Source organism: Leptodactylus fuscus, chromosome 2 (assembly GCF_031893055.1).
Source record: "Leptodactylus fuscus isolate aLepFus1 chromosome 2, aLepFus1.hap2, whole genome shotgun sequence".
NCBI lineage: Eukaryota > Metazoa > Chordata > Amphibia > Anura > Leptodactylidae > Leptodactylus > Leptodactylus fuscus.
The window spans coordinates 162,169,599-162,241,687 of NC_134266.1; the positions used below are offsets into that span (position 1 = coordinate 162,169,599).

General features: G+C 39.6%; 1 protein-coding gene and 2 long non-coding RNA genes across 5 annotated transcripts in view; all 3 read right to left on the bottom strand.

The window, feature by feature from the left end:
• Nucleotides 1-7,580: 7,580 nt before the first annotated feature.
• On the bottom strand, nucleotides 7,581-58,903 carry LOC142194099 (zona pellucida-like domain-containing protein 1). Its single transcript, XM_075263124.1, has 10 exons — nucleotides 58,798-58,903; nucleotides 45,902-46,122; nucleotides 37,083-37,264; nucleotides 35,009-35,081; nucleotides 27,218-27,315; nucleotides 22,827-22,907; nucleotides 22,336-22,507; nucleotides 20,517-20,625; nucleotides 8,304-8,333; nucleotides 7,581-7,759 (listed from the first exon to the last, which is right to left on the bottom strand). Exons 1-10 carry the CDS (start codon nucleotides 58,901-58,903, stop codon nucleotides 7,581-7,583), a joined length of 1,251 nt encoding a protein of 416 aa, XP_075119225.1.
• Nucleotides 58,904-69,005: 10,102 nt separating this feature from the next.
• LOC142195308 (uncharacterized) lies at nucleotides 69,006-70,395 on the bottom strand. Its single transcript, XR_012715084.1, has 3 exons — nucleotides 70,313-70,395; nucleotides 70,019-70,092; nucleotides 69,006-69,297 (listed from the first exon to the last, which is right to left on the bottom strand). It is a non-coding gene; the product is annotated as an uncharacterized LOC142195308 (long non-coding RNA).
• A 133-nt stretch (nucleotides 70,396-70,528) lies between these two features.
• Nucleotides 70,529-72,089, bottom strand: part of LOC142195307 (uncharacterized) — a 2,898-nt gene continuing 1,337 nt past the window's right edge. For all 3 annotated transcript variants that reach the window (XR_012715083.1, XR_012715082.1, XR_012715081.1), the window contains exon 6: nucleotides 70,529-70,746. This is a non-coding gene — a long non-coding RNA (uncharacterized LOC142195307). The remainder of the gene's footprint in view (nucleotides 70,747-72,089) is intronic.

Here is a 72,089-nt window from a genome sequence, read left to right on the forward strand (position 1 = left end):
CTCCAAAGCTGAATAGTAGAGGAGTATCTGGGGATCACATCTACAATGTACTGTGATTAGGTTATAACCAATTTACTGCTTACAGACTCCTTTTAAGTTACATGGCAAGACAAAGGAACATGTCATTATTCTGATTACTATGCTGTTTTACATTCTTTTTTCCAATGCAGAGAAAACAGGAGACTTGATGTTTGAATGGGGCTACGGGGAGACCTTTTCTCCATTGTAACTGGTGACAAGTCAGGAAAAACCTTAGATATTTTCATTCTTTCTGGCAAATCCCGTTTTCTTCTGAGATCTGACAAAAATTGTTCTTTGCAAAAAATAAAATTGATTATTGTAATAAAATCATGAAATTGTGATGAAATCCCTGATCTATAGTCATATCAATGTCTGATAGATCAGGAACTATGACTAACAAAGTCCACTGTGAAGCTGATTTCTTCATCTTTTATTCTATTTTGACTACGATCCTCAAGATCTGTCATTTTTTTTTGTAGATACATTTCATTCTTCCTGTAATTGTTGGTTCGTATCAATTATTTATTGAAATTTTTAGTCGAATTATCTTCATGCAGCTGAAAGAACTCCAGACTCTGGTGGAGGTAATGTACTGCTAGTAATGTTAGCATCATCTCCAGTGTAACGCCTGATCTTCTTATATGATGAGTTTCAGTGCAACTTTCTAGTGACTGTTCCTGAGGTTCAGCCATTGGTTAAGGAAACCAGTTTATTTGTACAAGTGCAGGTACACCATGCCATCAAACCCTCAAATGTGTAATGTGGTAGTACTTGCCACCACTTAAGGCACCACAGCCATTTCTGTTTAAGTGAATTTCAGTCGGTAAACATATATATATATATATATACAGTTAGGGCCAGAAATATTTGGACAGTGACACAAGTTTTGTTATTTTAGCTGTTTACTAAAACATGTTCAGAAATACAATTATATATATATATATATATATATATATATATATATATATATATATAATATGGGCTGAAAGTGCACACTCCCAGCTGCAATATGAGAGTTTCCACATCCAAATCGGAGAAAGGGTTTAGGAATCATAGCTCTGTAATGCATAGCCTCCTCTTTTTCAAGGGACCAAAAGTAATTGGACAATGAACTCTAAGGGCTGCAATTAACTCTGAAGGTGTCTCCCTCGTAAACCTGTAATCAATGAAGTAGTTAAAAGGTCTGGGGTTGATTCCAGGTGTGTGGTTTTGCATTTGGAAGCTGTTGCTGTGACCAAACAACATGCGGTCAAAGGAACTCTCAATTGAGGTGAAGCAGAACAATCTGAGGCTGAAAAAAAAGAAAAAATCCATCAGAGAGATAGCAGACATGCTTGGAGTAGCAAAATCAACAGTCGGGTACATTCTAAGAAAAAAGGAATTGACTGGTGAGCTTGGGAACTCAAAAAGGCCTGGGCGTCCACGGATGACAACAGTGGTGGATGATCACCGCATACTTTCTTTGGTCAAGAAGAACCCGTTCACAACATCAACTGAAGTCCAGAACACTCTCAGTGAAGTAGGTGTATCTGTCTCTAAGTCAACAGTAAAGAGAAGACTCCATGAAAGTAAATACAAAGGGTTCACATCTAGATGCAAACCACTCATCAATTCCAAAAATAGACAGGCCAGAGTTAAATTTGCTGAAAAACACCTCAAGAAGCCAGCTCAGTTCTGGAAAAGTATTCTATGGACAGATGAGACAAAGATCAACCTGTACCAGAATGATGGGAAGAAAAAAGTTTGGAGAAGAAAGGGAACGGCACATGATCCAAGGCACACCACATCCTCTGTAAAACATGGTGGAGGCAACGTGATGGCATGGGCATGCATGGCTTTCAATGGCACTGGGTCACTTGTGTTTATTGATGACATAACAGCAGACAAGAGTAGCCGGATGAATTCTGAAGTGTACCGAGATATACTTTCAGCCCAGATTCAGCCAAATGCTGCCAAGTTGATCGGACAGCGCTTCATAGTACAGATGGACAATGACCCCAAGCATACAGCCAAAGCTACCCAGGAGTTCATGAGTGCAAAAAAGTGGAACATTCTGCAATGGCCAAGTCAATCACCAGATCTTAACCCAATTGAGCATGCATTTCACTTGCTCAAATTCAGACTTAAGACGGAAAGACCCACAAACAAGCAAGACCTGAAGGCTGTGGCTGTAAAGGCCTGGCAAAGCATTAAGAAGGAGGAAACCCAGCGTTTGGTGATGTCCATGGGTTCCAGACTTAAGGCAGTGATTGCCTCCAAAGGATTCGCAACAAAATATTGAAAATAAAAATATTTTGTTTGGGTTATGTTTATTTGTCCAATTACTTTTGAACTACTAAAATGTGGAGTGTTTGTAAAGAAATGTGTACAATTCCTACATTTTCTATCAGATATTTTTGTTCAACCCTTCAAATTAAATGTTACAATCTGCACTTGAATTATGTTGTAGAGGTTTCATTTCAAAACCAATGTGGTGGCATGCAGAGCCCAACTCGCGAAAATTGTGTCACTGTCCAAATATTTCTGGCCCTAACTGTGTATATATATATATATATATATATATATATATATATATATATATATATATATTGGGGAGAGACCACCATATAGGTGTGTGGAGACTTAATAAGCCTTATTAAGCCTTTAGCACTCCACTTTGCAAGGGACCATGGGAAGAATATGCAAATCTGTCTTCCATGATGTAATTAGGAAGTCAGCTGCTGCCTCAGTGTTGCAAACCAATAGAGGACGCTCACTGGAATGTGCAAGCCTGTCTTCCCTGATGTAATTAGGAAGACAGAATCTTAGTGAAATAGCCCAATAAAGGCTGCTCCCTTTAACATCATGCTCGACCTTCCAAGAGGCCTTTGTTTTGCAATGATGCTGGAATTATTACCAGGTATAGTCTCTCAATCGAGGACAGCTGTTTCGATGTTATTGCATCTCGTCAGCCCGGTGTAGAGAAGACTAACCTGGTAGAGGTATAGTCATTACGCTATTTGAACATTAGTCAAATAATACAGTATGGACTGTTTTTTTTCTCAACAACTCCTTCAGGTTGCAATGATTAAGGCTATATTCAGATGACTGAGGTGCAAAACTGCCGAGAAAAAGTCCTTTTTTCATAGCCACTTTGGTAAAATAGGACATGACCTATATTTTAATGGCCTGTGTTAACGAGCCATCAAAATAACAGTTATGTGAATAACCCCTGTTCACGAACATTGAACTTAATGTTGCCATGTGGCATCCATCAATAATTATATGGGTTTGTCTGTCCATCTTTGACTGTGAAAGGCAGATGGTGAGTTGGGGAGTCCCCCAAAAGAAGGTATAAGAACTGTTTAAGCCGACTGATAATATTGAATGTGTGCTTATCTACCTGCTGCAATACTTATGCAGGTTTTTGTGTTTATTGTACAGATTAACTAAGTGCAACAGTCATTATATTGAATGCGGGAATTCACTCAGGACTGTAATCTATGTCTCTGAATATGTGATGAAGTAGAACATTTTCTTTAATTAGTGATAGTTATCACTCAGTGATTCATTGTCTCCTACATAAAGGTGTTAACAACCAAAAAATTCCCCAAAAACCTCTTACTGTACCTGGGACCTTTTATTTTTTTAGTCCAATCTCCCGAGTGAGAGTTATGGTGTTATTCTTCCAGGTATTTTGTCCATGGCCACATACAGCTGTATATAGCTGTGCAGTGGCAGTGTATGGGTGCATTCACACGGAGGAAAATGGCGCTGAATTTAGTGTGGAATTTGCGTCAGATTCAGCACTGAAAAAAAGCCTCCCATTGACTTCAATGGGTTCCTTTTTCTGCTAGTTTACTTTTTTTTTCAGCGCAGAATCTGATGTGGATACCACACCAAATTCAGCACCGTTTTCCTGCATGTGAATGCACCCTATGAGCTTTCCGATGTGGGAATTCTTTAGTCAGATGGGTGAACTATGACTACCTCTGTTTTTTTGCCTATGCTAAGACTCTCACATATCAGGTCCCAGCACATGCCAGGGTGGGTGCATTCACATGGAGTAACGTGCCGCGTGACCTGGCATGTATACGCCGTGTGAGATTTTGAGCGCCGTATACGCTCCCATTGATTTCAATAGGAGTTAGTATTGTATACGCCGCGTTATTTTGCGGCCGTAATTTGCAGCCGCAAAATCACGGCCTCAAAATAATGCGGCATATATGATCCAGGCTCCCATTGAAATCAATGGGAGCGTATACGTGCCAGGTCACACGGCAGGTTACTCCGTGTGAATTCACCCTTATATAGTTCTGTGTACTGTGTACTTCTATTCCTGCTTCATGCCTCCATCTCCCTGCTGCATCTTCCTCCCTCCTGCTACACACCTCCTCAGCTTTAATTTGTGCTGTCAGATACATTTTACAAGAAGCAAATGTCTAATAAATAGATTGCAAATTCATGATTAAATTATATCCGTACTGAAAAGTTTATAAACTTTAGGTCATTGGAAAGGTGAAAAGGTGCAGAAAAATAGAACATTCACTGCAAGCTGCATATAATCCCATAAAGAGATTAGTTCTAAGATCATATCCTTCTAAACTTCAATCACGTCTTATATTGTAGAGGTATTGCTGACACAGGTAAAATCTTTATCAGAGTCTCTTAAATTGGAATACTTTCTGGAATACTGTTTAGCTTTTTGTAAATAAGAATCTCTAGCCTTCGAAAATCACTTTCATCAAAATACACTGTAGCATGATGGATGATACATCAAAAAAGCAACAAAGTCTAATGTGATATGCAGGCCTACCAGGTACATAAGTATATCTAGATAGATGAAAGGCAGACAAAGTAGAAAGCACAACAAAAATTAATGAAATGCAGCTTTACTTCTTATTTAGAAAGCTACTAGTAAATAAAATTAGGAGTAAAAAATGTATTTAGGCACAAACTAAACCAAATAAATAAAAGTATGTGATAACTTCACTCCTTATTTAATAAAACAAACTCAATAAAGATATTCATTTAGTACAAGTCTAAATGTGAATTCTGAAGTTTAAAGATTAAGCTGTATGCCTGGAGAAATAGTTATTAGTTATTGTTACAAAAATCTCTTTCTTTCCGTGGTTATCTATATTAGTTTAGCTCATATTCCAGCACGCCGATCTCTAGAACTTTTACAAAAATATTACTACTGTCTTACTTATACAGCAATACATTCATCATGTAGCAAATATTTATGTACATAGGTCGAGATGAAAAAGTTTACTAACTATACTACTGCACAATGGTTTAAATTATAGGGTACATACTGTACTATTAGGGGGCGTTCACACTACCATTGGTGTCTGACAGCAGTGTTCGTAGCTACTGTCTGTTCAAGATTTTTAGCAGCGAAAACTAGCTGTGTTCGTTACAATTTTCATTCGTTTCAGTGGGATTTTATCTGTTGTTCTTTAGTGTCGGTTTGTGTCCCTATGTGTACTTTTACAACCATGTCCGTTTTTTCAAGCAGACAAAAAAATCCAGCAAGTGTCCATTTTTTTAACATTGAGGTCTATGGGCAACGAGCAGTAACTGATAGCCATTAGTTACTGTGCATTTGTGTCCGTTATGATAGCTATCCGTTTTTTTTTGTTTTTTTTTTTAAATAGACATCTTCCGTGCGGACACCAATGGTAGTGTGAACCCTGCCTTACTCCAGGCATTGTGAAGATGCCCAATATAGTAAACAGTAAGGCTCCGTTCTCACGGAGTAACATGCCGCTCATTTAGACACGTATACACGTGTCAGAGCGCGGTGCTTCAAAACAGAGCCCATTGATTTCAATGGGTGCCGGCTTACACACACTACACATTTAAATCAATGGCAGGCTTTGTAACCCATTGATTTCAATGTGTTATGCACGTAAGCCGGCACCCATTGAAATCAAAGGTATCTGTTTTGAAGTGCCGCACTCTGACAGGTGTATACGTGTCTAAATGAGCGGCGCGTTACTCCGTGAGAGCGGAGCCTAACCACCCCATTATCTTAGAAACTCAGCAACTCTGATAAGGGTGTGTCTGACAACAAGCTGGTCAACTGTTCCCAGTGACAACCAGAAGAGGACAACTCTAGGGACTTTCTGTGAAAAACACTGCGGAGAAAAACACAATGCATTTCCGTTGCAGCACTTATTGGTTGTGACTTGGTATGTGGGGTCTTAGCCTAAATGGGCTGGGAAAAGGATACTGATGACCACAACAATGTGTTAAGCACTGCATCCTCTCCATTGTGTTCCTTGGTTTGTCTACCTGCACACTATTTAACTGCTAGCAGCAGTGCAGGGTATTGCAATTTTGTCACATTTACTTGTTTGGGATGAAGCAGCAATACACTGTACAGCCATTACTATATGTACAGACCACAAATAAATAGGCCATAGCACTTACTGGGGTCCTGCAGCCCCATCAAACAGCTGATATGTGGGGTTGCTGAGAGCTGCACCCCCGAGATAAGATGTTTCTGGGATCAATATCCTGATCCCATACGATCCCTTATAATGAAGCCATATATACTTTTTATTTAGCTTGTATATAACATGAAAAATAGTTGACAGGGAAATGTATATTGTATAAGTTAACAGCTGGAAATAGTAACATACTGTTATAGTTGGAAGAGAATATGGTTGTACAATAGTGTTATCCATACTGAACAATCATATTACTAGTTGTCATAATTCTTAGGCTGAAAAAAGAAGCAGCTTTTTAAACTGTTATTTCGGCAAAATATCTACTTACTTTTCAATAGATATTCTATACATCTCTACTATCTAAGGGCTCGTGCACATGGAGTTAACACGAGCGTATTTTAGCATAATACATGTGTATAGAATACACGTGTAAAAATAACACTCTCATTGACTTCAATTAAATCTTTTATACGTGTAAAAAATGTGTCAAAAAACGTGTCGTGTTTTTTGGCGCGTTTTTTTTTTTACACATGAAAAAAATTTCATTGAAGTCAATGGGAGTCTTATTTTTACACGTGTATTATGCTAAAATACGCTCGCGTTAAGTCTGTATGCACGAGCCCTAACACTTATTCTGACTATTGATCTTTGTATTAGGATATACAAAACCTTACAAGTTACAGTTACAGAACTTTCATGAATTAAAATGAATGCTCATTTATATTAAATGTTAGAAAAATGAAAAACAGTCTGGACAAAGTCTCTTGATAATTCTAAAGTCAATTATTTGAGTACAAATGTGATACAATAAGGTACAAAACTGATACAATTATTATCATATATGATCCTTGTGAGTTAAGAATTGCATAGAACAATCTAACAGATATAAAACATATAACATTCCTTTTAATTGGAGTTATCACACCATATATTGTACATAAAGTGAATGTTGAATCTGCATTTCATCCATTGTATTATCAATATATTATAGTGCACATGCTACATTAAAACACCTTAAGCTTCCATGAAAACATGTTAATGAGATATCCACATATTGTACATTTACAGTACACAATGAGGTTAAAAATAACAATTTCTTTTTTTAAAAAACAGTGCAATTATTCATGACCCGAAAGCTGGGTTTCGGACTCCACATAAAACCAAGCTGTTTTTCTTATTTCTGTTCAGGAGTGCAAGGGAGATTATGAAAAAACAGATGCTGGTGACACCAAGGATTACTACTCCTGAGATAAGGGCACTGGTGATCGAGTTCATCTGAAACTGCGAATTATGGGGTTGAGCTGCATGAAAAAAGGAGATGAATGGAATCAATTTATGCATCTTGTGGCAGGCACCAGGTTCATCCAAAATATTATATATTATAACTTATCCTATTCAAAGGGCATGGAAACCCAGTCAACATATCCTCAAAGTGTGGAAGGAAACCCACACAAGCACATACAAACACCTTGAAGATGTTGGATCCAGGACTGTTAGGGCGCATTAACACGGAGCGTGGTTACCATGGGGATTTTGTTGCGAATCCACGCGACACTAGTGCGGAATCTGCGTTAGATTCCACGTGGAAAACGAGCCGCCTCATAGAGTTCTATGGTGAGGCTTTTTTTCCACACGGATTCGCGCCAAAATCCGTGTGGTATCCACGCCATTTTGCTCCATGTGAATGCACCCTTAGGCTACAGGAGTAACCACTAAGCCACTAGCAGAAAACATAATATGTGTATATCTATTTACTTATCTACATAGCATATCAATTATTTTATAGTCAGATACCAGAATCTAAGCTTTTGCACAGAAAATATAGTGAAAATAACATGAACTTACCAAGCTGTGAGTTATTTGTAGGTGTGTCTTCTGAAATAAAATGTAAGACATGGATTCAGTTGTTTGGTTTCACAGTCTGACTTTAAGACAATTTTGCATAAACTATAAAGCGCTATACAGCACATATATATTATTCTTGAAATATTGTGATTTGGAACACTTCACTAATGTGTATATACATATATATATATATATATATATATATATATATATATATATATATCCACACACATTACTGAGGTGTATTCAGTATTCACCCAAATTTCAGGTTGTTCCATCAGAGGAGAGAGGAAGTTGTCCCATACATCCAAACTATAGTTGATATGGAGTATAGCCTGTGCTACTATGCATTGTATGGTTATATATCCAGTCCACATCTGCGATATATTCAGGACAAAACTGGGCTGGGTGTTGTCCCTATTAACTACAGTTGTTGACATAACAATCACATTTCAGGTTTTGTTTGGGCGCTGTTTCAGTCTTTACCTTAGTTGACTAAACTGAAACAACCATTGATATGGTCACTGAACCATTTCATTGATATGGCAACTTGTGATCACATGGATTTCTGCTAATAATGTTTTTTGGAGGAATAACAGTTCCACCATTACTTGGGTTCATTAGTCTGACGGAGACTCTTTCTTTATCTGCTCTGAATTATTGAATTACTATGACTCGTTGGTTTTACCAAAGCTAATTCTTTTTAAGTTTGCTGTGGGTCCGTATAGTCAGGGCTCGTTCACATCTGCGGCCCGGCACTCCGTACTTAGGTTTCCGTTTCCTGCCTAAAACACAGGCAGGATACGGAAACCTGCAGGAGTCTCTCTCACCCATTCATTTGAATGGGTGAGAGAGATGTCCGGCCGTGCGCGGCGGTGAGCGTTTTAGGCTCTCCGCCGCGAAACCGGGTTTTATAATCCGGACACAGAGTCGGACATGCAGTACTCTGTGTCCGGATAAAAAAATCTGGTTTCGCGGCGGAGAGCCTAAAACGCTCACCGCTGCGCACGGCCAGACCCGGTCTATGGTTTCCGTCTTCTGGCATGCAGAAGACGGAAACCATAGAACGGAGACCCCAAACGCAGGTGTGAACCCAGCGTCAGTGGTAACTTTATCTCTTGGTTTGCTGCTTATCTAATTTGTCTCTTATATGGAGTTACAGTGATTTTTACCATGAATGGCACCTTTAATTTGCCCCAGTGGTAAGAAATGAATGCAGCTCAGCTTACCGTTTACTCCTCAAACATCACTAACCATGGGGGCCAATATATGTGGAGACACTGTGGGGTTATTGTTTTACATGTGAAGGCCATTATATTACACATGGAAACGATGTGAGGGCCATTATATTACATGTGTGGCACTATAGTATGAGGGCCATTATACATGTGTGGGCACTGACTGGCCATTATACCACATGTGGGGCCCTTAAGAGGCCAATTACATAATTATTAATGAAGACTCCAAACAAAACCTTATATTATTAACATTTATAAGTGATCTGGTCTAATATACTAACAAATATGAAGAAAAATACTTATTACATTGGTCTTGACAGTCTGACTTTAAAACAATTTTGCATAAACTATAAAGCGTTATACAGTACATATATAGCTTGGTAAGTATCAAAGAGATATTTGGAAGAAAATGCCTTTTTATGCATATACAACAATTCTGTAAAATCACAAAAAAGGTCAGTGCTTTGTGGCTTTAGGGAGCAATCCTTTGTACCAAACACCTGCCCTTTTCACAAATGAAATGTAATAATGATTAATCTGCTTTCAGCAGCAGCTCAGAAAAACTAAGGAGAGATCCAATAGTATTCTGCAAGAAAAAAAATGGATGAACTAATAAACCTTGCAATTTAAGCTTTTACACTTTATTGAATTTTGGTGAATAGTTTTCTATGTTGTTTTTAAATTGACATGTTGTTGGAAGAATGTGCTAATTTACAGTTACAAAAGTTTGCTTTTAAACTGTTAGTAGCTGTTCACACTGAGCAAATATTTAGACAAATACCATATGTCTTAAGGAAAGTTACAACTGTAGCAATGTTAACCTTAATTGTCTATGGCAAGATGACTTCATAAAATCATTAAAAAGTCTTTGACAGACCAAGATAACCCTATGTGTCACAGTATTATTATGTATTTATTTATTATTAGAGCACCATTAATTCCATGGGGCTGTACATTATTATATTAATTCCATGGGGCTGTACATTATTATATTAATTCCATGGGGCTGTACATTATTATATTAATTCCATGGGGCTGTACATTATTAAATTAATTCCATGGTGCTGTACACTGAGGGTTTACATATAATACACAAAATACACAAGGCAAGTACAATACTAAAAGTGACCAACTGGAACGGTGGGATAGAAGGCCCTGCCTGTGGGGACCTACAATCTATGAGGGAAAGAGGATAGAGACAGTAGGTAGGTATAGAAGATATTCAGATGGTGGTGTTGTATCAGTAGTGTTATTGGAGGTTGTAGGCCTTTCTAAATAGGGGCGTTTTCAATGTCTTTTTGAAGCCTGTGATTGTGGAGGACAATCTTATGAATCTGAATTCCAGAGTATAGAAATGCTTTGGAGAAGTCTTGGAGACGGTTTGTGTGAAGAGTGGATAAGAGCAAAGCGGAGTATGAGGCCTTAAGAGGATCAGATGTTACTTGTGGGCAGGTAGAGGGAGATCAGAGATGTTTGAAGGGGAAAAGGTGTGGATGGCTTTGTATGTCAGTGTTAACATTTTAAATTCTTTTCGCTGGTCTCTGGGTAGGTAGTGAAGGGATTGGCAGAGGGGAGCAGCTGACCAAGAATGGAGGAAGAGATGGATTAACAGAGCGGCAGAGTTTAGGGTGGACTGGATGGGGATGAGAATATTTGCTGGGAAGCCATGAAGAAGGTTGTTACTGTAGTCTAAGCAGGAGATCATGAGGCGGGGACTAGCATTTCATTTTTGTAGTTACAGGGGTGAGGAAGGAGCGGATTCGATGGATGTTATTGTTGGAAAATACTTACAAAAGGGGTGCCCCATACTAGGAAAGATATAAAACATAACTTTTAATAAATATTTGTTAAAACATATTGATTTGTGCAACAAGATTGAAAGATTAAAGGGTGTCAGCCTCTATGAAGTAACGGGACCTACCATCTGGGTCCCGTGAACTGCGGTTCTGACCGCACACCGTGACATCTATTAGGGTGTAGTTACCTTAGCCTGGTCATCATAGGCAGGATCATCTCTTGGTCTCTTAGTAATGAAACGTGTAGTTACATTATTTTTATTGAATGCAACAGACATTGAGGCATTCGAGAGACTTGATCAGTTTGAATGCAGTATATATAGGCATCTCCATCAATTGCCTGTCACAGCTCCAGCTGCCCTTGTTTAGTTTTGGGGGATTCGGACGTGTGGATACTGGCATAACATACAGACCTGACAACATCAGGTTAGGTCTGTGGTATCATTTTATAACGCCGGTTCCACCTGTCTTAACCCCTTAATTTTTGGGATACACCTCCTTTGTCGATAATATAGGGACCAGTGTTTTGTTATATACTTACCTCTTGCGATGTAGCATGATATATGGAACATCCCAATACGAAATCTAGGTCCTGGGGCATTTGTAACCCTTTTATTATTGAGGGTTACTATTTTTAACCCAGTTTAGCAGCGTGATTGCAGGTCACAGCAACACCCGTTAATCTTTCAATCTTGTTAGAGGTTGCACACTGTAGCACGAATCAATATGTTTCAACAAATATTTATTAAACATTATATTTTATATCTTTCCTAGTAGGGGGCACCCCTTTTGTAAGTAATTTTTAATATTGGTAGCCCTAGATCCTTGTCTGTGTACATGTTATTGACAGCAGGAGGTGTTGAGGGTTTGGTTGTGTGGCTTGAAAGATAGTCAAAGGTTATCTCAATTCAACAGACCTGTGGGACTGAGGTAAGTGTACCATTTCATTGATGAGTCAGGTAAGGGGCTGTGCGAAGTGGGGAAAAACTGGAATAAGAACCACCTGAAAACTACTTCTGGCTGCAGTAGATTTCAGATACGTATAGATAGCGGTACAAAATAGATACATCAATTAAAATATTAAATATGTAAAATAAATATTTTACAGATAGAATATTTAAAACAGAAGAGCGCGCACCCTGCAGAATAAGTACAAAAGGAGGAGCCATCTCGCAGGAAGAAACATGGAGGGTAAGTATAATGGACAGGATGAGGGGGAGTAATAGTGACGATTAGAGATGAGCGAGTAGTATTCGATTGAATAGTAGTATTCAATCGAATACCTCCCTTTGCATAGCTATTGGTGTACTCGGTCGAATACCACGCGGTAAACATTCGATTCCCCTCCCAACTTCCCTGGCACTTTTTTTTTTACACCAAAAACTATGCAGGGGAGGTATTCGATCGAATATACTCGCTCATCTCTAGTGACGATCCTTTCCCGGAAATGGGGAAATGGATTGTCACTGGATAATCAGAAAATGCCCCTGGGGTGGTCATGGGTGTCTATACATTTTTGGTTAATTATGTTATTTAGAAAGTAGGAGTGGGAAGGGTATTTAGATTAGTGTAGAGATTTCTAGTTATGCAGGACAACCGCTTTAAGACTGGCAGTTTAATCTAAGGGATTGTCAAAAATTAGAAAGCTGCTTTCTTCTAAAACTGCACCACAGCCGTCCACAACTTGCGTATGGTATTACAGTTTAGCACCATGGAAGTGAATGGGATGAGCTACAATACCACACATAGCTCTGGACAGGTGTGATGCTGTTTTTAGAAATAGGTAGCCATGTTTATATAATCCTGGGCCTCCACTTTAATATTTCATATAGTACATAAAAAAGCATACTCATTTAAGGTACTGTTTGTGGTTAAAGAATATATGAGGATTTCTTTTTTTCTCCCAGAAACAGCATCAGGCTTGTCCATAAACTACCGTATGTCTAGTATTGGAGCTCGACTGCTTTCATATGAATGGTTTTAAGCTGTAATATAATACCAAACAAGACTGCCACTGTTTCTGAAAATAGAGGTTTTTTTTCCTAATCTCATACAACGCTGTGTTGAGTGCTGAGTTCAACTAGAAATAGAAGTGGCCATTTAAATAGCTAGATAAGCTGATGCATGATAGATTGTTACTAAAGTTACAGTCCCAATCCTTAATGCATAAAATGTCGATGAGTAAAATGTTTTTGCTTATGACAAACTGTGCCCCTCTCTCTGTTCATGCTCAGATTCAATATCTATATCAATCAGGCTCTTGGCACTAAATCTCAAGCTATTATAAGGTTCCTATTACTTGAGTCCAAATAGGCTTGTGGTATTTGTGGAATCATTTAGACTCGGAGAAGCATCATTAATTACAAAGGCTTCTGCCTTCTTGTGCCAGGGCCGCACATACACCAATAGCTGGCAGCAGCGTGTTACCACTTAAAGACTCGAATGGAAAACAAATCCCACATTTAGAAAGCTGGGCAGGCAGCGGGCACACCTAGCACAGCATTACAATGCAAGGGCAGTATACTTTAATTAAAAGTGCCTTATGTGTTATCATTGTAGGTTTGATATAGAACGAATTCCACTTCAGAGGAAATATGTCAGGAATTCATCTTCGAGAAAAATGATAAGAGCACTTCATTTCATAAGTGCTTGTTTGCTGCAATATTGATTAGCGGCTTATAGTGGTATTGATTGAATGATACTGATGGGTCTGAGGGATGTTATCCAAGCCATTTCTATCTAAGAGCGAGAGGTGTAAAGTTTAGTACGTTAATGTCAAGTCCTGTCATTTCTCTTGCAATCCCTCTGTTGTTCTATACAGATCTGGACTTGCACATAAAAAGATGCCCAGTCATATTTCCTGTACATTGAAGTCTCAAAGCCTTAGACAATTTGTATGCTAAACAAGCACTTTAATGTGCTTATCATCTGAGCTGGCTGGATTAATAACCAATTCCATACTCTAATTTATCATTTCTTTATGAGACTTCTGTCTACTTGGAAAATGAATAGGTACAAGGTGCGCGGCTCAAGGAGACTGTCAGTCGGGAATGTGCTTAAGGGGTTCCACGTTGCAAAAACACTGTGTAACATAACCTGCAGATAATGGCTAATCCCATCCACACATTGCAGAAAAATATCTGCACCGTAAATGCTGTAAATTCAAAAACTGTTGCATTTTTGTAAATTGCAGCAGGTCAATTATACCTATAGAGACGCTGGTGTTTTACATATAGGTATAATAGGGACAGAAGATCCGCAGAGCGGGGCCACACAGTGGCTCAGTGGTTAGCACTGCAGCCTTGCAACGCTGGAGTCCTGGTGTTCAAATCCCGCCGAGGGCAAAAAAACATCTCCAAGGAGTTTGTATGTTCTCCCTGTGTCTGCATGGATTTCCATCCCATATTCCAAAAAGACATACCGATAGGGAAAAATGTACATTGTGAGCTCTATGTGGGGCTCACAATCTACATTAAAAAAAAAAAAAAAAAGAAAATCCACAGAGGAAAGCTCTTTGAAGTTTCTGTGAAAAGTCCTGCGGAAAAAAACACAATGTGTTTCTGCCGCGGTCTTTTCTACAGAGCTTTTTGGCTGCATCTCGCTATGTGGGACCCTAGCCTTAGGTGGTGCACAGGGATTTATGTTATAGGGGACACATTGTACTATTTACACCAGACATTCTGGAGTTGCCCAATCTAGTAAACAGTAACCACCCCATTGTGTTCTAGAAACTCAGCTTTTCTGATAAGGATTAGAGATGAGCGAGTAGTACTCGATCGAGTAGGTATTCGATCGAATACTACGGTATTCGAAATACTCATACTCGATCGAGTACCACTCGCTGTTCGAATGTAAAAGTTCCGAATGCTATCCAGTCGGCCAATCAATGCTGGTTTTTCTCCTACCTTTAGAAGTCTTCTCCGTGCAGCTTCCCCGTGGCGTCTTCCGACTCTTTATTCATTCTGCCAGGCATGGGGCCTGGGCAGAGCCGATTGCGCATGTCCGCTTGTAGTGCGGGCATGCGCAGTCGGCTCTGCCCATGCCCGATGCCTGGCAGCGTGAATGAAGAGCCGGAAGACGCCGCGGGGACGCTGCAAGGAGAAGACTGCACGGAGGATCCAGCCCGACCCTCACTCGTGGACTTGGTAAGTATAATTTGATCGAATGTTGCCTACCCCTGAAACGAGCATTTTCCCCCCATAGACTATAATAGGGTTTGATATTCGATTCGAGTAGTCGAATATTGAGGGGCTACTCGAAACTAATATCGAATCTCAAACATTTTACTGTTCGCTCATCTCTAATAAGGATGTGTTTGACAACAAGCTTGTCAACTGTTCCCAGGGACAACCAGCAGAACTTTTAGGCAAAAAAAAAAAAAAAAAAAAAACCTGTGTTTTACAGGGTAGCAAATTCCATCCAAACATCCAAACAATACTGTCATTTCCAAATCTGTTGCGGTTTTGGAAATTGCGGCATGTCAATTATACCTGCAGATATTCTATAGGTATAAATGAAGCTGAAAGTCTTCAGAGGTTTCCTCTGTAGACTTTCTGTGAAAAATACAGCATCTGGGTGATGGCTGTCATACTCACCAGTGCTTCCTCTGTATATTGGCACCAGAGGTCATGTCCTATTATTGTCCATTTTCACAGATCCCTCTATACACTGTAATGTTTAGGGAATCCATGAAAACAAATGCCCCACAGGTGCAAATAGACGTTTTCATGGCTATTTTGCACCTTGGTCGATTTAAAAAAAAACGTTGGGCTTTTGGCAATCACAACATGCGATTATATCTATGGAAACTTTGGCTCTTTCCGTATAGGTATAATAGGGGCAGAAAATCCACAGAGGAAAACTCTGCAGACTTTCTGTGAAAAATGCTGAATCAAAAAAAAATGTGATGCATTTTCACTGCAGTCTTTTCGGCTGCGGATCGCTACGTGGGGTCCTAGTTTAACAAGGTTTCTAAATCTCCTAGTAAGCTATGCGTCCCAGTCCCCTCACTTGTAGATGTTGTGTTTGTGCTTTTAATTATGCATTGAAGCTATCTGGTAAATGAGCATTGTATACTGTGGAACTATTTCAGCCAGCATTGGAAGTTAACCTCACTTACCAAGCCAAATGAGTCTGGAAGCCGTATGACAACTAGTGAGTATGTCATCAAACTGGACATTAAAAGCCCAGCTCTCATCCTGAATGGCACAACTGTCAAATGTTTTGCTAATGTATTTTCCTGTGTTAGCGGAATACAGATTTGTTATTTAAACTGATAGAACCCACAATGTAGTGAAAGCATTAAAAAGTAGCATATAAGTGTTTAAAGGTTTATATAGTATTACTGGTGGAAAATATACACGACACAGGCCTGAGAGTCAGCACACAATAAGCAATGTTGGGTCCTGTAATTTTAGTGCTATTCTGGACCCTCTCCTTACACTTTTTGTTGCATTTAATGAGATCTAATAAAGTATTTTGAGGGGTATGTTAGAAAGGGGCTGGGATTCTACCAGAGCTTATATGACATCGGTGTCTCTGTTAATATATTAAAAATACACTAACTAATAGGAAGAAAATAATATACTAAGAAGCTGTTTTTGCAATTGAATGGAACTTCATTTGTGTGAATGTAATGATTATATATTTAATTACAATATTAGAACAAAAGTTTATGTTTATTGGAGAAAAATGTACAAATGAAATGAGGTTCTAGTATCCTGCTGGACTACCTCTAGCCTGGATACAAGATGAAATACAGTTGGACATGGAGGCATAAAGGTTCTATATGGTATCCTGCAGCACCTTTTCCCACATAAGTTACAGCTGAGCCTGTAGATCTTACAATCCTACAATCCTGTAAGTTCCTGAAGTTGACATTCCAACTGGTCCCATGAATGCTGAAATGCATATAAGTCTAGCAAAAGGGAAGACCAAGGAAGTATTACAACATAGTATTAATGAGAAACCCTTGCTGTGTGTGTGGTTGAGTATTGTCCTGCTGAAAAATGCCAGTTAGAAGCCCTGAGAGGAATAATAGGCAACACAAGTGGCCTCAGTAGTCCAGTGTTCCCGTTCATGACATCAGTACAAAAGAAAGTGGTGGTGGCTGATTGTCAATGACAGGACATGTAATGGGCATTATGACACCAAATTTCCATCTGCTAAGCCCTTGGAAATGGCCCGGGCAGAGAACAGGCTTTGTAATGAAGGTGCCCATGTTTAGATTGGGGACAAGGAAACAGTTGTCAGCTGATCAAATGATCCTCTCTATTGATGTGCTGTCTGGACCACCAAAAGCCCATTTGCTGTGTCTCCTCATGAAACCATTGTTCCCAACACCTTCTAACAGCTATGTCAGAACTGACTAGACAGCAAGCAATTTGTCAAAATAACAATTCTGCTTCTCTCAGTCCAATGATGTGCACCCACTCAAAGTCTGTCACCTGAGCAAAATGTGTTTCAGTGCATCACAGTGTCGTGGTTAAAAGTCAACAACACCTTCCAAAAGTAGCTTCTGGGACCCTTTTTATAGGACATTGAGAAGAATGCACTGTAATCTTCAATATATCTGCCTGAGCCATAACTGGTCAGAACTGAGTGTGAGGTTTTGGTTCTTTTTTTTATCAAATTGTGAAGTTGTCTAATAGACATGTAAAAATACACAAGATTGCTCACACATCCATATTCCAACACTGCTTCTCTCCAAGGGCTCCATGGGTCTGCACTGGGATCAATTTCCTTATGTCTCCTGTTAAGAAATGTTCCAAGGCCTGTCCCCCCCCCCCTCCCAGCCCTCGAGGAGCTGTACTCCAGATTTAGGGATGCACGATTGCCTGGAGTACCTGACAGCTTTACTCAATAATGAGGAGGGGAAGTTCCATATAATCTGGAACCCATGGGACGAGTTTTGGGCTACTCAACCTCTCTGATCTGGTAGTACTTTTCTCCCCTATTCTCCTGGATGTCCTCCCCTATTTTCCCCTTTTGTTGTTCTTTCTCGTCTTACCTTGTATCATTGCTGGTTCTATTGGTTTACCCTGGGCCTTTGTTGACCCTTTGTTGATTTTGTTGTGTTTTTATTATTATATTTTACTTTATTTGCTCCTTTTATAGATGTATCATTTCTTTCACTATTTTGACTTTTACCTTGCCCTGTTGCCTTCCTTATATGATAAAACTGTTTAAATCAGCAGTTAAAAAAAGAAGAAGAAGGAAATACTCCAAGAAGTCCATTTAGTCATTCACTGGCTAGCTGTAATATCTGGAGACACTAGGGAATATATAACTCAACATGGACCCAGGCAGTCTGTGAGCCAGAGCAGTGGGGGTATGAGTATGGGGGGGGGGGGGTGCTGGAGAACCCCTTAAAATGGTGAACTAAAAGCAGCATTTAGATGTTAGAGAGTTTACATCTACTGTAAAATTTACAGTTCATTGTGGCCAAAACAGAATCCTAACGTGGTTTGAGTGACATTTCATTAACAAATGCATTCTTTTAGTTCTGCAGGCTCTGCTTATATTGTCTTCAGATCAGATAAAGTAAACTTTGTGTTGCTGGAATAGTTGGGAAATAAGATCTTTACCACAAAATCTAACAAGAAAATGAATTATAGCATATAGTAACTGTTAGATATGTGTTTGTCATGGTAGCACAGTAACCATTCATTACTTTCATTGTTCTCTTTCTTGTATTTTAAAATCAGATTTTAACAAATATCACATATCTAGGCAGAGAAGAAAACAGTAGCTGCCATATATGATCTAGCCTTTGTTCTGTATCACAATGAAAAAGTACAAATCTAAATATGGAACCGATAATATATTTATTGCAAACCTGTTACTAAAAAAAGTTTCTTTAAATAAATTGCATTGCATGTGCCAAGTGCATAAGACGATAAGGCACATTCGATGACGACTACCTGAGCTGACAAAGTCCCAATATATGGGCTGCATCCTATGCTTCCTATTCAGCCATTACCAGATAGTATATACCTGTATGAGTAAAGCGGTAAATCAGTTGTGAGCTCTCCAACATGTCAGTCCTTTTGGCTGTAATATTTTGGCAAGTACTTTACATTATACAGCTACTTCTTCCAACATTATCAATATGTGGAAGTGAGAGTTGCAGGCCCCAAATAATTGATATGGAGCAAGGTTTATTGTATATTGAAATTCTGATCCTTGTTACTATCAAACCCCTACAACAAGCTCCTGTCTATGAGTTGTGCCTGGTATTGTTGCTCATGGCCATTTGTGTAGATGTGGTTAGGCTGAAATACCACATATGACAAATGAATAGGAATAGTGCTGTTTCCAGAAGAAAAGACTATTTTTTGCAATTCTCAGCAGCAAGAGAATATTTAGAAAAATAATGAACATGTATCATATATTTGTGTCTCACGAAATGCATGTATATTACAATTTTCTCCAGTCTGGCACATTAAGGGTAAGTTGGCATGGCGGAATTTGCCACTGGATGGTGAAAAAATAAATGTCCTGCTCAATCTTTCCTGAATCACCCTGAATATGTATCATTCAGGTCAGTGATCACAAATTGACCTTGAGGCTACCCATATATATATATATATATATATATATATATATATATATATATATATATATAAATATATATATACACATATATCTAATATATATCTAATAGTATATTTTATATGTTTTTGTTAACCAGTGGCATCTTTTATGCATGTTTGTAGTGAGTCATTGCAATGCCCTATGTATGTTCATGTTGAGTGACACACTCTAGTGACCAACACAGTATTCAGTACTTATTCACCCAGTGTTGTGTTTGTGTAACATTGGCTGGCCCCTAATGAAAAATAGGAATTTGTTTAATCCGCATCCTATATGTGATGAGCCATGGCAGACTGACCAAGCTTATTTCTCTTAGCCATTTCATCTTGTGTTTAGATAGTGGTGTATGAAATCGTGCTCATTGCTTGAAGGGTTCTTAAAAATCATTCAATGATTAAATGAAGGTGCTTGAGACTCACATTATAACAGCCAAGTAATACCAAAGATGCAAACAATATCAAAAAAAGTTTAGCATCTATACTGTAATAACTTTGAGAATTATGTATGGATGCTAAAATATAAAAATCAAGTATAGATACTTTCACTAAATATAATGAAATTTATGGAAAGGAGAATAACATTACCACTTCTTGTAATAATAGGTCCGGCAGATACAACAGCATTCCCAGAAAGGCTTTGTGGAGCGAGGGTAGTCTTGGCATGTGCATCTCTTCTCTCTCTGTTGTGGCATGTCTGTAGGATTATAGAAGAGTTAATGTTTCCAGACCACTTAACTTATATAAGAGTTTAAGACTAATTACCTAAGTGATAGTTTACTAAGTCTGGAGTGATAAACTATGTATGATGCATTATTCATGTTTGCTTTCTTGTAAGAGATAATTGTGTATTTCCTACTGTACAATTTACGGAGGTAAGTCAATGTTTATTTATCATAATATTTATGATTTATCTACTTCACTATCTGTAACAGAGAACCCATACAGATGTATGTCTGACAGATCTGTCTAATTCTTGCACTTCACAAGTGAATTCATGTAAGCAATATGCAATAATACATGCCACATGCAGTTTTATTTATTTTATCATAGCGGTAATAGTTAAAATGAGAACTTACAAGTTTAAAGGAATTCTATTATTGGGAAAACAAATTTTTAACTAAGCGTATATTTGCATAGCCTTTAGAAAGGATATTCCAGATATACCTTTTATTTGTTAATCCTCTCAGACGTTTTTGAACTAGCCCGCTTTTATTGATATGCTAATTAGCCAGCAACAAGCACCGGAAGTTCAGTGAGCACTGTGTTTTGTTTTGGTTTTTTGCTTCTTTTTTTTTTAAATGTTCTGTAGATTGTGAGCCCCATATAGGGATCACAATGTACATTTTTTTTCCTATCAGTATGTCTTTGTAGAATAGGAAGAAATCCATGCAAACATGGGGAGAACATACAAACCCCTTGCAGATGTTGTTCCTGGCGACATTCAAACTCAGGACTCCAGTGCTGTTAGGCTGCAGTGCTAACCACTGAGCCACCGTATTGCCCCCTAGTGAGCACTGTATGTTGTGTGTAAACAGGGGGACGTGAGAGCAGGGAAGGTTGCTGCTACTGATAATGATGATGATGACTCATCAGCCTCCCTGCTCTCACCTCCCCCTCTGTGTACACACAGCAGACAGTGCTCAATGAACTTCCAATGCTCTGAGATGGCTAATTAGCATATCAATTAAAGTGGGCTAACTCAAAAACGGCTGAGAGGATTAACAAATAAAAGGTATGTCTGGAATAGCCTTTCTAAAGGCTAGACAAATATATGCTTAGTTAAAAATGAGTTTTCCCAATGATAGAATCCCTTTAAGGCATATCATCATTTGGAAACAACTTTTCATAAATGAATAGTACATTTGAATTCTTTTACCACTTTTTAAGCTGTTCTCCTGCTCCTTATCTTTAATCTGACTGTTTACATTATATTGTTTCCATATTCAGCCTCACACACTAAGCATATGAAGAAGGGAGGGGTGGAGTAAATTTTTTTCTTCTGGCTAGGTAATTGATTTATTGCATCATCCTGTGCACTCCTAGCCTCTGATCTACAATCTAGCAGTGTTAAAAATTTCAGACTAGAGTGGAAAATTTTGCTAGTGGAAAAAAAGCTAGTGGCTCCCATTGAAGGAGGCTTTTTTTTTTTCAGCGCTGAAAATTCAGCGCCAAATAAAGCACCATTTTCCTCCGTGTGAATGGACCCTCATTGCCACCTCTGTTTTAGGCTGGTAGAAGCTATTGAACCAAAGACTAGTTGGCAGTTGTTCTGTCCCTTCAACAGTAGATATTTTGTATGCGCTGAACTTCTTATGAGAGCAGCGGTCCTGTTGTACATTAGTTAAAACCAATATATTATCGTTTTTTTCCTTTGTAACGACTGGATGACATTTTCTGTACTTACAGGTGTTAGATAATGGCAGTCATCTGACCTGCACAGTTTAGTTATGCAGTGCAAAAATACAGTGGACATTTTCTGGTTTTTATGCTTGACAAACCGGAACACTTCAAAGGCAAATCTTCCCATTTGACTTTTGCCATTTTCAAAAATAGTTGTCTGTGGGTCTTTATCACAGCTGTAAAGGAAAGATTGGCAGCACATTAGTGAATATTGATATTTGTCTGTGAAGGAGTAAAGCTTTTACTGTGTGAAGGTTCAAGCATTTACATTATAAGAAATTCATCAAGAAAGTGGTACTGTAAATTTTGTAGAAATATGGCACCTGATCTAAGAGTCATGGCTGAGACGTAATAGAAATGCTATACATTTTCTAAAACAAAGACCCTTCTCCCAGGTGTAAAGAAATACAGAATATAATGCAAATATTTAACATAATTCCCATTATTTTGGAGCATATCTATAAAGCACTTTGTACTGTTTAGCTTAATTTTTACCTGAGGAAGAGATCATATCTGATGTCATCACTTGGATTACCAGAAGGTGTTGTGTAACAATAGTCCATTAAAACGTTCCACCTATTGTAAACCAAGAATGGTAGCCAGGGTGAGAAATAGCAAAACACAGTTCCTAATTTTTGTTACAGTTTAGAGGATGTTTTTTTTTTTTTTCATCCATTTTTTACAGCTGTTTAACACATTCAAAAAATGGATGCAAAAAACAGATGCAAATGGATGGAAACACATGACCATCTGTTTACATAGATATAGAGATGAGCGAGTAGTATTCAATCGAGTAGGTATTCGATCGAATACTACGGTATTCGAAATACTCGTACTCAATCGAGTACCACTCACTATTCGAATGGAAAAGTTTGATGCAGAACCAGCACTGATTGGCCGAATGCTATACAGTCTTATACTGGTTCTTCTCCTACCTTTAGAAGTCTTCTCCGTGCAGCTTCCCCACGGCGTCTTCCGGCTCTGAATTCACTCTGCCAGGCATCGGGCCTGGGCAGAGCCAACTGTGCATGCCCGTTTGTAGTGCGGACATGCGCAGTCGGCTTTGCCCAGGCCCGATGCCTGGCAGAGCGAATGAAGAGCCGGAAGATGCTGCGGGGACGCTGCACGGAGAAGACTTCTCGGAGGATCCAGCCCGACCCTCACTCGTGGACTTGGTAAGTGTAATTTGATCGAACGTTGCCTACCCCTGAAACGAGCATTTTCCCCCCATAGACTATAATGGGGTTCGATATTCAATTTGCGTAGTCGAATATTGAGGGGCTACTCGAAACGAATATCGAATTTCGAACATTTTACTGTTCGCTCATCTCTACATAGATATCAATGTTAAAAAGGATCTTTCACGTCCTCAGGCACATGCAGTGTAATAGACCGTTAGAAAGCTGACAGTGCGCTGAATTCAGCGTACTATCAGCTTTCCCGTTCTGTGCCCCCGTTGAAGAGCTATCAGTGCCAGTACCATAGTTCTTCAGTGTCAGAAGGGCGTTCCTTACAGTCTGTCTGGAACGCCCTTCCTCACAGTAGCTTTTTCTATTGCACTGTACTGTAAGAGGGGGTGTTCCTTACCGCCTAGCGATGACACTGAGCAGTGAGGAACGCCCCTCCTGATAGTATTCGATCATAGACTAGTACTGGGGGGATGTTCCTCAGCACTCAGCGTCATCGCTAGGTGGTAAGGAACACCCCCTCTTACAGTACAGTGCAATAGAAGAAGCTACTGTGAGGAAGGGCATTCCTGACAGACTGTCAGGAATGCCCTTCTGACACTGAAAAACTATGGTACCGACACCAGAACGCCCCCTCTCACAGTACAGCATATTAGACACTACTGTGAGGAAGGGCGTTCCTCACAGACTGTCAGAAATGCCCTTCTGTCACTGAAAAACTATGGTACCGGCACCAGAACGCCCCCTCTCACAGTACAGCATATTAGACACTACTGTGAGGAAGGGCGTTCCTCACAGACTGTCAGAAATGCCCTTCTGTCACTGAAGAGCTACGGTACTGGCACCAATAGCTCTTCAGTGAGGGCACAGAACAGAAAAGCCGATAGTGCGCTGAATTCACTGCATGTGCCCAAGGACGTGAAAGGTCCTCTTTTTTTTAAAAAAAAAAGGAGCTTTTTTTTTTTTTTAACATTGATGTCTATGTAAACGGATGACCATCCTTTTGCATCTAATTTTCGCATCTGTTAAACTGATGTGCTAAATAGAGATGATCAAATACCTCCGCTGCATAGCTCCCAGCGCCAGGGAAGGTGGGAAGGGCAGTATACATTTGATGCCCCAGAAGTGTTTTTGCACCGGGAGCTATGTTGTGGATGTATTCAATCAAATATACTAGCTCATCTCTAGTGCTAAATAGTTGTAAAAGATGTGATCTGAATAGAACCTTATATTAAAATTTTGAAAGCAAAAACCACATGACTGTTACATTTTCATTAGCTACACTTGGGCATATGCTGCATGACGGTGTTATGAGTTTGTATTATAGCTTGAGAATTATTAAGAGGGAAAAAAAACTTGCCGCCATGTTAAGAAGACACAATTTCAAAAGCATAAAATGCAAGTCCAAATTCTGCTAAAGGAGCACTTGTACTCCCTAGCTTCTTTTCTAGGGCATTCCGTAGCAAAATGGACAGGGGAAAAACGTAAGATAGGCATAATCTCATTTTAGAACATTATGGGATGTTTGTAGCGCCACACTCTCTGGTCTGATGGATGTAGTCTTTTATGCAAAATGCAAAACTTTATATTTTTAAAAGCTATTTACAAATGTTTTGGGTGGGGATAACTTCTACTGTACAAAAAAACAGAAAAGTGGCGGATATTATCTAATAAAAAGACTGCGCAGTAGAGTGGAAGGAAACTCTTGCGTCACAAATGTTTCTAAAAAAAAAAGTATGAGTATAGTCTTGTTGTCCAAAACACAAACTATGTATTGAAAACATAGTGGGTTTTTTTAAAACAAAGTGCTGCATTTTTCTCAGTTTTTTCACATGCTGCATTTTTCAAAAATACAATTTTTCTGCGGCTCTTTCTTTTCCACGATATGTGGATGAGATTGATGGAATCTCATTCATTTTGCTAATACTTTAAAACGCAGTGTGTATTCTGCTATATTTTCACAGCAGCCAAAACCTTTTATCTTTCTGCAACATAGGTCTTTAGCCAACATTGCAAAAGACAACTAGAAACTGATAGGAAAAAAATGCAGCGGAAACGCATTACGTTTTTTCTGCAGCATTTTTTATTGCATTTTTGCTTTTTTTTTTTACCTTATTAAATCTATAAGGAAATGTCAGTGTTTTTACTGGTAAAATTGTCATGCTGTGCTTTTCAGAAGCAAGTGCATTTTTGAAAACATGATTCTTCTGCAGTTTTTTTTCTCATTGTGTGGATGGGATTAGCCAGAATCTCATTCACTTTGTTGGTACTGTAAAAAGCAGTTTTATTTTTTTTGCAGTCCACTGCAGGCAAAATGCCAAGTTTCCGCAACATAGTGCCTTGGCCATGTGTATTTTGCGTGTATTTTGACGTGTATTTTGTCGTGTATTTTGACATGTTTTTTTACACGTGTAAAAAAATGTCATTGAAGTCAATGGGAGTCTTATTTTACACGTTGTATTTTTTACACGTGTATTTTGCCAAAATATACGCGCGTTTAGGGAGGCTTCACACGGTGTAACGTGCCACGTGATGTGGCACGTCTACGGCGCGGGAGCCTTTGCAGGCTGTACACGCTCCCATTGATTTCAATGGGAGCGGGGATTGTATGCGGCCGCAAAATCATGGCTGCAAACTAGCGCGGCGCATACGATCCCCGCTCCCATTGAAATCAACGGGAGCGTGTACGGCCCGCAAAGGCTCCCGCGGCGTAGACATGCCAAATCACGCGGCACGTTACACCGTGTGAACCCTCCCTTACTCCGTGTGAAGGGGCCCTCAGCTGGGGACAGCTTGGTACATGAGGCTCATTGTATTTAACTTTCTATAGCTTTATATTCAGAATATCTGGAAGTAAATAAACAATAATTTCATTTTGATATTTGTATTCTATATGCCTGATTTTTTTTCATTTAGAATAGTAAGAGATTTTTTTTAGATGTCCAATCCATAGACAAATGATCTGTTGCTGTACATGATTTCAGTTATCCTATTTAGGGTTTCATATTTGGTCAGCTTAATAGATGTTTCAAACATACTAGTTTTTCTAGTGCGATTTTTCCCATATTTCATGTTTTCACATATATAGGCTTATTTTAGAAGCACGGTTCAAAGTGTATCTCTCTTGAAGCTGTTGCATCTCTTTTGGTGAAATCTCGACACATTTTCAAGTCTGATAGTGTAGGAATAACTATAATAATATCTATAATAATGAAAGGAATGTGCATTTATGCTATCCTAGAGAATAGTCACATCTATGACAATTTCATCATCAAGTTGGCATTTGCAAATCTGACTGGCGCTGGCAACTTCCCAATAATGATCCTCAGCTGTACAGTCAGGTTGCCCTTGTGCCTTGCCAGCCCTGACAAATCTCCTTGATATTTGGATGTAATTATTTTTAAGAGAAAAGAGATTCAATATACAATATGCATTACATGCAAGTGATATTTGCTGGCTATTTCTATGCTATGTGTTTACATATAAAATTGTGATATTGTGACAAGACTACACTTTGATAAATGCTAATGTTCAGGTATTTCTGTATCCTCGGTGACTCTAGGGCTTATCCTTGCATATTTACAAGTAGCGGCATCTAGGCACATTCCACATCTACACAGGATGGTTTCTGAATCATTCATATACAAGGACAGAAGACAAAAAACAAGTAGGAACAATATAAAAGCTGCATCAAAATACCGTCCGTCAAGGTTGGTTGCTCTCACTGCCGCATATATTTTTGTTTTCAATGGCAATCCTGTGCTTGGAATTAGCAATTGCTGGCTGTAGGTTGAATCCTGTAGTAGTACACATTATTGATTAGAATTCATTTTAAGAACAATGGCAAAGTTGTCTCTATCCAGCAATGCATGGCAACCAATTACAAGTATTGTTCCTTAGTAGAATGAAGAACAGAATGGTATAAGAGATAAGGATGACTGTGTATGTGTGTTTGTTTCTACCGTGTTTCTCCAAAAACAAGACAGGATCTTATATTATTTTTTGCTCTGAAAAAAGGGCTAGGGCTTGTTTTCGGGGTAGGTCTTAATTTTTTTCATGAACACTAGTTACACATTTGATCACTTTTTATTCCAATGTTTATCAGAGGCAAAAGAGCAAATAAATGGCAGTTTGTCATTGACCAGCCTCAATAGTAATATTCTTATGACAGCCCTGGAAACCTAAGGCTTCAGGCTGTCAAAGGAACAGGTCAGCTCCGGTGATCTTGCCACGTGGGAGCCTGTCTGTAATGTAACAGGTATAGTGGCGGTGGGGACCAGCCCCAGGGGTGAAGTTGTAATACTTTACGGTGGGGGGGTCACAGCAGCAATACCAGCAACCAGAGTCATCGTCTCTCCGGTGCACATTACTAGCTATATTATTAGTTATGGTGGCTACTCTACAGCAGAGCGACCTCCATCTTTAAGGACCTAGCATCCAAAATAATTGTACAGCAAATGTCAGGAAGAGTTAAACCCAACTGTAACTAGAGCTTAATTTTTGCAGTAGGGCTTATATTTCAAGCCTACTCCAAAATACTTGAGGGATCTAGCTAGGGTTTATTTTTGGGCTAGGGTTACTTTTGGAGAAACATGGTAGTGTTGTTATTCATGTTTTCAATACATGGCAATGTTATATAAGGTTATATAACATAATACTTGAATTTTAAGTTGCATTTCCATGACAGTTTTACTGATTATACTATGGTGTACTATCCTTTAATAGCATAGCTAGTTTATGTTACGTAATATCTTCCAAGATATAGGCGCTGAGACTCAGTAAGGGATCGTTTTAATATATTGTATTTTTCAACAGAGTGATGAGATGATCATACTTAAAAGGGTTTCCAATATAATCAAAATTGTGCCAAGGATCAGGAAATGTCATAAAATTCTAAGCGTTCTATTACTCACTTATTAAATCTCTCCTATTCCATGCTTTCTACTAGTCTCTGCTATAGAGATGACATCCCCGAATACCCACATGATCACTGCAACCAATCACTGGTCTTAGTGAGTCCAGTAATTGGCTGCAGAAGTCACATGGTTAATGAGGCAGATCATCATTGCAACACGGTAAACAAAGACCAGAACTTTAAAAATCATGTCCCTGACTAACCATATGAAAGAGAGCTCAGGGAAGCAGCAATGGCAGGTATGACATGTTCCCAGGCAGGGACAGCAATGTCCATCCCTCTAACCCCCTCCATGACAAGGCTGCAGTCTGATAATTGTATGAGATACAAAATGCATATTCTTCCAAGGTATACATAGTCTGACGTTATGATCAGTTGTGGATGTGTCTATACTCCCAAGCTCCAATTTACTGTAGCTAAGGATTCCAATGTGTCAGAAAACCAATTCAACCCTATATCATGGGGTGCTAGTAAAACCATAAAAGGCTGCAGCTCACTCGGCCTACAAATATCATAATTAGCTTATATACTTTATGATAACTTGTCATGAAATCATAGTATATTTCAAAAAGCAGCCTAACTTGTGATATACATATCTGGATATGTCTAGCCGAAAGGAAAGGTAGGGGAGAACTTATCTATATTGCTATCAGAGTTATTTTGTCTTGCAAATGGGTAATATTTATAAAAAAATATAAGATCATTTGGTTCACACTATTAGTATAAACATATGGCTGCTGTGGGATGGTGCGAAATCTATGAATAACATGCTTAGTAAGTTGAGCTATTAGTACAGTTTGTACAGTTTTCTCCAGTCTAATAAATTGATGCATTCTACAGCACTATTAATAAATCTCTATCAACCATTTTTATAGCAGCTGTCAACTACACTTTTGTTTCTGATAATAAAATATGAACATCCTTTAAAAAAAAAAAAAAAAAAAAAAAAAGCAAACCCAAAGTAAACAGTTCTTTTACCATTTGGCATCTCTCTGAATATGGTTTTAGTGGGCAGTCAAAATGTGATTCAATCATATCCTAAAACTATTCCTGGCCATTATATGGCTTGTATTCTGCATTTTTAGCTGTTTTCGCCTTTTCAGATTCTATCTCTAATTCTCAGCTATCCCTGAGCTACTGCTATGATGATTTTCATTAGTAGTACTTGCTCAGCAACAGCATCACTATAGAGGCCATTATAAAGAAGTGCTGAACATTTTAGATGTGATTAAAGCACTTGGAGTGAGATAGAAAACTCTCTGTTAGCTTCAGCAGCTTATTTCTGTGTGTTTCTATTCTTCTCTGTCATACTTCATTCCTCCTCCTTCCTCTCCCAACAGGATCTCTATAGGTACATGTAATCTCATTCTTCAGTAAGCTGGAGATTTCAAACTGATGCCAATTTAGGAGGGATAAGGGGGATAAAACCAGATAAGTAGAGCAAGAGATATGTAATGTAATTAAATTAGAAATATGTCTGCTTTCTGCCTAAATAATCTCTTTAAAGTTCCAGCCACTAGGTGTTTCCTTTCTAGCCAATTTACTTTTCACTTCTTGGTTACTAAGCAAGCCCATCCCTAGATACACTCCAATCCATCTTGCTTATCAGAGTGAGTGTAGGGGGTGGCTCTTTTATCCCTTCACACAGTGAATGGAGATGGGAATGGGTGATTCTACTCTCAGTCTGCACAGACATGTCTGCAAACTGTTGCTGTGTTAAAAATACTGTTGATTCTGCAAATCTCACAACTAACAATATAAGAAAGGTCTTCTCTGTTCTTGTATCTGTACAGATGGGCCAACAAGCAGCTTTACTGACTGTGCTATTAGAATGTTTGTTTTTTTTTCTGGTGTTTTATCCGCTTGGTTGCATGTATTTGCAGTCCAATGTTCCTGAATTCTGGATCTCCTATATTATGGTCACTTGGGCTTTTCTCAGGTTTTTGTCTGCAATTGGATAGTTATTCCTGACAGAATGGCATAACATTATCAGCAATGGATAGGATGGGGGGAGGGAAACTGCTCCTTATTGTACATGACCAATGCCTAAAATGCAGAAATGCAAAATATGTCTTTATCCATAATTTGATTAATACCAGCATAAAAACTGATAGGAATTGTCACGGAGCAAAGGTATACGTCTTCCTCCGGATGGTCTTTTGAATCAACACGGACGCAAGAGGTCGGGAGACAACAGCAATTTATTGTAATCCACAAAGTTAGTAGCCGGTGGCGGTCACATCAACCGTAATAACAATAAGTCCACAGAAGTCACAATCCAATGATAACTTTGGTTCCTTGGTCCTGTAACTAAGTCCTGGCTCTCTGCAGAGCTGTGCACAGGCCGGCTAACACATACTAACTGCAGCTACATCTATATACTAAACTGTTACTTCCTATATCTGTGGGTGGGAAGGGCTGAGTCACAGATCCTTCCCCCCTCACCTATACCAAGGAGAGCAGACTCCCTGTCTACTATGGACAATGCACCGTCCAACATCTTCTTGGAGACACTGATCAGATTATCTCCACCCATTGTCCTCACTGGTCCTCACTAGTTAGAGGTATTTGCATACAATGTGCTAACACACTAGACCCTAATCAGCCAACTACACACTGATGTTTACAACAGGTTAGAGAATACATTCCACATGAAATATATATTACACATTGCCTATTGCCGACTCTAACCATCCCGTGACAACCCCTCCCCCTCTCAAAACATGTGCATGACACAATTGGCCTACACAGGTAAATTGGGGAATGCACATCAGTCTCTATAGCTCATATGTCCTCCTGCCGGGATAACCCATCTGCGTTCTGGTGTTGGTTCCCTCGGCGGTACTGAATGGTAAAGTTGTAGGTTTGAAGGGCTGGCATCTGGCAGAAAATCCGGTCGATCCATGTTGGCGTCTCTCTGAGCTTGGCTTCTGGTCACTGCTCCCACAAAGTGGCACTGTAGATTTCCAACATCGTTGCCTAACAGAACATCGGCCGGCAGCCCGCTCATCACACCAATTGTGCATCGTTTTGGTCCATAACCATAGTCGAGTTCCACGGTAGCTTTAGGAATACGTCTTTGAGTACCCCCTGCCAACTTGATAGAAATGCCAGGGCCCTCCTCTAGGGCCTCGGGTCGCACAACTCGGGGGTCCGCTACCGTTAGGAAAGCTCCCGAGTCCCGGAATCCAACAACTGTTCGGCCATCCAGTAGGACCTCCTGCAAGTGCTTCCTCTGAAGGTTTGCGGGATGTGTGGCGGAAGGCTGAATCCCATAGACCCCTGGAGGTGGAACAGATGGGTCATTCATGGAGTCATCTGGAAATGGGGCCAAACTTTCTGTCCTAGGGGTGGTTCCCAGGTAGTGAATAGGCCGGGATGCCACGGTGGCCCGTGCCCCCATGTTAGCAGGGCAACTAGCTTGCAAATGTCCAGGCCGCCCGCACCCAAAACATCTGCGCTCTAGCATTCTTCCAGTGGGTCGTTGTCTAGGGACAGGGTTGTTCATAGCTGGAGGCCGATGGGCTGGGGCAGGGGTAGAGGGGGAATTGTAATCCTGAGGCCGGACACGAAAGGTGGGTGGCTGGCTGAAGGGTGTCTGGCGGACTGTGGTAGTTTTCCGCTCCTCTGCAAACAACCTCTTCCACTGCGGCTTGATGGTCAGGCCCTCATCTGCAAGAGAAGCAGCTTGCTCAACTGTGGCTGGGTTCCGTTCCAGCACCCACTCACGGATCTCAGCGGGGCACTGGGAAAAGAACTGTTCCTTAAGTATGACTTGGAGGATCTTATCGACTGTGACAGCCTCCTCTCCTTCTAGCCAGCGCTTGCATGCTTGCTTCAACTTGTGGGCGAACATGTGGAAGGAGCTTCCCCCATTGTAAGACAAAGAGCGGAACTGAACTCGGTAGGTCTCTGGAGTGACTGCATAATACTTCTGCACCGCTCTTTTAATGGCCTCATAGTCCCGCTGATCACTAGGGTCCATGGCTCTGAGAGCTTCCGCAGCCCCATCTCGTAGGTGCCCCACCAGATACCGGACCCAATCCTTCTCTGGGACTTCCATCAGGTGGCACTGGTGTTCGAAGTCCTGAAAATATCCATCAACATCCCCAGCCGCTTCATCAAAGGTCTTGAAGTGTTTATGGGAGACATATGGTGGTTCTCTCACTGTTGGGCTGGGGGTCGGCGTTTGATTATAATTCCTCGTAGTTATCTCAGCCATTCGCCTTTCATGCGCCATTCTTTCCTTTTCATGCGCCATTCTCTGTTCCTCCTTCTCCGTTTCCTGAGCCCTCTGTAATGCTCTACTCCTTTGCTCTGCAGTTGCTCCTAGCCCCAGCACTGCCAATTCCTCCTCATACAAAACAACCCATCTGCTCTTTTGGGTCTGTACCTGCCACTCCCGTATCTCTCCAGTCTCCTGGGGGCAGCCCTCCTCATGGTCGCTTTGCAGGGTCATCTCCTCCAGTGCCTCGATCAGTTGATCTTTCGTTCTTCCCTGGTAACTCAGGTTTAGTTCCCGGGCCCTTACTTGTAGACTTGCCATAGTCCAGTTCCTGTATTCTGAGGTTGTGGCTCCATTAATCGCTGAGCTGCTGTAGTCCATCTCGCTGTCCGCTGTTGATCCCACCGCTGCCACCAGTTGTCACGGAGCAAAGGTATACGTCTTCCTCCGGATGGTCTTTTGAATCAACACGGACGCAAGAGGTCGGGAGACAACAGCAATTTATTGTAATCCACAAAGTTAGTAGCCGGTGGCGGTCACATCAACCGTAATAACAATAAGTCCACAGAAGTCACAATCCAATGATAACTTTGGTTCCTTGGTCCTGTAACTAAGTCCTGGCTCTCTGCAGAGCTGTGCACAGGCCGGCTAACACATACTAACTGCAGCTACATCTATATACTAAACTGTTACTTCCTATATCTGTGGGTGGGAAGGGCTGAGTCACAGATCCTTCCCCCCTCACCTATACCAAGGAGAGCAGACTCCCTGTCTACTATGGACAATGCACCGTCCAACATCTTCTTGGAGACACTGATCAGATTATCTCCACCCATTGTCCTCACTGGTCCTCACTAGTTAGAGGTATTTGCATACAATGTGCTAACACACTAGACCCTAATCAGCCAACTACACACTGATGTTTACAACAGGTTAGAGAATACATTCCACATGAAATATATATTACACATTGCCTATTGCCGACTCTAACCATCCCGTGACAGGAATCCCCATATGAAGACTTATATACAGTAGTCTTAGTACAGATTGCCCAGCAAGACCCTTCACATATTTCATCTTTTCAGAAAAACCCTTTTAAAAATATATTGCAATTGTTTTATTGATTTAAACTATGTTTCTTAAAAACGTAATTACCTTTTAAATGCAGGAGATAATGTCTACTATGTATCCATAAAACACTAACAAGCATGGCTGATATAAACTAGTGTATATCTGTAGGCTTGCAGAATAAAAATAGACATTAATATTAGAAGGAGAGATGTTGAAAGAGTGGAATTAAGTGCAGTGTGAAAACACAGATCTTTCCATCCTTCCCGTTCCTCTTGGATGGATGTTACTTAATATGTTTGTCACAAGATGGTTAGCATTTCCAGACAATTGTTTTGTGATATTATGTCACTAAGCAATATCCTATACATGTCTATGTGCGGCTACCCATTGTTTGTTTAGTGAATTTCCACCTTTGAAGATTTTTGTTAGCAATGCAATAGTATATTGAATTGATTTTATGAGAAATTGGATTTGTTAAATTACACCCATGGGCTGAATTTATTAAGGCTGGTATTTTTTATGTCACTCAGTGGGAAGAACAGTAGGTGAGATATATGCCAAATGTATTAAACACCATAAGCCTCTTAGTAATTTTGTATTCTAACCTCTCAGGCAGGCTGAAATTATATTCCTACTATGAGTACAAGTGATTTTTTTTTATTCATTCATTATTTACCTATTCCCCCAATATATATTTCAGCCAATATTACCTTACTTAGGTATTCCTCTCTATATGAATAATTCTCTTCTGCCAGGTTATGTGACCTGATAAAATGTATAGGAGTTAAAGCACAGATCCCTGACTCCATGATGGTCTGTGCTACAAAGGCTCTCCTTAGGGAAGACGGAAACGTCTTGCAGCAAAGATTTGACATAAGTTTCGATTCTACTATTAAAATGTCACTTTTTGCATCAAAATCTGGGTTAAGACATTAGAGTCTTATGTATGTAATGCATCACACCTATTTACAGATCAGCAATGCTTGTGGTTTGAGCAGTAACAGGATATCATATTATCATATCACATCAGTAGCAGGATATCATGATGAGACAATCTTCCGTATAAACAATGTTATGCCCATCACCATAGTTGTATATATCACCAAAGACCAACAATTTCCAAGTAGCTGTTTTGTGTTGTCTGTAGGTCTGGAGAAATTAGCTATACTTTAGTAGATTTAAATGGTATACAAGAGGTTTTATTTTCTTCTGGGACATTGCAGGTAGTGATTACAAGATCCAAATAGATAGAACAAGAAAACATATTGTTTATACTTACATTATAGAGAAGTAAATTCAATGTACTGATGAATGTACCATTCCCATCTCTTACAGAAATAGCAGCTGAAGATCTACATTGATAAATGTGAAATTATACTCTGTTAAAATGAAATTCTTTAGGACACACATTCATTTTACTATTTAGCCCTCTGTTTATAGATTAAGTAGACTTTTTTCTTTGATACAGTTAATTTTATGTCAATACAACATAACCACTTCTATGTATAACTAAAGCATATTAAAAGATGCAATAAAAATGTCACTGTAAAAAATGTCCTGGACGTCACTACTGGTAGGCTTAAATTAACATGTCAACACACACAATGAGATTTGATGACTGTGAGTCATGCGCTATGATTTCAAATGGTAATGTGGCTGAAAATGTATTAAATTAGTGATTGGACAATGAGATATTTTTGCAATTATGCCTGGTGATATATTGAAAGATTATGAGACAAAGGACCTTTGCATATTGAAAATAATTCTACAAACTGATTAGCACATTTCTAGAAGCCGCAGGTAATTTTTTAACAAAGTCTATTAGATGCTTAACAGGAGAGACTTGTTAATACATTAATAATAGCTGATCCTAAATTGTTGGTTGTTAACGGATTTGTCACCTTGAGTGACAGTATAAGATGATAAGCTACTACAAAAAAAGTTAAAAGGCTTTTGACAAACATAAAACAATTTTCATTATTACTTTTTAGCTTAGTTATCATTGCTTGTATTCATAAACCTAAAGCCTACAATTGCACTACTGCTAGTTCCAATTGGTTTGGTTTCTCTTACTGGTATCACAGGGGCATTGTATGGATAGAAACCATTTAAAGTTAATAACTGTACATGTATGTCATGTTCATAAATATATTATATTTGTATATCTGTGAGTTACAGCCTTTTTATGATCCAGAGCTGCATTCACAAATCCGCAGACTTCAGAACTGAAATCTTCCAGTATTCATTGTCAGTTCCTTGTTTGCATAGAGCTTGTTCCTTAAATAGCTTATACGTTTCAATAAAAGAGCATTATTTCTAATGAAGACCATCAGAATAGTGACTGCACCTCCGGACATAAGAATGGCTGCATCTAATGATCAGAGTATATACAAAGTCATTCAACTCTTTTCATAAATTCTATTTATACAAACTGTAATACAATACGCAACAATTGAATGACATTTTTCATAACTTGGTTATAGCCACTATAGTTAATTGCACTGCTTTCACACAGCTGGACATAGTAAGCAGGAGACAGAACTGTACAGGATATCTAATGGAATGTAGGTTATAAGTAGTGGTTGCAATAGCATGATTGGTGTCATGATGTAATGGATCTCAATAATGCCTATAAAATGTAAACATGCAAGTATAGCATGTACCTGATAATAGGGGCAGATAAAAATTAGATAGATAGATAGATAGATAGATAGATAGATAGATAGATACTCTAGTAGTCCTTAGAGTGAGATTTTAAGGTGGGGTTCGTACCAAAGCTATTCGACCTGAAACAAATATTGTACCTGAGCCACGCAAACCCAAAACAAAATGAATCCTGAGAGGTACACCCATGTCTATTTATAACCTGATGCTTCTCAACAATAGCGCAAATCTAGTAATAGCAAAAATCTAACAACGTGACAAGGTGCTGCACGGTTTCTAATCAATATTTGTCAAGAAGGAACTGATTTATAATGATACATTAGGAGACAAATATTACTAATAATGAAGTTTTTTTGTTTGTTGCATTAACAATTAAAGGGGTTTTGCAGGGTTAGAAAACATGGCTGATTTTTGTTGACATAATATCCGTTGGTCATATGACCATATTGCATTTCAGTCTCATTCATTTTAATGGAACTGAGCTGTAGCATTGCCATGTGACCAAGGAATGTGAGAAGAAGAAATCAATCATGTTTTCTAATCCTGCACAACCCATTTTATCCAGTATGTTCTTCTAAATACATAATTTTTTAAAAAATAACCAATTTTTAATTTTCAAATTAAAGTACACGCCAGAACATTTTATGAGTATTGTCATAAGCTGTTATATATTTAAAATATGTACTTACGAAGCAAGCTGGGTGTTGTTGACCAAATACTCCAATGGATAACTGCAGCTAAACTTGTACAAAAGTCCAGGCAAATAGCTAATAATTGTTGGAGGGTCTGGTGTGTCTATATATCCTGAAATATTTCCTATTTGTACCATTGAAGCATCCCCATAAGCATTCACTCCAGGTACAGTTGACACCTATAAATGAGTTACCACAAAGCAAATTAAAAAAAAAAAAATAGTTTGCAAGGCTTAACAATATGCTAAACAGCAACAAAACAAAATTGGCAATCTACTATTGCTTTATTTTCGACTTACACCATAGTCATGCAAAAGATGTATTAGTATTAGTACGACTAAGAATGAGACTCGGGGAAGGGATTGATCATCCTCCATATTACACCATGGGTTTGTGACTTTTTAAATACCATTTGGTGCTTTTAAGTGTGCCTAACTAATTCCAAAAGAAAGAGTGCTGATGATCTTCTGAAACTGGAGACCGCAGGAAAATTTACTAGGATACTCCTTTTTTAGCATACTGAAAAAGAAGCGCCCGTCACAATCTCCCATTGAAATCCACCTCAAAATCAGACATTCTTTCCTGTGTACCTAACCTAACTAATGACTTAGAGGGGTTTTCCAGGAAAAAAATATGTTTTTAAAAAAGGTCTGTTAGTGCTATTAATGGGTTAATAAGTACACCCATATACCTCTAGCAGTGTTTTGAGTGATTTTGGGAGCTCCTAGCATCTTCTGCATTTGTTTACGTGGTGTAGATTCCTGCTGGCTTACCAAATGCAATGTATCATAGTAGTTATGAGCTCTCACACTATCTGCTTCTCAGTCCTCCCCCTCCCACTCTAACACCCTCTCCCTAGCTATCCCACACACTACTAGCCTTTCCCAACTAACTCAGCCCACCCCCCGACCTCATTATACTTACCTGTTTTCTTCATGTCCAGACTTCTTTCTACAGGGAACAGCTCCTTCAGGCTCCCACTCTTGTGCAATAGAGATGGAGTGTTGGCTACAGCACAAAGCAGGGACTTTGGCTCTTTTGTGCATGTGTGGGCAGACACCACAGAAGGAGATACTGTTCCTCGCAGGAGGAAATCTGGAAGGAAGAGAGGTAAGTATGATGAGGTAGAGAGGCGAAGTAGTAGTGACATTCTGTTTTTGTAAACTGGGAAGCGGATCGTCACCAGATAACCAGAAAATGTGACAGCCCCAGGGATATGGGTAACTACACATTTTTGCTAAATTATGTAATTTAGAAAGTAGGCAGGGGGAGGGTGTTTAGATTAGTGCAGGAATTTTTATTTATTATGGACAACTTCTTTAAAGAGGACCTTTCACCACTTTTGGGCACATGCAGTGTTATATACTGCTGGAAAGCTGACAGTGCGCTGAATTCAGCGCACTGTCGGCTTTCCCGATCTGTGCCCAGTGTAAAGAGCTTACGGTGCCGGTACCGTAGTGCTCTATGGTCAGAAGGGCGTTTCTGAACATTAGCCAGAGACGTCCTTCTGCCTCGCGGCGCCTATCGCGCTGTGCTGTGGAGCGGGGAAGAACTCCCCCCTCCCTCTCCTGATAATGCTCGTCTATGGACGAGCTGTGTGAGCAGAAGGAGGGGGCGTTCCTCCCCGCTCCACAGCACAGCGCGATAGGCGCCGCGAGGCAGAAGGACGTCTCTGGCTAATGGTCAGAAACGCCCTTCTGACCATAGAGCACTACGGTACCGGCACCGTAAGCTCTTTACACCGGGCACAGATCGGGAAAGCCGACAGTGCGCTGAATTCAGCGCACTGTTGGCTTTCTGGCAGTATATAACACTGCATGTGCCCAAAAGTGGTGAAAGGTCCTCTTTAAGGAAGGAATTTTTGCATAAATAAAATTCTCTTTAACGAATCAGCTTCTCTAAGTAATGTGATCTGCCATTGGTTTGGATTGTACAACAGAAATTGTAGTCTTACTGTAGTGCTTCTAGATTATGTAAATATAATACATGTGTGAAAATGTGTTTCCATACATGCAGAGAGTGGAACCTTTTTTATCCATGAACCTGTCAGATGGGTAGAAGACATCATATCCAAAGCCAATTATACCACGTTTAGACAGTCCTTGAACAATACATTTTCTTGCAACCTATACAGCACCCACCAGGGCATTACCAATTTTGGTAAACACTGTAAATAAGTATACACATTATGCGAAGGTGACAGGAAGGGTGCTGAAATCTTGCTATATCTCCCCCAGGTTTTTAACTTATGTGTGGTCCAGGATAGATCTGAAATAGGCCTCAGCTCGAGGTGTGAGTCTTTGGGTCATTACTGGGCCAGAAAAAGGCTGCAGATTCTGGACTCCAATGCAGGTCCATGGAGTGAAAGGAGATGTGTGGTTCTGTCCTGTAACCCTGATTTTGGTGAGACTATATTGCGCTTGTTTTATTCGTGTGGTTGGTAATAAGCCACAGGTATGGTTACGTTAACATTACCGTTTAGGCAAACGCTCAAACAAGCAGGTTTTCATTTTGTTTTTGCTTGAAGTTAAGGCGGTATTTTGTTTTGCTCATTTTGTGCCTGAAGTCAAGGTTTATTTATTTTCCTGTTTTTTTTTTTTTTTTTCTAAATATTTTGTCTCTGTCTTGACTGTTTGGGGCTACACCACTGCTTCTACTTAGCTACATTCCCACAACATCTAACAGGGGTTGGAACTCGAACAACAGATAACCATATTTTAGGATCTTCAATTATTGTGACATAGTGGCTTAGCTGTCATTTTTTAAATATAACACTCCTGTCTCATGTCCAAAACAACCATGGTTTTTATCTAATTCCTGTGTTGTTTAAGCACCCAAACCTAAGAATTTTCCAAAATGTTTCAGAATGTAATGCTCGCAGTAGTCTGAATCCTCATGAGAGCACATCTATTACCTACATTGTGGTACATCCTTGGAGATATTGCATACTTCAGCACTGATTCAGTCACTATAATAATGTAGGCACAGCAAGAACATTTACATGGAATTGTAGATTCATTTTAAAGCACCACATTAATCTTGCCAGTCACACATCAGTAGAAATAAAATATCAGTTCTCATAAATGAGTTACCTATATAGCTGCACGCCACAGCTGACTCAGTTGTAATGACAGCTTCTCTGTATGAGCACTGGAGAACTGGCAAAAATGACCTATAACTGAGATCTTACATAAGAACAGACAGTGCCTGAAATCTATGGATGTATAAGTGTATCCTGGGGATCTTGATATTAGGAGATCATGGGGTTTAGAAATTCAAAGCTCCAGAGCCACGCTGTGTCCATCTTGTTCATGCTGTATAGCGCGGTATTATAAATAATTTGTTATTTGTAACTCTCATGTAAACACATATATCTATTTGCTAACATGTATCTATCTTGTTTAATAATGATAAAGAAGGGTCAGGGTGCCCAATTAAGCAAATTGTAATTTACATTTACTTACCCTTTCCCTTCTTTTCAGTCCTTTGCCTCTTTTTTAATAACAAAAGACCCACGAAAAATAAAAAGAAATCCTAAAAAATAAAACAAATATTTTTTAAATCCAAATGTCTTTCTCTTGATCACAACTCATTTTTTTTAATCCCACTTCAAAGTTTATAGTTTAATTCATCACAACTTTAGTTCTATAATTTCCACTTCAAGGGAATTGCAAGTTATTAAAACTTTGGTTGTATAATTTCTTCTAATGCAGAAGAAAAATAATTTGTCATAAATTCTTAGCTGATATGATGCCAAGGTTTCTTGATTGCAACTGACTGCATTGTGGATAATATAATATATAATATAATATGATAATATATAATAAAGAGCTTCTAAAGCCAATCAAATAAAATGAGAGAAATATTAATATGAGGTTTACATTTATAGAAGTCAATTGTAATGGCAGCGATCGAAAGTAAATCAAAAGTTGTGAAATAAAAAACTGTTGGATCAAGAAGAACAATCATATGGACTTATAAACATTTGTTTTTATTTTTATATTTAGAATGTTTTCATTATCTGTAGACTATAAAGAATACACAAATTTTGTTCTATTTTCATACATATTATGGTTATAGATATTGTGAGAATTCTCAAAATGTACAACTAGCTAAATGGTTGTAATTATAAAAATTATGTGACTATGGTTCATAAATGATGATCAATAATCATGGTCAAATAATACAATAGGTACTTAAAAACAAAGTAAATACATTTGGCAGATTAATTGTATCAGAAAAAATGTATATAGTTGTATGAGGCAGCCAGAAAAAAAATATACAGCGTTTACATAAACAGGGAGAATGGAGAGATATAGGTGTCGTACAGGGCAGCTTTAACCATACGGCAAACAGTACATCCACAACAGGTCCTACTGTTGTGGGGGCCCTCTGCCGTCCTGGATTGAGTGGCACAATCACACATTTTTGATACAGTCCAGCTGTTCTGGGCAGAAGGCAATGAGTTCAACTCTATCTGCCTCTTTAGGAGGTAGATAAAATAGTATACAGATGTGGAGCACAGAGCTATTATGTAGGGGTCACTTAGGAAACTCCTTAACAGGACCCACTATTAAAGTATTAAAATGGCCCTGGTATCATGCTATGTCCTGATAAAAGTATATATGTGTATTCAGTGCCAGAATAACTTTAAATTGGGTCAATATTATATTAAAGAGGTTGTCCCATCTTAAGGATCCTATCTATACTAGTAGCTTATGTAAATTGAAGACTCTTGGTAAATATATTGCTTTAGAAATGCTGCTTTGTTTGCCTGCTATGTGAACTTATTCCTCCCATTGTTTACACAGCATTGCTACCACTGATCTATAGGACAAATGACATCACTCACTCACTACTCTTACTGACAGGACATTTCAATTAAATGCAGTTTGCTCTTAAAACCCTGTCTATTATCTTTCTATGTAAACACTCAGATAACACTGAGTCCTTCTCTAGAAGCATCTGCATATTATTATCTGATCTGCATAAATGTGAGGCCCATTCAGCAAGGGTGAGGGGGGAGAAGTAGAGGAAGTGAGAAGAGGAGGCTGCATACAGACTGCTGAAACACTGAGATGGGAAAACCCCTTTAATACTATGCACATATAAATTATGTAATATGAAAAGAAATATTGTATACTATGGCAAGATTTATCATATATAAAAAGTGAAAAAATGTGTTATACAGCATTCAGAGAAACAGTGTTTTACAGTATGCAGATGAATACTGTGTACAAGGTCCAAAAAAGATAGTACTATATGCCATCCAGATATTGTTTTGACCAATTGTTTCCTAATAAAGTGCAAACATTCACTTTAGTATTATACAGCTGTCAAATTATGTGAGGGCCATCTACTTCCAAAAACTCTCTGCCCACATTCCAGACTTCACCTCTGTAGATGAGAAGAGGAAACTCTACATCCTACTGATAGAAGAGGAGTTCAATGTGGATACTGCTGCCCAAAACGTGTCCACCTGCCACCACTTGAGGGGAAAATGAAACCCCCATTGACTAATATACCCCTTCATTGCCCCCCCCCCCCCAAATTACCCAAAAACCCACCCACCCATATACACCCTGTTACAGTTGTCATTTATCTTACCCCAGGACCGACCAGGTAGACCGTATAATCAGACATTACAGACAGATACACAAGTTATACTTCTGTGTGTCCAGACAGAGCTCTGCAAAGTTTCGCCCAGAATCGGTTTATTTTATAGTGGTCACAATACAGAAACATCCAATCAGATTATGGGAAATAACATGACATCCTAAAATGGTAATTTAGCCAAAAATCCATTTTTAATATTACGCAAAAAGGAAATTTGGGGGCTTTCCACTAAGTCTGGTTTCTATCATTGCTCCCACACTCCCTCTTCCTTATCTCTTTTACATCCAATTGTACTGAAAATGATAAACGTTGACAGCTCTTTCCTGATTTCCATGTAAACTAAAAGTACAAACAAAAACTGAACATCTGGTATCTAGTTGCTTCATAATCTGGCTTACTAACAAGTACAAAGGTTCAGATGTGGGTTAGAAATGGATACTACAGACAAAATGGCTGCCTGAACATGAGACAGGCATAAAATCATATCATAGGAAATACATAACCCAGAACCACTCTAACAACCCCAACTCAATGACCCCACCACCCTCTCCACCAACCCAACCATCCCCATACCCACCACTCCATCTGCTTTGGCAATGCCAAATGTATGTCTGAATGTGGTAATAAAGCCTTTTTGATTTGATTAATGCCATATAGTGTCCAGAATAACTAGCGTCATATAGTGGTCATATAAATAGTTTCAAACTGTTATCAAATAAATTCTGCATTCAGGGCCCTTATTAGTACACCCAGATAAATTAGCGAGGCATCAATACAAATGGGAACTAAACATTTATTTAAGGTTACCTTTGTAAAATATTGTTATTACCTACTGCTAGTACCTAGCCAATGTAGTTTTCACTGCCAGTTTATCGCTAAGTATTAGAGATGAGCGAACAGTAAAATGTCCGAGGTTCGATATTCGTTTCGAGTATACCCTCAATATTCGACTACTCGAATCGAATATCGAACCCTATTATAGTCTATGGGGGGAAAATGCTCGTTTCAGGGGTAGGCAACGTTCGATCAAATTATACTTACCAAGTCCACGAGTGAGGGTCGGGCTGGATCCTCTGTGCAGTCTTCTTCTTGCAGCGTCCCCGTGGTGTCTTCCGACTCTGAATTCACTCTGCCAGGCATCGAGCCTGGGCAGAGCCAACTGCGCATGCCCGCACTAGAAGCGGACATGCGCAGTCGGCTCTGCCCAGGCCCGATGCCTGGCAGAGTGAATGAAGAGCCAGAAGACGCCGTGGGGGAGCTGCACGGAGAAGACTTCTAAAGGTAGGAGAAGAACCAGCATTGATTGGCCGACTGTATAGCATTCGGCCAATCAATGCTGGTTCTGCATCGAACTTTTACATTCGAACAGCCAGTGGTACTCGATCGAGTACAAGTATTTCGAATACCGTAGTATTCGATCGAATACCTACTCGATCGAGTACTACTCGCTCATCTCTACTAAGTATACCATTTTCCTCCCACTAGATACATACTAATGGATAGAATAGTATAGATAGAATAGATCTGATAGATAGATATAGGTAGAATAGATCTGTCCCTGATATATCCATTGTAGTCTCAGGCCTTACTATAACTCCTAGGTAGCAGGCCCGCTGCCTCAGGGTCATGTTTGATGCTGACCTTTCCTTCACCCCTCATATTGAATCACTCGCACGTTCATGCCACCTCCACCTCAAAAACATCTCCAGAATACGCCCTTTCCTTACCAGAGATACACTAAAGACACTTATTGTCTCTCTGATTCATTCTCGTCTTGACTACTGTAACTCCTTACTTATCAGTCTTCCCCTCACTAAACTCTCCCCTCTACAATCTATTCTGAATGCAGCGGCCAGGCTAGACGCTACAGCGATGCCTCGGGTCTGTGCCAGTCATTACATGGCTGCCTATTCATCATAGAATAAAATATAAAGTTATCACCCTCATCCACAAGGCTCTCCATAATGCTGCACCTCCCTACATTTCCTCCCTCATCTCTGTCTACCGCCCAACCCGTGTTCTCCGTTCACTCAATGACCTAACACTTACATCCTCTATTATCAGAACTTCCCATGCTCGTATACAAAACTTCTCCCGAGCTGCACCACTTCTCTGGAATGCTCTACCCCGGACAATCAGATTAACTCCCAATTTCTACAGTTTCAAACGCAAACTAAAGACGCATCTTTTCAGACAAGCCTATCACAATGTCTAACGTAAACTCTTAACCCTCTTCTGTCCCCGCTCCCACATTTCCCCACATGATATGATGTCATCTCATGCTAACTTTATAGGTCCAAGCTCCATCCACATGTTAAAGGACACGACTGTCGACGGCTCATAAAGTCTTATGTTTATGTAATGACAGTCACCTCTATTACAAAAGTGTCTGACCTCTGCATAAGCAATGCCGCCCCTGCTACCTCTTGTGTCACTCCCTCTACCTCATAGATTGTAAGCTCTTGCGAGCAGGTCTTTGTAATGTATCTTTCTGTCTGTATTTGAACCCTACAAATTGTACAGCGCTGCGGAATATGTTGGCGCTATATAAATAAAATTTATTATTATATATTATGCAGACATGGAAACATTCAACTGAAATGCCAAAATAGTTTGCCAAAAATTGTAAAATTTTTGGCACTACCATAGCCAGTGTTCCAAATGTCTTAGTGTCCTTATGCAATGAACTATTAGAATTATGTTTAATACCTCAGTCATATACTAATTCTGGAGTATAATGAGCAAAATAAATAATAAACAATTGTTGATGTATGAAGTGACGGAGTATGTGTGGTTTTGAAAATAGATTTTAAAAACCAATATCTAATCTACTAATGCTATTAAAATCCGGCAGTCTTCTTTTCTATTTTTTAAAATGTTCTGCTTTTGGTATATCCTCCTCAGCATAACACAAATCTTTGCCATTGCCCTTTTTTGGAAGTAGCAGTGCTGGCCGTGCGCTCAGCTCAGCTGCATCCCCGGAGTAGTCGAGCTGAGCGCACGGCCAGCTCTGCTTCATCTACGATGTAGCAGTGCTGGCCGTGCGCTGAGCCCGGCTGCATCTTCAGAGTATCCATATGAATCATGTAAACAGTCAACAGATAAATAAGGACATAGAGTGCGCTTTAAAATGAAATATTTTGACTTTTGTTTGCAAGTTTAGGGTAGGTATAATAAAGAAGTAAAAAAGCTTAGCTTACCACTAGGTGATTTGCACAAGATTCCAAGGTGCTCAGGTTGATTGTAAAAATAACCACTGCAGGAAAAGTATTGTTGTTTATGAAGCCTCTGCAATGAGCATCTCCATGTTTTCCATTAAGTGATAAGTCTGATTCCGAATAACCAGAAAAGAGAACTGTACAAAAGTTTATCTTCATCGTAATTGTCTGTACGCCACAGTAGACACTGATATCTCTTTCCGCTGAGAACCACAAAAAAGAAAAAGAAAGAGCGAATAATGTACTGAAAACTTAGAAATTGATAAACATCATTTTCTGGCCTTATAAACACAAACTACATTCCTTTATGCAATTGTAACACAGAAAAAAATTAGAAGGCAAACAGTATATAACAAACAAATTGTATATGCAACCACTTATGCATGGAATATAAGGTCTGGGATGGCAGAGGAAGCATTAGAAATTATTTGTTTATCAAATGAGTATTGATATATGCAAATAATTAAATAAATTTGGATGTGCTATAATTTAACATTATTCATATTCATACTAGAGGAACTTAAGATAGGTCATCAGTATCTAATCAATCGGATTCAATATATGGGATCCCCACTGATCAGCTGTTTGAAAAGACCTCAGCATTTCGATGAATGTTGTAGCCTCTTTACTGAATACAAAGCACAGCACTGTACACTGCATATCTGCTGTGCTTGGTATTGCTGCTCGGGTCTATTCACTTGGGAATGGGACTGAACTATAATTCTACATTCAGATGATGGAGGTGCAAAAGGTCCGTGAAAACTTCTATTTTTTTACTGCCTTGCATCCCACTAAGTCAAATTTTTCATACTCAAAAGAATGTCAGCCACATTAGGGAGCTTTTCTTAAGCGAATGTCAGCGGGCAGATGAACAAAGTCATACTCCATCTTAAGATATGTAAAAGGTAAGAAATATCACAGCTTCAGATTTATTCTATTTAATATTTGACTTAAAGGGGATGTCAAGGATATTTTTTTTAATTAGGCTGAGGGAGGTAAAAAAAAAAAAAAAAACAATACAAAAAAAACCATCACCTGTTCCTAATGCTGGGGTACTTCCCAGGCTTGCTGCTTTGTTATTTTCTAAAGGCGAAAGTCCCCGTCACACTGTTGAGGCTAATCGCTACCTCAGCGAAGGGAACAAGATGTCACTACCTGTGATGTCCCTGGATCCTTTCCTCAGGTCGCTGATCATTCTCAGTGGTCACGTGACAGCTAAGGTCAGTCAGTGGCCTAATAAAAGTGATATGGGACATTGCAACTGGCGAGGACTTCTACCACCAGAAAACATCAGAGCAGCCCGACCGGACAGTGCTGCTAGGCAATGGAGCATCACTGCCATGTAAGATTTTTTGTTTGTTTGTTTTGATTTTCACGTCCTCCAGCCTAGTTTTTTTTTTTTTTTTAAGTTTTCTCCTAGACAGCATCTTTAATTAAAAAAAATAAAAATAATAATAATAATAATAGTAAAGTTATATAACCCAGAAAATTGACAGGCAGAACATCTGTACAGAGTAATAGTCAAATGGAATGTCCCCTTATAACAGACTATTAATATTATATCATACACTGTACACACAGCTGTTTCTTATATAGTACGCTTTCAATTTTGCACATGCTAAATTGGTGCGCTAGTATCCCAGCAACACTCTGCTGCACATAAACCATAAGGTACTACAGTACAACTATTCACATAGTTATATCAATTGTGAAATGAAGGGCCCTCAGAACAAAGGCTGTCTTGATGGAATTATATCCTGAGTTTCTCTTCTTTGATATACATTTCAATGAGCCAAATTACATAACCCCATTTACACAACTATAGAAAATATCTTCCCAGGACTTCAATTCCTCCAATGCAGCTCTACTGTAGAGTATAATAGTTTACAACAATGCACGTTGTGGCAGCCATTTTAGTTGATCCAAGACAAGTCTCAAATTGTTAATTTTTGCTTAAAAACCAAACAATTTGGGATATTCAGATCAAACTCGGCTGATGTCAAAACAGTTCGCCCATTTCTACTCTGGAGAAGTAGGGGCTAGAGAAAAAATTCCAGCTTTGTCGGAATCAGTGGAACAGCACCTAATGCAAAGAGATAAAGTTGGCGGAAGTGGCATAAGATCCCCTTAAAAAAAATACCACTGTCACAACACATCACAACACATGCTAGACTTAAATACACCCCCAAAAAGTAACTGTTCTCTGTTGTAAGCGGTGAAACAAATAGTAAAATCTGCATGTTAAAATTGAGAAAACAGATGTTGTAACTGACTGGCTGTCTGATTTTGTAGTTTCATTACTGTGAGTCCATGAATCCAGCTTTCCAGTATCTACAAGGGAATACTAACAAAACATGAGCTACCTACTATATATCTGACTTTAATAAGGGTAGTGTACACTGCTCAAAGAAATAAAGGGAACACTGAAATAACACATCCTAGATCTGAATGAATGAAATATTCTCATTGAATACTTTGTTCTGTACAAAGTTGAATGTGATGCCAACAAAATCACACAGAAATCATCACTGGAAATCATGTATTAACCAATGGAGGCCTGGATTTGGAGTCACTCCCAAAATTAAAGTGGAAAAACACACTACAGGCAGATCCAGCTTTGATGTAATGTCCTTAAAACATGACACAATGAGGCTCAGTAGTGTGTGTCGCCTCCACGTACCTGTATGACCTCCCTACAACACCTGGGCATGCAGGATTAGATACGTGCCACTGCACACAATACCACACACCGGAGGATTGGATACGTGCCAAGGATTAGCACAAGCCACAGGATTAGATATGCGCATTGTTAGGATTGGGTCCCGCAGGGTCCACTCTCAGCGCACAGCGCCACCTGCGGGTCAATCTAACCCTCGCCCTCGGCCTCATGTAGTTAGGTGTCTGGAGTGTAAGTCCAGATTTCGGCCCACTGAGCATGCTCAGGCCTATTGGAGTCGCTCACAGGATAAGTGCCACTTCTTGCCTACTGAGCATGAGCAGTGAGGTCATAGCCACCGCCCTGTTGGGCGGGGACTCCCCTTTAAAAAGTGTGAGCCGACGCCTGCCCGGCGCTCACACTTTGTATCAGAAAGACTGAAAACCTAATGACAGTAGTTGCAGGGAAAGGCTCCAGTGTCCAGGCAGGATTCCAGACTAGGCCTCGGTGTGGGGTTCCTCTGTTGTTATCTGGGTGCTGGGTAGTTAGGACTGGTAAATCCTGAATTTCTGTCAGCTCTACACCAAGGCTAGGAGCAGTAGAGACTGTTCCAGCCTGTAGAGTTGCAGCAGGTTGGTCTCAGGAGATAGCCTTACTGTACTGTCACACTTCAGTGTTAAACTCCTAGCTGTTGCAGGAACATTTGTGTTGCTGACCAGGGGTGGCGTTAACCCTTGGCAGCCTTGTTACTTCTGCAGTACAGGTGCACCTGGCCAGTGACTTTAACTGGCAGGTTTTGGTTGCACCCTGTTCACACTGGGAGCTGCACTGTCGCATCCGCTCAGTGAACTTAACTGGCGTTTGTGTGTTGCTCCTTGTGCACACTGTGCTGTACTGCCATATTGTTGCGCTCAGGCAGACGGCCGCCCATCATAGGGCCTGTGAACCTCGCTGCAGTGCCTTGCAGCCCAGAGGTTCTGTTGTTTAAAAATTATTATTTTATTTATATATACAGAACCGTAACACGCATCTACACACAATTCCACATGCCAAAGGATTAGATATGCGAGTCTTCACACAGTACCACACGCCAGAGGATTAGATACATGCGTCTTCACACAGTTCCACATGCTGCAGGATTAGATACACGTGTCTGCACACAGTTCTACATGCTGGAGGATTAGATACACATGTCTTTACACAATACCACGCAATGGAAGATTAGATACACGCCACTGCAAACACTACCACACGGCGGAGGTTTAGATGCACACTACTGCACACAATACCACACAGGGAGGGATAGATACACGTGTCTGCACACAGTACCACACGCCAGAGGATAAGATACGCATGTCAGCACACATTACCACATGCTGGATACACATGTCTGCACACAGTACCACACCCTGGAGGATTAGATACACAAGTCAGCACACAATACCATATGCAAGAGGATTAGATACGCACATCTGCACACAGTTCCACACGCCAGAGGATTAGATACGTGCGTCTATACACAGTTACACATCCCGCAGCATTAGATACACTTGTCTTTACACAATACCAGAGGATTAGATATGGGCGTCTGCACACAGTACCACAGGCTGGAGGATTAGATACACAAGTCAGCACACAGTACCATACACCGGAGGATTAAATACGCATGTCTGCACACAGTACCACAAGTCGGAGGATTAGATACACGCATATGCACACAGTACCAAGCACCAGAGGATTCACACAAATACACATGCCAGAGGATTGGATACGCGCCACTGCACACAATACCACTCACCAGAGGATTAGATATGCACTAATGCACACAATACCACACAGGGGAGGATTAGATACGCACCACTACACACAGTACCACACAACAGAGGATTAGATACATGTCACTGCACACAGTACCACACACTAGAGGATTAGATATGCACCACTCCACACAGTACCACATACCAATGAGATAGATATGTGCATCAGCACACAGCACCACACGCCGGAAGATTAGATACACGGCTCTGCACAGAGTACCACATATTAGAATTTTACTCCAGGTTTGCATAGCAATCCAGCCATTCTTCTTCACTACTTTCTGTCAGCCTTAAAGGGGCAGGGTGCTGTGGATGACACTATTACACAAGGTCACATATACACAGCTTTACTCCAGGTTTCCATAACAACCGATCGCAGGTTTTCCACTGATATCCGAAATGAGATACACATGATCACATGACGCTTATGGACACACACAAACAATATACAAAATACACCAGTGCAAAATTGGACAATTCTTATGGAGCCATTACACAAGCAAAAAATTAGATATACCCATGCGAAGCCGGGTCCTCCTACTAGTTAATTATATTTAGTTATATAGACAATAAATACTGGTCTATAGTTGCAGGTATTTCTTTTTATTTGTAATACCTTCCCTGGAGGTGACCACATTGGAGACACGTTTCCCTCCTGTACTTCTATATTGTTATCAGAGTAGGAGGTATACACGTTATGGCAGCTAAAATGAATGGGGGTCAATAGACAGAGAAATCTCATAGATCAGATCAGATGCACAGACTCATTCAGATGCATACAGAGCCTTATATATGTATATATTTTATAGTGCTGCTATCCAACCTTATCTAGGCTTCCAGCAGTGTAACAGGGCTGTCATTAACTATACCAGGCTCACATGAATATAAGAACATTTTCCTCATACAATGCCTGAATATACAGCAAATCTGACAAGTGGGTACAAAGAAATACCAGCATATAAGTGAAAACTGCAATATTTCGTTGATGGATGGTCACATAAAAAAATTAAAAAGAAAAACTACAAAAATGTGTAAAAATATGTGAATAATCAAAACCTGATTTAAATAAAATGTCCTTTTCTGATTATACATTGGATCAGCAGTACACACATAAGCTGTGAGAACATCCTCATAATGATGATCATTGTTATTATGAACTTTAAATAGGAAATAAAATAGGAATATACCTTGCATAGCTAAATAGGTGTGAGTTAAACATCAGTGAGTGGATATATAAAAACAACACTGAAAACATACCACTGAGAGGATATTAGTAGGTACAATGAAAGTCATATGTATCTTAAGGCATTTCACAATTAATTAATGGAATATGATCATTTATGACTTAGGCAGGGGGTCCCACATTGTAAAAACACAGTGTTTTGCGTACCTGCAAAGTGGATTGGATTCTAGGTAATCCCAACCACAGATTGCAGAAACAAAATCTGCAGTGGAAATGTTGCAATTTCAAAAACGCAAGCAGTGTTTTTACAAATCATAGTATGTCAGTTATACCTACGGAAATGCTGTCATATTCCATATAGGAATAATAGATGCAGAAAATCCATGGAGGAAAACTCTGCAGAATTGACTTTCTGTAAAAAAAAAATTAAAAAAAAAAAACATTGCAGAAAAAAAAGCCTTGTGTTTCTGCCGAGGTCAGTGTTTTACGGCTGCGGCTCGCTACATGGTACCTTAACCTTACTTTGCTACATTTAGAACAATAAGGAGACAATGAAATATAAATATTTATACAATGTATTTCAAAAGATAACAAATTCTCCCTGTACGACCTTCACTATTACAGTACTTCTATCCGAAAAAGGAAAATTTACTTGCCCTGGCGATAGATTTCTACTTTGTTATTTTCCATCCTGTGGATCAAACTGTGTACTTAACAGCCGCTGTAGGATTTGTCATTTTTAAACACAAATGAGTATTTAAGAACAATATTTTTGACAGATTTCTCCATAAATTGAAGTCAGAAGTATTTGAAAAGTTACTTAGAAATATAAAGAGCATTTTTTTCATTTTATTGTTAGAGAATGTTGAGTCGTACCTGTTCGATTTGTAGACAATATGCTTTTTTGATGACAATGAAATCCATGTTGTAAATTTACACTTGGCATTATCATTTATCTCCTATGTACTGGTGTAAACAAAGGGGTGGATTCACAGGTAAAACTTCAATGATCTCTTCCATCAGTACTGACAGAAGTACTTATCGGTTTTATCGTGGGGCCTGGGGTGTGAATGGTGAATATGCTCCAGTCTCTTCCGTGATGTGTGTTGGTTGCTCTCTTGCTTTGACATAGTGTGCACTGTGTACTATTTGGTGGTTTGGGGGCATTATACTGTTTGGAGGCTGTGCTTGGAGTATTATAATGGGACTATAGGTATTGTAATGTGGAAGGAATTATACTATGCAGGGGCTATAAGTAATGTACTATGTGTTAGCATTATATTGTGTAGGCGCCATTGAGGAGGAATTGTACTGTATAGGGATCACAACGGGGGCAATATATGATGTGAGGGCACCAAGGAAAATATTAAGTTCAAAAACAGTTCAAATGTTGCTCGGTGTACTCCAGGTACAGCACACTAAGCTTGAACACCCTAAGCCCCACCCACCATTTTATGATATCTTGAAATCTGCCAGCAATATACAAAGTTATATATGTTTAACCTCATATATTGCTGGCAGTGGATTGATTTGAATACATATGTAAATGGGAGTGGGTTTTATGGTGTTAAAGCTTATTGTGCTGGACCTCTTGAATATTTAGCATACTTCACCACTGAGACCCCTGCAGATCCCTTCAATGGAGTCATGTCTTTTCTCTTTGAATATAACGGGAAGTCAAACATAGACAGGTTATATATTGCTTTAGTAGCATAAGTTCTTCAAGGGACCAGAGTAAGGATAAGTTTACATGGCAGAAAGTGGCAGGAATTCCTCTTCATTTTCCAACACCATTTTCCCATTGCGATCTACCCAAAATGGGATGCTGATACAGGGCATCGGCATTTCATTGTGACTTTATGCTGCTGATTAGGCCCAGATGAATGGGTATAATCAGCAGGGAGTCTCAAAGCAGGAAATCTGCCACAAGATCGAACAGGACGCTTTTTTCAGCACCCTGCAATTTCTGCCTCCCATTGAAAACAATGGTTTAAAGGGGCTCTATCACTGGGAAAAGTCATGTTTAACTAATCACATCCTTGCCTAGCCTTTAGAAAGTCCATTTCACACCTACCTTTAGTATGTAGATTGCCTCACTGGTTTCTGAATAAGTCCGTTTTTATTCATATGCTAATTAGACTGGTGCACGATAGATCGTGCACACCTCTCCTGTTGTTTTCCATGGGAGACTGCTTCTGATGATGATGAAGACTCAGCTTCCTGTTTGCTTCACACACATAGAAGATAATAGGAGAGAGGAGGCTGCTGGGAACTTCCTGAGCTGGCTGGAAGCTCATTAGCATATCAATAAAAACGGACTTATTCAGACACCACTGAGGCAATCTACATACTAAAGGTAGGTGTGGAATAGACTTTCTAAAGCCTATGCAAGGATGTGTTTAGATAAATATGACTTTTCCCAGTGATAGAGCCCCTTTAAATTCAAGATGTTAGCAAACACTGTACACAACAGATGGTATCACGGGACATGAATGGGAATACATGAAAAACTGCTGTATTATTGGTTTCTTCAAGCTTGTAGAATGAGCAATAATAATGTTGCGGATGTAATAATACTGATTCCAATACAGTTAGAATTTTTTCTCTAGCCTCCACTGTTCCTGAGCAATCAGTTCAGCAAGTTCAGGCTAATGCTAATTAGGTTCTCTACTGTCAGACAAGTGGTGTCAGACAGGAGCAAGAAAGGTGATGTGATTCAGAGCTCCAATTAGAGGTGGACATTGTCAGAGCTTGGAATCACATCTCCTGCCTGCTCCTACCTGGCACAGCCCTCCACCGTACAGAGTCTAAATAGCATATGCGATAACAAAACAACCAGACACCAAGTTGCTCAGAAACTGTGGGGGATATCTAAATTGTGCAAATTGTCCAACTGTGCTGGAATCCAGAGCAATGCCTATTAAATGAAGCAAAGCACTGAACTTGACAGAAGTGGGGAAAAGTTGTCTTTGACTGTTTTCCTTATGCCCTGATGATTAACTATGGAAAGATAATGCAGAAGATTTGCTTCAGAAAGCGTATAGAGGCACAACATGACAAATACCATGCTCATCTGCGCTACACTGACGGAGAAATCTTACTAGTATTTATCCATTACATAAGGAATTACCGTGTATGCAAGTCACTAGTATACGTCAATGGGGTCACCTTTGTTTCAGTAAAAATGAACCTCCACTTTAACTAGTGTCTATTTGTTTGATATAACAAGATCTAGCATCTTTTCTGATGGGGTTTCATAAAAGCATTATGTTGATGAATACTATTCCAATTATAACCCTCTTTTTTGAAGAAAGCGTTTCCATATCTCCTGTCAACTTCTGCAGTAAATTATTATAATTTTATTGGCTTAAACTGAATCTACCAGATGAAAAGCCCAGAGCAAGATGAAATGCAGAGTTCAAACACACACATATATTAAATACATGTATAAAATATTTCACTTTTGATTTAATTAAACAAGCATTTGTGGCAACTTAAAAGATAGATGAAAAGCACAACGAGAAAAAGTAAAAAAAAAAACTACAGTACAGTTTGCTCTCTTTTATTTCATGACCTATTTTCTAAAAATTCCAAGGGAAAAGAGTTACACTCTTTGTTATATTTTTAAGAATAATTTCCGTTTCATGTTTTCACGCGTCTAATATTACATTTGTTCAAAGTCTCTTTAGTATAAGCAAAATGGGAAAAATATTTAGTTAAAAGAACTCATCCCTTTAATTGGCATCATAACCTGGGCGGTGTCTTGCATATTTACGTCTTTCCTCTTTTATGTCTTTTCAGGGAGAGAGAAGAATATCATACTTTGCTTTGTGTTATATTGTATACTTTATTTCCAGAACTTGGACTGTTCTGACTTGTTTAACCCTCAAGCTATTTTGTGCCTTCCTCCCGAATGCCAACTTAACAGCCTACCTGATGATTTAATCTATAGCCCTGGATTTCTGGATTTAGACTAACACCGCGCAGGTGAACATGTTCCATTGTGATACAATGTGCAATTTGAAAGTACGGGAATTCTTAAAAGTTATCTGTAGATCATTTTACAGCATATCTCTGCAATGGAGGTACACAGGTAAAATGTTCAGTAATAAGCTTTCATTAGCTGAGTCTGTCTTGCTGCAGGGAGAGATCTTCATCTACTCAATAGCAGCTAGAGAAAAGAAATTACCATCGTGGCTGCCCAGGAGCCTATTGGTAAATTATGAGCTGTCATTTATGCTTTAATTTTGATTTTTTTTATAGTATTCAGTCCATTAAGTGAGAACATAATTTATACATTTCTGTTGACTTCATGATTACAAAGATTTCTCCCAGTCAAGATTTATTAAACATTAGATGAACTTGTATTATATCTAACCAAGGATACAGATTTTATATTTGTTTGGTCTATGTAGAGCATATCTTTATGTCTGTCTACCAGTGACCTGTCTTTTTTTAACAAGCACTTTATTTTTTTTATGTAGATTTTTTATTTCCTTAGCATAAAGGAAAAGGAAATATGCAAAGGAAAGTAATAGCGATGACATTTTACCCTGTTATGAGGGTCCAATCAAACAAGGTCCACAGAATATAGAAAGTAAACACCCTTATCAAGACTATCAAAGTCCTTCATAGTTGTTCAACTCCAATCAACAGGCTACAATATTTAGAATAGCATGCTCCCATAGGAATGAATGGACGCAGTGTCCATTCATTCCTATGGGAGCGTGCTATTCGAAACTATCGTTTTGAATAGTACTCGCTCATCTCTATTTAGTATGTGTTTTCTTATGTCAGTATACATCTACCGTTCCAATCCCATCAATCTTTGCATCTGTGCAATCAATTCCAAAAGTGGGGGCATAGCAGGAGGCAACCAATAAAAGAAGAGAAAATGAAGGACCCCCAGAAGTATTATGTCACATGGATCAAGAGAACCTATGGGCCCTCAAAGCCCTCAAGATTGCAGAAGATTATAGCATGAAAAAGTAGAACCAGAGGTTACTTCAGGAAGGAACATCTCCAAGATGACACATAGGATATATTAGATCCTGAATGTTTTGATCTGCTGTGTTTCTAAATTCCATCACAAAGGTCTATCAATGGTTTATCAAATCTGGAATTTGAAGCCAGAAAAATATACTCATATATTGCCCTGTGGATCAATTTGAAATGTGTCTAAGGATGGATTCACATCTCTCCTCATAGATGACTCTGCCGCAGATTCCTCTTAAAATCAGCAGAGAGAAAAGTCCTGCAAGGGGGAAACCCAGCAGACTCCATTATATTGGGTGACTGTTTTTTAAGTGGACACGGTCTCGTCTTTCAGGTCCCCATGTGGACCCAAACAACAAAGACCTAAACGCTGGACTGAACCTAGCATAATTTTGTGCTCCTACCCCTTTAAAATGATTTTATTTGCCTCCTGTACCTGTGTAATCTGGGCCCTACAAAAGCTAAGTTGTGCATACTCTTATATAGTGACTGAATTTCCTAGAAAGGTTACCAGAGCTTGTTCGTAATATTCAGCAACTGAAGTGGGATGTTGTTTTTTTGGTTTTCCTCTCTTTCAATGGCAATAGGCCATCTCACCCCATAATGGTATGTATTTTGAGCAAACGGTCATTTATATGTATCCTTATTAAGATAGTTTACAGTGTCACTATTTATCATGATCTTTAATACATTTCAGTATTATATAAGTGGTGGTTCTGTCTTTTGACTAAGTATTTTTTATACAAGTCAATATACTATTTCTAATCCTTGTAAGAAGGTGACAGGCAGAGTGCTGAAATCCAGATACATCAGCCCCAGGTTTCTGAAATGTGTGGTCCAGGGCGGATCTGGAGTAGGCCTCAGCACAGGTGTAGATCCTTGGCTCATTACTGGACCAGAAAATGCTGCAGGGCAGTTCCAGGAGGGGAAGGAAGGTGTGTGGTTCTGTCCTGTAACCCTGAGTCCGGTAACACAATATTGCTCCTGTTTTGTTTGTGTGGCTGGAAGTAAGCCACATGTATAGTTAGGTTATCAGTTCTGTTTAGTTATTTACTCAGACAAGCAGGTTTTTATTTTGTTTTTGCCTGAAGTTAAGGCTGTATTTTGTTTTGCTCATTTTGTGCCTGAAGTCAAGGTTTATTTTCCTGTTTTTTTCCAACTAAACAAGTTTACTGCACATTTTGTGTCCCTGTCTTGATTGTTTGGGTCTGCACCACTGCTTCTACTGAGCTAACTTCCCCACATCCTCCATTCAATTTACATGTGGATAACATTTTATCTTTATTCTAAATTGGAAAAGATGCTATTGCTAATTTAGATCAAAGTTTTCCTTTCTACTTTATACTAGAATGAACCTAGTATTTAATTTTTAAATACCTCAAGCCACCTAATTTCAATAATTCAGCTAAAACATATTAGGCATTACCTTCTACATTACCACAAGTTGTCTCATTGAATGGGTCAGACAACTGATATAAGACAGCGATTGGGACAACTCTATTTAGGCAAGGAAGAAAATGAATCTGTTGGATTGATCATGTCCAACCCAATGGCCTGAATTATCTGTTAAACTTTACATTCTTCATTTGAGGAGTGAGTAATTTTGCTTTCTACTTAGGTTGGAGTGGATGCCCCATCGTAACTTTGTGGACACCTATTTGGTCTGTGTTTTTTGTTTTAGGATCCCAGCGTATTTGTTGAATGTTTTTACAGGTGACATCTCCATGGTTTTGCTAGAATATATAGCATATAGACTGTATAGTGTTTACTGTAGACTGTATAATTCTCACAATTCTCAGGTTCAAGCAGGTAACTACTATATAAGGTTCACCCAGTTGTCACTACTAGAGATGAGCGAGTACTGTTCGGATCAGCCGATCCAAACAGCACGCTCGCATAGAAATGAATGGACGTAGCCGGCACGTGGGGGGTTAAGCGGCCGGCCGGCGTCAAAGCGGAAGTAGCAGGTGCATCCATTCATTTCTATGGTGCGTGCTGTTTAGATCGGCTGATCCGAATAGTACTCGCTCATCTCTAATCACTACCATAATAGACAGCAATTGTGCAATTATGTGGAAAATATTATTTTTAGGAACAACAGTGAAAATAATTTCAAGTACCTACATTCACACAGATGGACCATATTATAAAGAAGTAATGGTCTTCTTAAAAACTGCATTGAGTACAAAAATATATTAGCAAATAAATAGTATTAAGTATCTCTTACCTGGAAACCTGCTATGTTGGCTAGCATCACAGTTGTAACCATTAAACTGTGCACCCACTGGCAACATGAAAACTGACAACAGCAGTAACAACCATATCGATTCCATGGCCAAGCCTATGAAAACATAAAGAAAAAGATAACATTATTTAATAGATTTCCATGATGTTATTCTGTAATATTTAGCAAAAATATTTAGCATTTTTTTATTGTATTTTAAAAGCCAGGAAAATTATTTAGCCATAATTAAATTTTCACAGGATCCTTCACAGGATTTTCTCAGAACAAAAATTAAAATGTAACAAGTACCTAACATTTCGGTATAAACTGACTTCTATTCTATTTTGCTTTTTCATGGTTTTCCCCTCTGCAGGTTAGATCTCTAATTCTCGGTTGTCTCTGGGTGAAGGCCAGCAGATATAATGTCCCACATAGGCAGGGGCATAGTTTTAGGGTGTGCAGTGGTAGCAATTGCTACAATTCTAAATGGCATATGTTAAAGAAGGGCCCATTACTAATTTAGCATCATGGTCTCGGAGCTTCAATAGGCAGTACATGCTACTCCTTAACTTATATTCATCATTCAATAATAGCAGTAGCATACATGACTCCTTGACTCTTTAAGGAAATTTGTATTTCTGATTTGAAACAAATGAACTTTTGATTCAAACTGGTGGACCGAACACAAACTGAAGGTTTTCTCATCTGTATTAGTGACCATATACACAATACGCTGCTCTTACAGAATGAACATAACCTTCATCACATATTATGATTTATGTCACTTCTAAAAAGTAGATTGAAATTATATTACCCCCCTCTTAACACATTTTATTACCAGACATGTAATGTCCAATCCTATCAAGTCATCCTTCTTATCTACTGTTCAGACCACCAAGGTGTCTTTTGTGCATCTCCCTTATTCTGGAAGTAAGCACCCCAAAATGTCCCCTATGATTGAATCCTGGAAATGAAACCTAAGAACCCCTCTCTTCAGAAGAGCATACAACCCACAGTAACTGTGGTGCCAATATTCTACCATATGAGTAGCTTTCAACTTTATCTGCTGTCACAATATTGTCTCAGAGGAATTAAAGGAGCCTTGAAACAATAAATAGGTTAGCACTAGAGATGAGCGAACAGTAAAATGTTCGAGGATCGATATTTGTTTTCTAGTAGCCCCTCAATATTCGACTACTCAAATCGAATATCGAACCCTATTATAGTCTATGGGGGGAAAATGCTCGTTTCAGGGGTAGGCAACGTTCAATCAAATTATACTTACCAAGTCCATGAGTGAGGGTCAGGCTGGATCCTCCGAGAAGTCTTCTCCATGCAGCGTTCCTGCGGCGTCTTCCGGCTCTGAATTCACTCTGCCAGGCATCGGGCCTGGGCAGAGCCACACTACAAGCGGACATGCGCAGTCGGCTCTGCCCAGGCCCGATGCCTGGCAGAGTGAATGAAGAGCCGGAAGACGCCGCGGGGAAGCTGCACAGAGAAGACTTCTAAAGGTAGGAGAAGAACCAGCGTTGATTGGCCGACTTATAGCATTCGGCCAATCAATGCTGGTTCTGCATCGAACGTTTACATTCGAACAGCGAGTGGTACTCGATCGAGTACGAGCATTGCGAATACCATAGTATTCGATCGAATACCTACTCGATCGAGTACTACTCGCTCATCTCTAGTTAGCACTTATTCACCCTATACCTTCCCCTCTAAGCTGAGACTGCTTGAGTCAATCACTATTGAGAAGAGAGGGCAGGAGGCAGGAAGAGGTGGATAACATATATATGCCATACAACACAATGTACCCTTTAGGCTAATGTAAAAGCTGATCTGCCCCTATAATATATTTATAGAGGGTAGTAAAACGTAATGATAGTTCCAATCTTTGGGCCCCTTCACACAGAGTAAATGCACCGCGCATTGTGGCGCGTTTACGGCGCGTGTACGCCGCTTTTTTTACGGTGCGCGATTACGCGGTGTATTCGCGCACCGTAAAAAAACACGGCGTACACGCGCCGTAAACGCGCCACAATGCGCGGCGCATTTACTCCGTGTGAAGGGGCCCTTTGGAACAATGTAATGCTTACCACTAGTCTTTCACTAGTCCCAGTGCATGGTAAACTCAACGCCGACGCCTATTGCACTATTTTAGATAAAAGTGTGCTTACTATATTATGGTGGTTCTATGAGTCGGACAATGTTACTTCCAGGATGACAATGCCATGTCATGTAGCAAGGTCTACCATGGTTTGGTACAGTGACAATCAGGTTAACCGACTGTACTGGCCTGCCCACAACCCAGACTTGAACCCTATCAAGCACCTCTGGGATGAGTTGGATCGCCAAACTAAGGGGTGCAGCAGCCATCCATAATTGGTGGAAGAACTTACCGGTCTACTACAAGCCAAATGGAATAAAATACCACTAGCCATCATACAAGGACTTGTGGAAAGCCTGCCCCGGAAGGTTGAGGCTGTAATTGCCACTTGTGCTGCTCAGACCACAGGTGCCAAAATGCTTATTGGTAACCAGTGTAGTACATAAGAAAGAAAATACCATAAAATTCCATCATAATCAAGTCATTTATCCTTTGCAGGCATTATAGATTGCATTAGGTGTTTGGCCATTTTCCCATGACTCTACAATATTTGTATATTTATTTTCGGCAGTGTATAAAATGAATTATCCACATACATCATATTTTAGCACTCTACATTTCATTTCTGCAATACAACCCTCAAAATGGCTAAATAATATTCCAGCAATATCAATGATTTCACAATGAAAATAGATGTATTATATGGCTGTGGGAGAACTGAACAGTGATTATCTTTCAGGGGACCTAGAAACATTATTCAGCATCGACTGCTTGAGCATTTTCAAATTAAATATGTAATTGGACCGAGAAAAAGGGAGACTAAATGAAATTACAGTAGAAGAGAAAAAATTAAACCAAACTTTTATCTTCATCTTAGCAAATAAATATGGATTTAGTGGTGCACGGGAAAGAACTTCTGATAACTGCACATGGTACTGTACAATTCTTTACCTTGTCTGACTAAATGAAGTCTTCACTTACATTTTCATCACAAAAGTAAACAAGATAGCTTTATCCTATTGAACTTCCCAGCATGTGTGATCTCAAATCAATATCATCCTATTAGAATGTTGTTCCAGGACTTGGTTTCATTAGTGAAACTGTCTCCGTGGGACATGCAACACCAGATACTCAGACGCCCTAGAGAGACTGCTACACATACAGTAACAGATGTATTGATCTCTCCCATTCTAGAACGTACATATCTGCACCACTGAATAACAAGCACTGTATTCTTCTGATAGTACGATATTGTGCTTTAAATATGTGATGACTGGAAAATCTATTCAGATTAGTACAATCCATCACTTTCGGACATACAGAAGCAATTCGGGGCAATTTACAGAAACATAAACTTCCAATTCTTGGTAAATTTATGAACAGTGGTTAAACAGGACAGAGGCCTTGGTTAAGGCATCATCTCCCTTATAGACCCCTACATCACTTTCAGAATATTACATTTATATTTTATATACATATTTCAATATGAGCAATTCACATTATTGCATAATATATACAGTCCTATGAAAAAGTTTGGGCACCCCTATTAATCTTAATCATTTTTAGTTCTAAATATTTTGGTGTTTATAACAGCCATTTCAGTTTGATATATCTAATAACTGATTGACACAGTAATATTTCAGGATTGAAATGAGGTTTATTGTACTAACAGAAAATGCGCAATATGCATTAAACCAAAATTTGACCGGTGCAAAAGTATGGGCACCTCAACAGAAAAGTGACATTAACATTTAGTACATCCTCCTTTTGCAAAGATAACAGCCTCTAGTCGCTTCCTGTAGCTTTTAATCAGTTCCTGGATCCTGGATAAAGGTATTTTGGACAAACAATTCAAGTTCAGTTAAGTTAGATGGTCGCCGAGCATGGACAGCCCGCTTCAAATCATCCCACAGATGTTCAATGATATTCAGGTCTGGGGACTGGGATGGCCATTCCAGAACATTGTAATTGTTCCTCTGCATGAATGCCTGAGGATTTGGAGCGGTGTTTTGGATCATTGTCTTGCTGAAATATCCATCCCCGGCGTAACTTCAACTTCGTCACTGATTCTTGAACATTATTCTCAAGAATCTGCTGATACTGAGTGGAATCCATGCGACCCTCAACTTTAACAAGATTCCCGATGCCGGCATTGGCCACACAGCCCCAAAGCATGATGGAACCTCCACCAAATTTTACAGTGGGTAGCATGTGTTTTTCTTGGAATGCTGTTTCTTTTTGGACGCCATGCATAACGCCTTTTTTTATAACCAAACAAATCAATTTTTGTTTCCAAAATGAAGCTGCCTTGTCCAAATGTGCTTTTTCATACCTCAGGCAACTCTATTTGTGGCGTACGTGCAGAAACGGCTTCTTTCTCATCACTCTCCCATACAGCTTCTATTTGTGCAAAGTGCGCTGTATAGTTGACCAATGCACAGTGACACCATCTGCAGCAAGATGATGCTGCAGCTCTTTGGAGGTGGTCTGTGGATTGTCCTTGACTGTTCTCACCATTCTTCTTCTCTGCCTTTCTGATATTTTTCTTGGCCTGCCACTTCTGGGCTTAACAAGAACTGTCCCTGTGGTCTTCCATTTCCTTACTATGTTCCTCACAGTGGAAACTGACAGGTTAAATCTCTGAGACAGCTTTTTGTATCCTTCCGCTGAACAACTATGTTGAACAATCTTTGTTTTCAGATCATTTGAGAGTTGTTTTGAGTAGCCCATGATGCCACTCTTCAGAGGAGATTCAAATAGTAGAACAACTTGCAATTGGCCACCTTAAATACCTTTTCTCATGATTGGATACACCTGGCTATGAAGTTCAAAGCTCACTGAGGTTACAAAACCAATTTTGTGCTTCAGTAAGTCAGTAAAAAGTAGTTAGGAGTATTCAAATCAATAAAATGATAAGGGTGCTCATACTTTTGCACCGGTCAAATTTTGGTTTAATGCATATTGCGCATTTTCTGTTAGTACAATAAACCTCATTTCAATCCTGAAATATTACTGTGTCCATCAGTTATTAGATATATCAAACTGAAATGGCTGTTGCAAACACCAAAATATTTAGAACTAAAAATGATTAAGATTAATAGGGGTGCCCAAACTTTTTCATAGGACTGTATTTACATTGGATATCTGCAATGCTTTGTTTTCAGATGCAAGCAATAAAGCATTGATTTTTCCACTGGTGACTCCTGTGATTTCTTTTCCTAGTCTGAATATAGAGCTACTGTACATGACCCTCATTGATATTAATGGGCATCTATGTAATATTGATCAAACCAAGCTCATCTAAACAAGAGTTCTGTGTTGAAATCCCTGTCCAAGTCTATGAACAAAGCCAAGTATTGTTACATAATATAAATATAATTCCATGGAAATCCTTATCTTTCCTTGCAATGTTTCTTGACCTTGGCTGGTATTTTAGATTGTCTATGTTCTTTATGGAAGGTGTTTGCATTACAATTCATACGAACATTCCAATTATTTCAGTATCCCAACACTTTCAATAGGGATTCTGTTATGTTTAAACCAGACTGTCTCAATAGAACGCCTCTTGCACATGACTGTGTGCTAGGTCATTCTACTATACGGGTTTTTTCTGGCTATCACATTTAGAGATGAGCGAACACTAAAATGTTCGAGGTTCAAAATTCGATTCGAACAGCCGCTCACTGTTCGAGTGTTCGAATGGGTTTCGAACCCCATTATAGTCTATGGGGAACATAAACTCGTTAAGGGGGAAACCCAAATTCGTGTCTGGAGGGTCACCAAGTCCACTATGACACCCCAGGAAATGATACCAACACCCTGGAATGACACTGGGACAGCAGGGGAAGCATGTCTGGGGGCATAAAAGTCACTTTATTTCATGGAAATCCCTGTCAGTTTGCGATTTTCGCAAGCTAACTTTTCCCCATAGAAATGCATTGGCCAGTGCTGATTGGCCAGAGTACGGAACTCGACCAATCAGCGCTGGCTCTGCTGGAGGAGGCGGAGTCTAAGATCGCTCCACACCAGTCTCCATTCAGGTCCGACCTTAGACTCCGCCTCCTCCCGCAGAGCCAGCGCTGATTGGCCGAAGGCTGGCCTATGCATTCCTATGCGAATGCAGAGACTTAGCAGTGCTGAGTCAGTTTTGCTCAACTACACATCTGATGCACACTCGGCACTGCTACATCAGATGTAGCAATCTGATGTAGCAGAGCCGAGGGTGCACTAGAACCCCTGTGCAATCTCAGTTCACGCTAATAGAATGCATTGGCCAGCGCTGATTGGCCAATGCATTCTATTAGCCCGATGAAGTAGAGCTGAATGTGTGTGCTAAGCACACACATTCAGCACTGCTTCATCATGCCAATACAATGCATTAGCCAGTGCTGATTGGCCAGAGTACGGAATTCGGCCAATCAGCGCTGGCTCTGCTGGAGGAGGCGGAGTCTAAGGTCGGACCTGAATGGAGACTGGTGTGGAGCGATCTTAGACTCCGCCTCCTCCAGCAGAGCCAGCGCTGATTGGCCGAATTCCGTACTCTGGCCAATCAGCGCTGGCCAATGCATTCTATTAGCCCGATGAAGTAGAGCTGAATGTGTGTGCTAAGCACACACATTCAGCACTGCTTCATCACGCCAATATAATGCATTAGCCAGTGCTGATTGGCCAGAGTACGGAATTCGGCCAATCAGCGCTGGCTCTGCTGGAGGAGGCGGAGTCTAAGGTCGGACCTGAATGGAGACTGGTGTGGAGCGATCTTAGACTCCGCCTCCTCCAGCAGAGCCAGCGCTGATTGGCCGAATTCCGTACTCTGGCCAATCAGCGCTGGCCAATGCATTCTATTAGCCCGATGAAGTAGAGCTGAATGTGTGTGCTTAGCACACACATTCAGCTCTACTTCATCAGGCTAATAGAATGCATTGGCCAATCAGCGCTGGCCAATGCATTCTATTAGCTTGATGAAGCAGAGTGTGCACAAGGGTTCAAGCGCACCCTCGGCTCTGATGTAGCAGAGCCGAGGGTGCACAAGGGTTCAAGTGCACCCTCGGCTCTCCTACATCAGAGCCGAGGGTGCGCTTGAACCCTTGTGCAGCCTCGGCTCTGCTACATCAGAGCCGAGGGTGCGCTTGAACCCTTGTGCACACTCTGCTTCATCAAGCTAATAGAGTGCATTGGCCAGCGCTGATTGGCCAGAGTACGGAATTCGGCCAATCAGCGCTGGCCAATGCATCCCTATGGGAAAAAGTTTATCTCACAAAAATCATAATTACACACCCGATAGAGCCCCAAAAAGTTATTTTTAATAACATTCCCCCCTAAATAAAGGTTATCCCTAGCTATCCCTGCCTGTACAGCTATCCCTGTCTCATAGTCACAAAGTTCACATTCTGATATGACCCGGATTTGAAATCCACTATTCGTCTAAAATGGAGGTCACCTGATTTCGGCAGCCAATGACTTTTTCCAATTTTTTTCAATGCCCCCGGTGTCGTAGTTCCTGTCCCACCTCCCCTGCGCTGTTATTGGTGCAAAAAAGGCGCCAGGGAAGGTGGGAGGGGAATCGAATTTTGGCGCACTTTACCACGCGGTGTTCGATTCGATTCGATCATGGCGAACACCCTGATATCCGATCGAACATGTGTTCGATAGAACACTGTTCGCTCATCTCTAATCACATTGACTCATTCATTTCTAAAGGTCCATGCACATGACCGTGAAATACATGGTCATGGGTGTGGTCCAACACTATGGGCTGCAAAGTATGTAGCAGGTCCTATTCCTGTCCAATTTTGTGACTGAGCTTCCACACCTCCTATTCATTGAATGAATGGGGCTGCAGAAGCACGGCCGCTGCACGGGTGGCACACGGATGACATCTATGTGCCACCCATACACTGGTCATGCCAGTCATTTATTCTCTTCATTATATCATAATGAGAGAATAATGTACAGATATAGCAACGTTTTAGCTGGTCATTAAATGGGTTTCCCCTCATCATTCACCAGAACAAGGCACTAAGTCCTATATGAATGGAAGACCGATGCACATGGTTCAAGGGATGGTTCAAGGGATGGCTGGAGATCCTGGGAATTGGGGATTACATTGGTAAAATCTTTTATGTCCCAAGTATGAATGACATATCCATTTTTGTTATCCCTTCTGCTGTTGTATCTCTTACCTATGTGTGAGGCAAGAAGAAAGAAGTTTGATGTCACTGACTGTAATTCTAGAGACACTTCCAGGAAATTTTCTAAGCGTCTTGGCAAATTGTAAATCTTTGGAGTCCTACTAAATCTGTACACACTGTCAATGTAGAATCTGTTTTCAGCTGTATTCCAACTCTAAAGTTAATTAAAGTGTTTGCATCCATCATTTTCAGAAAAAAAAAATTGTGGCTTGGAACAAAAAGCATTCATAAGGTCTCTGCCAAGTGCCCAAGCAGTTCCTTACAATTTATAATTTGACAAGACAGCAATGTAAAGAACTGACTTACTGAAAGATCATCTTCATGTTTTCTACAGACATGCTTCATCCTCTGTCACAGACAGACATTGTTTTAAATCCCTTTACACTTCAATAACACTGCATAGCATTAGTCACTCAAGTACTTTGTTTATTCCAAAACACAGACACATAAAAGTGTATAATTGAACCTTCTTAAAATATTTGTCACTTCATCTAAATTCTTACATTTAAAATGTCAGAAACATTCTTAAAAGTAATCATATTGTGCCTGTCTGCAAGTTCTACTTACGCTTTTAACTTTGCTATTATTATAATTTCGCTACAGAAATATGAAACATATAAGACCATAGAAAACACATAGTGATAACTCTCTGAGTACAGATAATACAGTAGACGTCACCTGCTGTCCCATGTAACGCCACAGATAACACACAGTGATAACTCTCTGAGTGCAGATAATGTAGTAGATGTCACCTGCAGTCCCATGTAACGCCACAGATAACACACAGTGATAACTCTCTGAGTGCAGATAATGTAGTAGATGTCACCTGCAGTCCTATGTAACACTACAGATAACACAGTGATAACTCTCTGAGTACAGATAATGTAGTAGATGTCACCTGCAATCCTATGTAACACCAGATAACACACAGTGATAACTCTCTGAGTACAGATAATACAGTAGATGTCACCTGCAGTCCTATGTAACACCAGATAACACACAGTGATAACTCTGAGTACAGATAATGTAGTAGATGTCACCTGCAGTCCTATGTAACACTACAGATAACACAGTGATAACTCTCTGAGTACAGATAATGTAGTAGATGTCACCTGCAATCCTATGTAACACCACAGATAACATACAGTGATAACTCTCTGAGTACAGATAATGTAGATGTTACCTGCAGTCCTATGTAACACCACAGATAACATACAGTGATAACTCTCTGAGTACAGATAATACAGTAGATGTCACCTGCAGTCCTATGTAACACTACAGATAACACAGTGATAACTCTCTGAGTACAGATAATGTAGTAGATGTCACCTGCAATCCTATGTAACACCACAGATAACACACAGTGATAACTCTCTGAGTACAGATAATGTAGTAGATGTTACCTGCAGTCCTATGTAACACCACAGATAACACACAGTGATAACTCTCTGAGTACAGATAATGTAGTACATGTCACCTGCAGTCCTATGTAACACCACAGATAACATACAGTGATAACACTCTGAGTACAGATAATGTAGTACATGTCACCTGCAGTCCTATGTAACACCACAGATAACACACAGTGATAACTCTCTGAGTACAGATAATGTAATAGATGTCACCTGCAGTCCTATGTAACACCAGATAACACATAGTGATAACTCTCTGAGTACAGATAATGTAGTAGATGTCACCTGCAGTCCTATGTAACACCACAGATAACACAGTGATAACTCTCTGAGTACAGATAATGTAGTAGATGTCACCTGCAGTCCTATGTAACACTACAGATAACACAGTGATAACTCTCTGGGTACAGATAATATAGTACATGTCACCTGCAGTCCTATGTAACACCACAGATAACATACAGTGATAACTCTCTGAGTACAGATAATGTAGTATGTCACCTGCAGTCCTATGTAATGCCACAGATAACACACAGTGATAACTCTCTGAGTACAGATAATGTAGTAGATGTCACCTGCAGTCCTATGTAACACCACAGATAACACAGTGATAACTCTCTGAGTACAGATAATGTAGTACATGTCACCTGCAGTCCTATGTAACACCACAGATAACATACAGTGATAACTCTCTGAGTACAGATAATGTAGTAGATGTCACCTGCAGTTCTATGTAACACCACAGATAACACAGTGATAACTCTCTGAGTACAGATAATGTAGTAGATGTCACCTGCAATCCTATGTAACACCAGATAACACACAGTGATAACTCTCTGAGTACAGATAATACAGTAGATGTCACCTGCAGTCCTATGTAACACTACAGATAACACAGTGATAACTCTCTGGGTACAGATAATATAGTACATGTCACCTGCAATCCTATGTAACACCAGATAACACACAGTGATAACTCTCTGAGTACAGATAATACAGTAGATGTCACCTGCAGTCCTATGTAACACCAGATAACACACAGTGATAACTCTGAGTACAGATAATGTAGTAGATGTCACCTGCAGTCCTATGTAACACTACAGATAACACAGTGATAACTCTCTGAGTACAGATAATGTAGTAGATGTCACCTGCAATCCTATGTAACACCACAGATAACATACAGTGATAACTCTCTGAGTACAGATAATGTAGATGTTACCTGCAGTCCTATGTAACACCACAGATAACATACAGTGATAACTCTCTGAGTACAGATAATACAGTAGATGTCACCTGCAGTCCTATGTAACACTACAGATAACACAGTGATAACTCTCTGAGTACAGATAATGTAGTATGTCACCTGCAGTCCTATGTAACACCACAGATAACATACAGTGATAACTCTCTGAGTACAGATAATGTAGTAGATGTCACCTGCAATCCTATGTAACACCACAGATAACACACAGTGATAACTCTCTGAGTACAGATAATGTAGTAGATGTTACCTGCAGTCCTATGTAACACCACAGATAACACACAGTGATAACTCTCTGAGTACAGATAATGTAGTACATGTCACCTGCAGTCCTATGTAACACCACAGATAACATACAGTGATAACACTCTGAGTACAGATAATGTAGTACATGTCACCTGCAGTCCTATGTAACACCACAGATAACACACAGTGATAACTCTCTGAGTACAGATAATGTAATAGATGTCACCTGCAGTCCTATGTAACACCAGATAACACATAGTGATAACTCTCTGAGTACAGATAATGTAGTAGATGTCACCTGCAGTCCTATGTAACACCACAGATAACACAGTGATAACTCTCTGAGTACAGATAATGTAGTAGATGTCACCTGCAGTCCTATGTAACACTACAGATAACACAGTGATAACTCTCTGGGTACAGATAATATAGTACATGTCACCTGCAGTCCTATGTAACACCACAGATAACATACAGTGATAACTCTCTGAGTACAGATAATGTAGTATGTCACCTGCAGTCCTATGTAATGCCACAGATAACACACAGTGATAACTCTCTGAGTACAGATAATGTAGTAGATGTCACCTGCAGTCCTATGTAACACCACAGATAACACAGTGATAACTCTCTGAGTACAGATAATGTAGTACATGTCACCTGCAGTCCTATGTAACACCACAGATAACACAGTGATAACTCTCTGAGTACAGATAATGTAGTAGATGTCACCTGCAGTCCTATGTAAAACCACAGATAACACAGTGATAACTCTCTGAGTACAGATAATGTAGTAGATCTCACCTGCAGTCCTATGTAACACTACAGATAACACACAGTGATAACTCTCTGAGTACAGATAATGTAGATGTTACCTGCAGTCCTATGTAACACCACAGATAACATACAGTGATAACTCTCTGAGTACAGATAATGTAGTAGATGTCACCTGCAGTTCTATGTAACACCACAGATAACACACAGTGATAACTCTGAGTACAGATAATGTAGTAGATGTCACCTGCAGTCCTATGTAACACCACAGCTAACACACAGTGATAACTCTCTGAGTACAGATAATACAGTAGATGTCACCTGCAGTCCTATATAACGTCACAGATAACACACAGTGATAACTCTGAGTACAGATAATTTAGTAGATGTCACCTGCAGTCCTATGTAACACCACAGCTAACACACAGTGATAACTCTCTGAGTACAGATAATACAGTAGATGTCACCTGCAGTCCTATATAACGTCACAGATAACACACAGTGATAACTCTGAGTACAGATAATTTAGTAGATGTCACCTGCAGTCCTATGTAACACCACAGCTAACACACAGTGATAACTCTCTGAGTACAGATAATACAGTAGATGTCACCTGCAGTCCTATGTAACACCACAGCTAACACACAGTGATAACTCTCTGAGTACAGATAATACAGTAGATGTCACCTGCAGTTCTATGTAACACCACAGATAACACACAGTGATAACTCTGAGTACAGATAATACAGTAGATGTCACCTGCAGTCCTATATAGCGCCACAGATAACACACAGTGATAACTCTGAGTACAGATAATTTAGTAGATGTCACCTGCAGTCCTATGTAACACCACAGCTAACACACAGTGATAACTCTCTGAGTACAGATAATACAGTAGATGTCACCTGCAGTCCTATATAACGTCACAGATAACACACAGTGATAACTCTGAGTACAGATAATACAGTAGATGTCACCTGCAGTCCCATGTAGCACCACAGCTAACACACAGTGATAACACTCTGAGTACAGATAATGTAGTACATGTCACCTGCAGTCCTATGTAACACCACAGATAACATACAGTGATAACTCTCTGAGTACAGATAATGTAGTAGATGTCACCTGCAGTTCTATGTAACACCACAGATAACACAGTGATAACTCTCTGAGTACAGATAATGTAGTAGATGTCACCTGCAGTCCTATGTAACACCACAGCTAACACACAGTGATAACTCTCTGAGTACAGATAATGTAGTAGATGTCACCTGCAGTCCTATATAACGCCACAGATAACA

Excerpts from the sequence above, each read along its gene's own strand:
- LOC142194099 (XM_075263124.1), bottom strand. The coding sequence starts at position 58,903 with ATGGAATCGATATGGTTGTTACTGCTGTTGTCAGTTTTCATGTTGCCA. Across the intron at positions 22,908-27,217 it reads GCAACCAACCTTGACGGACG|GTGGAACGTTTTAATGGACT; the intron begins GTATTTTGATGC and ends GGTTTACAATAG. Across the intron at positions 22,508-22,826 it reads AGATATGATCTCTTCCTCAG|CTGTGATAAAGACCCACAGA; the intron begins GTAAAAATTAAG and ends TTTCCTTTACAG.